Here is a 72,089-nt window from a genome sequence, read left to right on the forward strand (position 1 = left end):
TCATATTAATAACAATTTCAATAATCTACAAAATTTTGCTTCAATATAGTTTTGTTCTCTTCAACCTCCTTTATGCTATTATTGTTATACAAATTACATGTATTTGTTATTGTTATATAAATCGCTTCTATGTAATTACATCTACATCTATGTTTGTGTGACCATCAATATAGATTTATTTTATATATAGAAGATTTATTTCATCTACAATGTAGATTATTTTATATATAATAATATATATTTTTTATTTTAAAAATTTAATTTAATTTAATTTTTTTTTTTTTTTTTGAGACAGAGTCTTGCTCTGTCACCCAGGCTGGAGTGTAGTGGCACAGTCTCGGCTCACTGCAACCTCTGCCTCCTGGGCTCAAGTGATTCTTGTGCCTCAGCCTTTTGAGTAGCTGGGATTACAGGCAAACACCACCACACCCAGATCATTTTTTGTATTTTTAGTGGAGACAGGGTTTCGCCATTTTACCTAGGCTGGTCTCGAACTCCTGAGCTCAGCTTATCTGCCCACCTTGGCCTCCCAAAGTGCTAGAATTATAGATGTGAGCCACTACACCTGGCCTTAAATATATATAATATGAATCTACATTTATATGTGTGCGCAGATACATGTAATAAATCTACATTTATATGTGTTTATATTTATATATGTGTGTGTATATACACACACACATATAAACGTAGATTTATTTTATTTATATTATATATATTTTATATATATTTCTTTTTTTAAAAGGACAAATTAAGAGGACAAGGCCTTGTTCTGTTGCCCAGGCTGGAGTGCAGTGGCACAATCCTAGCTCACTGCAACCTTGACTCTTGAGCTCAAGCAATACTCCCACCTCAGCCTCCCAAGTAGCTAGGAAACAAGAAGATGCCATCATGCCTGGCTAATTAATTTTTTTTTTTGTGGACAGGGGTCTCACTATGTCATTGAGTCTGTTTACAAACTCCTGGCATCAAGTGATCCTCCCACCTCAGCCTCCCAAAATGCTAGGACTACAAGCTTGAGCCACCACGCCCAATCTATAATTATCTATTTATGTGGTTGTCTTTTAAGTCACACAGGAGAAGAAAGGGGTTACTATAGATATATATGTGTGTGTATATATATGTGTTTATATGGATGTATATTTACACTCTTTTTTATATTTACTTATGTGTACCTTTACCAGTGCTGTTTTATTTAATAATGTGGATTTGAGTCACTGTCCAGTGTCTTTATTTCAACTGGATACACACTCTTTAGTATTTCTTGCAAGACAGATCTATTAGCAACAAATTCTCTTGGTTTTTGTTTATCTGGGAATGTCTTCATTTCACTTTCATTTCTAAAGGATAGCTTGTTGGTTATAGACTCCTAAGTTGGCAATCCTTTTCCTTCAGCATTTTGAATACATTATCCCATTGCCTCTGCCGCCATGGTTTTTGATGGGAAATCAGCTCTTACTCCCATTCAGGATCCTTTGTACATTATGAGTTGCTTCTCTCTTGATCTTTCAAGATTCTGTCTTTTGTCTTTGGCTTTTAACAGTTTGATTATGATGTGTCTAAGTGTGGATCTCTTTGAGTTTATTCCATGTGGAGTTTGTCAAAGTAGGCTACTGGTTTTAATCACGAATGAGGGCTTTTGGTTTTCAAAGCTATCATGGAGCTGGGGCTCAGGAAACAGGACTGGGGAACTTAATAGGTTGGTACAAAAGTAATCACAGTTTTGGACTGTGAATTTTAAGTCATTATAACTAGATTAGAAACATTTCTTTTTTGCTTTCTAATTTGCTTCAAATGCTGAAAGACCGTAGAATGGTCAACGTTGAGTTATTTGGTGACTTCTCGTGTAGGTAAGAGGATCAGCTTTGATGATTGCTCTTTTTTTTTTTTTTTTTTTTTTTGAGACGGAGTCTCGCTCTGTCACCCAGGCTGGAGTGCAGTGGCGCGATCTCGGCTCACTGCAAGCTCCGCCTCCCGGGTTCACGCCATTCTCCTGCCTCAGCCTCTCCGAGTAGCTGGGACTACAGGCGCCCGCCACCACGCCCGGCTAATTTTTTGTATTTTTAGTAGAGACAGGGTTTCACCAGGGTCTCGATCTCCTGACCTCGGGATCCGCCTGCCTCGGCCTCCCAAAGTGCTGGGATTACAGGCGTGAGCCACCACGCCCAGCCTGATTGCTCTTAATTGATTGTTGTCACCTTCTGATAGCCTGCCACTATGCTCCTCCTCTTCGAAGCTCTCGTCTCCTTTACAAAACTTCTTGAACCACCACTGCATTGTTCCTGGGCCAAATGCATTGTTGGTGTTGTGAGTTGTCTCTGCTCCTTTATGACCCATTTTGAACTTGAATTAAAAAAATTGCTTGAATTTGCTTTTTGTCTAACATCGTTTCCATAGTCTAAAATAGATAGCAAGTAATAAGTCAGTAGCAAAAAAGCATAAAGTGAGAAATGCCCATTAAAATGATGTATCACGTAACCGCATTTATTTAAGAATGTATTCCAACATCAAATAGCAAATTCCAACAACGAGAAAACTGCAATTACGTTTGCACCAACCTAACAAAACACTCAGAGCTCACTGTTCTTACCAAGATTCTGCCGTTTTTATTAATTGAATGCTCCCTGGATTATTGCAAGACTTGGGTTAATTTCCAGATGTGTGAAAAAGTTGATTCTGACAATTGTGCTGTTGTTCTAGTCACTTCTATGGAGAAGAGAATTTTTAGAGGTCCTTACTCTGCCATTTGTGTTGATGTCACCCAATAATGTTAACTTCTGGACCCAAATAATTCACCCATCCACAAATGCGTTTTCCACCTAAAATGATTAGAAGTTCTGCTAAATCTGTCGTCCAGCTTTCCAGCCTGCCTATCTGTTTTCTGTTCCTTGTAAAGGAACACAAGACTAGGAATTCTCAAAATAACATTTTTTGAGACAGACCACCATGCTTTATCAAACACAGTGACATGCTGTAGTTTTAGGCTTTTCTTCACTTTTCTTAGCTTAACAAGAGATCCATACGCAGTTCCCAATCTAGGTGCAAAATGACAAGTAAGGGGAAACTTTTAGGTTCATGTCTAAACAAAACTCAGGCTTACACATCCAGGTGACTGGGTAAAGGGCTCTGTGCCGATCTTCAGACATTGTGTCTGCTGCTTTCACTGTTTCTCGCCCAGGATCAAGGACAATTTAAAGTCAGGTGGCTCCACAATTAATATTTTTAGTTATTTCCGGGAATTCCATTTCCAAGTTTGGCTCACTCACTCTATGGCAAACCTGGAAATGGAATTCTTAAATAACTACAAAGACATCCTTATTCAGGGTCTTGCCATCTTTGGGTTTCAGGTATATGGTAGGCCTAGGTCCCTACCACTTGTGGAAGCATACAAATTACATTTTCATACATGTGTGCCCTGGTCTTCTTCCCTTAACCCCTTACTATTGCCCTGAGGAGCCATCATCAGATCACTTCCTTATCTAGAAAAATTCCATCTAATCACCTTCAAGGACAAGCAGTTCTCAGTGACGGCAATACACTTCAGAGGATTACTTGCCTCTATGTTATGGCTGTTACAGGGGTGGGAAGTCTATTGGGATTTAGTGCAATCGGACCAGGGATGTGAAACGATCTGTAATGTGCCAAACAGTCCTACATATTGAGGAATTCTCCTGTATTGACCGGATGCGGTGGCTCATGACTGTAATCCCAGCACTTTGGAAGGCTGAAGTGGGAGGATTCCTTGGGACCAGCCCTGGCAACATAGCAAGGCTTTATCTCTACAACAAAATAAAAACATTAGCCAGGCATGGTGGCACATGCCTGTAGTCCCAGCTACACGGGAGGCTGAGGTGAGAGGATCAGTTGAGCCTATGAGGTTGAGGCTGCACAGTGAGCTGTGATTGTGCCCCTGCACTCCAGCCTGAGTGACAGAATGAGACCATGTCTCAAAAAAAAAAAACAAAACAAAAGAATTCTCCTGCATTGCTTGCACATTCAATGGTCTTGCCAGATATTCATGTAGGTGAAAAACCTGTTTATAGTTACATGATTATAAAAACTAGTCTATTTTGCTTGCAAAATGCAAAATGATTTTGTAATGTTTAATATAAATAGAAGGTGTTATGACTTCAACTGCCACGTAAATAGATTGTTTGAACAAACTTTGTTTGTTCACAACTTTTCTAAATGTAATGAAGTCACCAAAAGCAATACTTCTTAGGTGTCTGAGGGGCCAATATAATGCACTCACATTAGTCTGCATTTATAGCTACTGCATTAACAATGATTAATTCCTATTATCTTCTATTATAGCTATGCTGACATACATAAATATTAAAATATACATTATTTTATAATAAATTCATTTCTTTTTATTTCTCCAATTATTTTGCTTACATTATATTGATAAAAAATGAAGAAGAAACCCACTGTGGCAGTTATGGAGTGTAATTCCCAATTTTTCAGTTTTCTTTGCCTGACAAACACTAATTCATTTTAGTTTTAGTAGTTAATAAGCATAAATATAGACCCCAAGGCGTTTTTTCTTGCTCTTCTAGTAGACTGAAATAATTACACTTGTCTTTCTACCTGCCCCGATCTGTTGGCTAACTAGGGGTCTCAAGTGGTGGAGACATGGTCACATTTTCTATTTTATCCAGAGATTTGTAATTGGCAACCCACATTCCACCAAGTGTTCTTTCCTCATTGAGCACCTCTCATTGATCTCGACACATTGGCGGCGTGAACATATTCTCTCCCTCACAGAATACTTAGGAATTAGGGGAAATGTGATATCAGAAGGTCATCTACTTGTCTGGTTCTTCTTTGGAAAAGTAATTTTCCATACGTGGTGATTCATAGGTAAATCTTTGGCTGTAGAACTCCTCTCCCAACAACGGGTTTCCTTAAAACTAAGTTCAGTTGGTGGAATTTTTGTCTTTATATTCCCCAAACAGCAGCTCCATTCATAGATTGTGAAGTTGAAATTGTGACATGTGTGCAAAATGCAAAGGATCATTATATTTGCATTTTTTTTACAATCTTTGGTGACAATTTAGTCATCATTAGTATTACAATCTTTGAAAGTGAAGATGCTAAAATAACTAGTGTGCACACCAGTGTTCAAAATGGTTAGAACGTGGGAAAAAAGCTAAAATTCCATTGATGAATTAATGTATTAAAACATATGGCATATATATATATATATATAATGAAATACTATTCAACCTTAAAAAGGAGTGAAATTGTGACACATGCTGTAACATAGATAAAACTTGAAAACACTCTGCTAAGTGAAAGAAAGCAGACACAAAAGGACAAATACTGTTCGATTCCACTTATACGAGGTACTCAAGAAGGCATGGTCACAGTCATAGTGTACAATAGAGATTACCAGGGACTGAAAGTAGAGGGGACTGGGGAGTTATTGTTTAATGGGCACAGAGTTTCTGTTTGGGGATGATGAAAAAGTTCTGGAAATGGATATTGGTGATGGTTGCACAACATCATGAATGTCATTAATGCCATTGAATCATATACCTAAAAATGGTAAATTTCATGATATGTATATTTTAGAACAATAAGAGAACACAAAGAAAAATAAATTGTAAACCTAGTATGCTTTACTGATTTCAATATTCTACACGAATGAAACTGAAATGATCATTTTTCAGAAATAGAATAGAGAAAGTCTGTGACCTGCAGGTCTGCACTAAAGAACAACTAAAGTTACCGGGCGCAGTGGCTCACGCCTGTAATCCCAGCACTTTGGGAGGCCGAGGCGGGCGGGTCACGAGGTCAGGAGATCGAGACCATCCTGGCTAACACGGTGAAACCCAGTCTCTACTAAAAATACAAAAAATTAGCCGGGCGTGGTGGTGGGCGCCTGTAATCCCAGCTACTCGGCAGGCCGAGGCAGGAGAATGGCGTGAACCCGGGAGGCGGAGCTTGCAGTGAGCCAAGATCGCGCCACTGCACTCCAACCTGGAGGTCCGTCTCAAAAAAAAAAAAAAAAGAACTACTAAAGGGAGTTTTAAAGGAGGATGGAAATGTAGACATGCAGAAAGGAATGAAGAGCAATGGAAGCGTAAGTGTGTGTGGAAGGAACTGTCACAGAATAAATATAAATAGTTAAATATAAAAATATAAAAATATTTATAAAAATATAAATATTTAAATATAAAAATATAAAAAATATTTATAAAAATATAAATATTTATTAAAAATATAAAGTTCAAAACCGGGCAATGCTAGTTTATGGTGTTAGAAGTTAGGATAGTGGAAAACTTTGGAGATGATGGGATGTTAATAAAAGGGAGAGGAAGGAAGGGGGTTAGAGAGCTAGCTGTCTTCTATTTCTTCAACACTTGGCAGTTACAGGGGTTTATTCACTTCGTAAGTAAATGCGCTGTGCTGCAAGCATACTCAGTGTGTGTGCGCTTTTCTGCATGTATGTCATGTTTTAATAAAAAGTTTTAAAAAATGGAATTGAATTGTTATTTGATCAAATAACTCTCAAAACCTGTCCTAACTACGTTATAATGGATGAGCCAGCTTGAATCTTCAGGTGTGATCCATAGCAATTGACTGTTGTTAACCGGAGTGAGGTGCCAGTTGCTGTGCTGAGTTCCAAAGCTGCACTTCTTGATAGCTGTGAACATTATGAGTATACACTGGAGTGCACATATTATAACATGCTATTGTTACCAAGCCATCATGAGGACGTACATTTGGAGTGTTTCCACCTGGGATGACACATTTATACACATGTATTACCACATGCTTTCTAGTCTTCCGTGTGTTGAAATAACTTGCATTATTCAGAAAAGGATATCAATTTCTGGTGTCATCTGGAAGGTTAAACAGAGTAAAGTCAAATAGCCGAATTGCGTATTGAACCTGTGATTAATTGTGTTCCTGTTCATAATAACGAGGTCATTTGAGAGCCACCTAATGGCCTGCCACCACCCAACTAATTATCTAGAATTCCTACCATTGAAGACATTCTTCTCCATGAAAGGACTGTCTCTGGAACAAAATACAAGTATCTGACATAAATGAGAGCAATAGAAAATTATTAGGCCGAGTGCGGTGGTTCATGCCTGTAATCCCAGCACTGTGGGAGGCCGAGGCGGGTGGATCAGCTGAGGTCAGGAGTTCGAGACCAGTCTGACCAACATGGTGAAACCCTGTCTCTACTAAAAATACACAAATTAGCTGTGCGTAGTGGTGCGTGCCTGTAATCCCAGCTACTCGGGAGGCTGAGGCAGGAGAATCACTTGAACCAGGGAGGCAGAGGTTGCAGTGAGCAGAGATCGAGCCACTGCACTCCAGCCTGGGTGACAGAGCGAGACTCCATCTCAAAAAAAAAAAAAAGAAAATTATTAGTGCTTATTAGCATGCTTTAGTCTATTGGATTAGCTGGCAGAGCAAGCATTAATCGGAGGAATTGCCATCAGGATCAAGTATATTCGTGAGGAGGAATAAAAGGTCTGCAGGATGAAGCAGTGCTCTAGAAGGGGGATGGCTGGGAGCTTGGGGAACTCAGAGAGCAGTCACTGGGGCCCCAGATGTAAGAAGAGGTGGGCTGAGCAACACGGAAGGAAGTGGTACCTGGAGAATAATTGCACACAGTGCAGGCTCCTACATGTGACACTGTTACATATCCTCAGTGCTTGAATGGACCACAGATATGTGCCCACCTTGGTGCGTGTACCCGCTGGTCACACACCCTTGTGCTTTTCAGCTCATATACCTCAGAGAATGAGGTGGAATAGGAATTTGGCCTCCTGAGAGGTAGTTCTCGAACTTACAACATAATTTTGCTCTTGGTGCAGAAATGGATAACCTGTGTATACTATTTCACAAGATGAATAATCAAAGAAATACATGAATGGAATAATTTTCATCCTAAAGTAAACATTTGGTATTTAAGATAATCTTAATTTAAAATCTATTTATGCAATTGCGATACTTAATGATGTAGTAGCAACTAGATTTTCGATATTGTATTATTTTTTGAATAATTTGGATAATGGAATTGTGCTTTGGGTTTTCATAAATTATGACATAGTGACATTTCTTGGACATTCTCTGCATACTTAGACAAAGTTTTCAGGTATTTAAAAAGCTAATGTTAATATCTAATTTTATGAATTTTTTTTATTTTTTATTATTTTTTTTGAGACGGAGTCTCGCTCTGTCGCCCAGTCTGGAGCACAGTGGCGCGATCTCGGCTCACTGCAACCTCCACCTCCCGGGTTCAAGCAATTCTCTGCCTCAGCCTCCTGAGTAGCTGGGATTACAGGTGCCCGCCACCAGGCCTGGCTAATTTTTTTGTATTTTTAGTAGAGACGGGGCCTCACCGTCTTGGCCAGGCTAGTCTTGAACTCCTGACCTCATGATCCACCCACCTTGGCCTCCCAAAGTGCTGGGATTACAGGCATGAGCCACTGTGCCTGGCTGAATCTTTCATTGTTAATTTACCCTCTTTGCAGTACGGTACACGTACCATCAACTGTGCTTCCGTCTTCCAATTGGGAGATGCTCTGTTTTACCTTTTCCAGATAGTACCTAGCAGGGGGAGCCTGTCGGGCAGAGGTCCCCAACCTTTTTGGTAGGAGGGACCAGTTTCATGGAAGAGAATTTTCCACAGATGGGGGCAGTGGGGGATGGTTTGGGGATGATTCAAGTGCATTACGTTTATTGTACATTTTATTTCTATTATGATTACATTGTAATATATAATGAAATAATTATATAAGTCACCATAATGTACAATCAGTGGGAGCCTTGTGCTTGTTTTCCTGCAACTAGATGGTCCCATCTAGGGGTGATGGAGACAGTGATAGATCATCAGGCATTCGATTCTCATAAGGAGTGCACAGTTTAGATCCCTCGCGTGTGCAGCTCCCGATGGGGTTCACGCTCCTCTGAGAATCTAGTGCTGCCTCTGATCCGACAGGAGGTGGAGCTCAGGTGGTAATGCGAGCAGTGGAGAGTGGCTGTAAATACAGATGAAGCTTTGCTCGCCAGCCACCGGCTGCTCACCTCCTGCTGTGTGGCCTGGTTGCTAAAAGGCCACAGACCGGTATCAGGCCACAGCAGGGGCTGGGGACCCCTGCTCTAGGGATTAAGTGCTTCTGAAACAGCTTCTACTCAGCTTTCCTTATGGTAGTCGCACCTTCATCCTCAGGTCCAGAAATGCCAGGTGCTGCCCATTGCCATGCCTTTTTAAGATTCTGGAGAGTAAACCGGGTGGGTTTATGGTTTTCTCCATTGCTACTTTGAGTTTTAACTTTCTCAGGTTTTCGAAGTCAGTTACCATTCATTTGCTTTCTAAACTTTTAAGCTTATATCCTTCCCTGAACAAAATGTTTGAAAATGACTGTTGAACAAACATGTATTTTGGATACATTCATTTCTTTGATCTCAAAAGTCTGTTTTATTTTTTTAATAGCTTTGTTAGTGAATGCATGTGTTGGCACAGGAGTTGCAATGTCAAATGCCTACAGGGGCCGGGCACGTGTTTTGGCTCCTCTCAAAATCCTGAACAGGTCAGGGTCAGAGTCAGTTAAGTTTGGGAGAATCCCAGAGCAATAAAACTTGTGTCCCATTTGGGACCTTATGGGAGGAGAACACTTGTTCCAGGCCAGAAGGCAGCAGCTGCAGGGGTGGAGGGGAGGGGGGGGGGAGTAGAGATGACCATGTGACACAAGGTGGTGAGACAAAGGGTCTGAGGGTCCCCACCCTGCTGGTTCCTCATGGTTTGAACCTGAGGGGACAGTTTCAGAAGTTCCTGTATGTCCCCAGTGGGGGACATGGAAAGTAGGTGAGAGATGCAAGTCAGGGACATTGCCATGGGACGATGGCAGTGGGTGAGAGGCAAGGTAACGCCATGCAGAGCCTGCAAGGTAGGCTGCCTGCGCCAGGGCCGAGCAGAGTGCATGTCTCACACAGAGGATCCATGACTCCAGGAAAGCAGAGCTGAGAGTTTTGGAGGTGTTAGTGGAGGTGGGATTATTGCCTGGCCCTAACTATGTCAAGAAAACAGACCGCAGATCACAAGTGAAACCAAGGATTTCAACAGTGGATACAAGCAGGACCCCAGGAGACCAGCACCCCCTGCCTTCCTTAGGAAGTCCTCTAAATTGTTTCTTCCTGGAGATGCCATGTTGGGAAGAGGAGGAGGTGGTGAACCATTGAGCCTAAGAAACAGCAGTGATGGACTTTGAACATTCAATTCGACTGAATATTGATCTGAAAGAGATATTTAAATTGAAAGAGACTGTTCAAGCAAGTGAAACTTTTAATTTGAAAGAAACTGAACAACCTTTAAGTAGCAAATTTCAACGCTTCTCCTATCACCAAAAATTCTGTGCTCATAAGAAAGAGTAATGAGTTATAAAACCTGAAGAAGCCACATTTATCTTAAAATATTTGTTAGTGTACATGTTCAGATACTACTGGGTTCTCTCATTGAAATGTTGATTTTATTTGAATTCAATGAATGCCACTTCATTCGGTATTTTTTAAATCTTTTATGTATTTATTATGTTTGTTGCATCCAGTGGCATAATTGTTTGAATACAAAACTAAAGAAATTCAGGGAATTTCTCCCTAACATGCACTGTAATAGTTAAAACAGATACAGACAACTGCAGATTATGTTAGAATACAAGATTGTTATTTGGTATTTACCACAATTGCAAAATCAACTTCTCAAGGAAAGACAATTAGACTCCTTCAAATATCTTGATGTTTATGTGTTTGATGGCTGTAATATACATGTAAATTGCGGAGTATGACATACAAAAAATTATTGCTTTAAATACCATTATTGCTAGCCCCAAAGACAAAAAGAGTTGCAAAACATAGCTAAGTGTATGTTTTTTCACATAGCAGGCATTTGCCTCCCATTCTTTTTCCTCAATAAACAATAGGATAAAGGTCTAAAGGCTTGACTTTAGATTTGGAGTTGACAATCTGCACAATCCTTCTTCCCAAGGCCGTGAATGTCTTCTTGTGTAAGTGCGCGTGGGTGCGTGCGTGCGTGCCGCGCCTGCAGAGACTTAAGCTTTGGGATACAGAGTGACCGTGTCATAGCCCTCTGGGGGCTTCGTGCGGGCTCTTGCGTGGGTTTCGCAGTACAGCTCGCCTTCTATGAAGAAGTAGCCCTTTTGCTTGAGGTTGAGGTTGCAGTCAGCACACACGAAGCACTCAGGGTGCCGGTACTTATCCCGTGCCTTCACCACAGCACCGCTGTTGGGGAAGAAAACGAGCTCAAGTTAAGAAACCACAGAGCAAAAATATGAGACAAAGGAGAGAACCCAACAGGGAAGGCAGGTGTTCTGTATTTCAGTCAGGAAAGAATGGCCTCCAGCTGTGAAAGCAGGCACAGCCGTGAAGCTGTATGTAATTGTCATGGAGATCTAGGATATCCACAATAAACCATCCCATGTTTCTCTCTGATGTTGACGTGTGACTATTTTTCAGATTTTCAAACAAGTACTTTATAGAAAATTTGTAGGATCCTACTTCATGATCTTTCCCCATCGTTTCTTTGAAGCGGGAGACATGATGGGGACAAGACCAACCCCTCTGCAAAAGATTCTGCTTTTGATGCGGGTGGTTGTCTCCCCAATGGAGAGTCTCTCTGATTGCTTTCCGTCTGGTGGTCCAGCCTCTATTCAATGGAGCAAGAGAAAACAGATCAAAGACGGCCGGGCGCGGTGGCTCATGCCTGTAATCCCAGCACTTTGGGAGGCCAAGGCAGGCGGATCACAAGGTCAGGAGATCGAGTCCATCCTGGCTAACATGGTGAAACCCCATCTCTACTAAAAAAATACAAAAAAATTAGCCGGGCGTGGTGGCGGGTGCCTGTAGTCCCAGCTACTCAGGAGGCTGAGGCAGGAGAATGGTGTGAACCCGGGAGGCGGAGGTTGCAGTGAGCCGAGATTGTGCCACTGCACTCCAGCCTGGGCGACAGAGCCAGACTGTCTCAAAACAAAACAAAACAAAAAAACAAACAAACAGATAAAAGAGCAGAGATGGAATTCCTTTGGGGTGGGTGGACTGGCTTCTACTGTGAACAGTTTATTCCAACTTAGGCACAATGATTGCTTCTGGTAACGTCAGGCACTGTTGTATTTTACTGAGGGCCTCTCTGCTCCGAGCTCCCTGCCCTGCTTTGACCTTTTGGTCTCACGTTCCTCCTTTTGCCCTAACCAGACTTATCCCCCACTGCGCTCTTGGGATATATCCTGGCTAACCCGACAGAGGACACATCAGTGTGTGAGTTCATGGCAGGGGAATGGAATAAGGGAATGGGGACATGGCCACACGGCACGAATGCCGTGGAGATGTTAGAATTATCTTGGTTGACTTGATCCTGAACTAGCAAGTGTGGCTATTTAAACATAAGGTCCCTGCCGGGCACTGTGGCTCACACCTGTAATCCCAGCACTTTGGGAGGCCGAGGCGGGTGAATCACCTGAGGTCAGGAGTTTGAGACCAGCCTGGCCAACATGGTGAAACCCCCTCTCTACCAAAAATACAAAAATTAGCCAGGTGTGGTGGTAGGTCCCTGTAATCCCAGCTACTGGGGAGGCTGAGGCAGGAGAATCGCTTGAACCTGGGAGGCAGAGGTTGCAGTGAGCCAAGATTGCACCACTGCATTCCAGTCTGGGTGACAGAGCAAGGCTCTGTCTCTAAATAAATAAAAGTTCCCTTGTAATGGAAGCTGACAGTTTTTCAATATTTTGTTTCAACATTTGTGTAACTTACACTGGGTAAGGATAATGTATTTTAAGTAACATCCTCATGTTGCCTGTATTTGTTTCCCTGTGTTTATACAGAGGAGGATACTATGTATACTAAATGTATACATAGTTCATGTATGCATTTACTAAAGACTATACATTAACGGGGTGGGGGAGTTTAAAGTGAAGTCATGATTCTTAGACGTGACTTTTCAACATACATTTGGGGCACTTTTTTTTCATGAGACTCTCTCTGAAATTATAAGTCAAAATTGCTGATTCATATGATGTGACAATTTGGAGGTATATCTAAGGAGTGACAGTCACAATGTGCTAAATGTTGGGGACCTTACGTTTCAAGTTGATGAATAGAAATTTGGTTTTCATAGACGCCTTTAGTCTATAGTCTTAAAGTGGAAGAAATGAACTGTCGCCAAGCTGTATCATAAATTCCAGGGTTAAAAATGAAACTTACACTATGCCACTCCCACATTTGTCACAGAGCGGCATCCTCTGTGCCCCGCCTGAACCACCATGGACTTTCGTCACCGGAGCTCTCACACTCCGCGTTCCAGCCGGACGGTCATCTGAAAAACAAAGCGTTTCCATTTATGGCTAGGGAACAGCTGGCTGCAGCTTGTGCTTGGCTTCTATTTTAAAGTGTGCACTTTAACCTTAAGTTGCATCTGCACCCTCATTCCGAAAGGAGCAGGACTGATGCAATCATAAGGGACGCTGTTCTGAAATAGGGCATTACAGAATGGAATCAGTGAAAACATCTATTTTGTTGTTGTGGTTGGAGGAAACTGTTACAAAAACGCTCAAAGGAGCAGAGGGCATTATTATTTTTTACTGTGGCAGAATATACATAAAATTTACCATTTTCACCATGTTTAGGGGTGCAATTCAGTGAGATTAGGTACATTCAAAATGTTGTGCGAGCACTGTCAATATCCACCTCCAGAACTATTTGTTCACCTCACAGCAACTCTGTACCCAAGAAACAGTAACGCCCCGCGCTCCTGCTCAGAGCCCCTGGTAACTTCTGTTCTACGTTCTGTCTCTTGGATTTGCCTGTTCTGATCTCTCGAATAAATGGAATCATACAACATTTGCCTCTTTATGTCTGGCTTCTTTCACTTCACATAATGTTTTCAAAGTTCTTTCATGGTGCACTGTGTGTCAGAATTCAATTCCTTTGAAGACTGAATAATATTTCATTGTATGTGTATACTACATTTTGCTTATCCATTCATCAGTCAATGGACATTGGGTGTTTTCCCTCTTTGGGCAATTGTGAATAAGATAAATGCTGGCATACAGGCTGGGCGCGGTGGCTCACGCCTGTAATCCCAGCACTCTGGGAGGCGGAGGCGGGTGGATCACGAGGTTAGGAGTTTGAGACCAGCCTGGCCAAGAGATAAAACCCCGTCTCTACTAAAAATACAAAAATTAGCCAGGCGCGGTGGCGGGTGCCTGTAATCCCAGCTACTCGGGAGGCTGAGGCAGGAGAATTGCTTGAACCTGGGAGGCAGAGGTTGCAGTGAGCCAAGATCGTGCCACTCACTCTAGCCTGGGCAACAGAGCAAGACTCCATCTCAAAAAAAAAAAAAATCTGTTTGAGTCCCTGCTTTCAAGTGTTTTGGGGTATATTCGTAGGAGTGGGGTTGCTGGGTCACATGGTAATTCTGTGTTTAACTTTTTGAGGGGCTGCCATCCTCTCCCAGGGTTGCTCCATGTTACCTTCCCATCAGTAACACACAGGGTTCCCATTTCTCCATACCCTCACCAATACTTGTTATTCTCCATGTTTTCCACAGTAGCCATCCTAATGGGACATTTTGCATTTTTGTGTGGCTTTTAAAGGACAGTCTATATCTTTTGGGCATGGAGAAGCATAGGTCAGGGCAGGAGCCCTGAAGATGACAGGAGTGGGCTGGAGACCCAGGTCTGTGGTTCACTGGCTGTGTGGCCTTTCACAAGGCCACCTGCCCATCCCTCAGCCTCTCATTTGCTAAGTAGGGCAAATAATAGGCTCACCTCTCCAAGTTCCTGTGAGGATTACATGATACTATATGCAAAATACTTCGCACAGAACATGGAAGCACAGTAAGGGTTTTTAGAGCATTGTTAATTTTTGATGATGGTGATACTCCAGAGTGTGGGGGGGAGGCTGAGAAGTTTGACAACATTCATTTAAAATGCTATCTCATGATCTGTAAGCCGAGCTAGCCCTTGACTACCATTAATGCAATTTGTCTTTGGTGTCTTTTTGTGACTTCACTTGGTGGCTACTTGGACACGTCCTGGAATCTCCTTTTTAAAATGAGGCATCAGCCATATCCTATCCTTCTGAGCAAAAATTCATCTGGCTCCCAATGAAAACCAAGTTTTAAACTTTTGTTCCCAGTATGTTTGCTGTCCTCCCCATCCCGCCTGATGCGGTGGCCTCTATCAATACGTTTCAGCAGGTGTCAGCGGCTGCTCACCAGAGCCATCGTCCACCATTCCCTGGAGCACTCGGAAGGAGCCCGACTGGCGAGGCTGTGTGGGCTCATTCTGATTGTCGTGGAGCATCCGGTACACATCCGACTCGGGGGGCACCGAGGCCATGGGCTCGCTGAAACACAGGCATGGCGGGGAGCATCGTCAGGCGCTGGGAGGCACCAGACGTGCGAGAGGCCACAGACATCAATACTCAGCCATTACTCTGTGCACAGCCACTCCTGAACAGAGGTCTAGTATTTTCAAGTGAATCTCTAGTATAGTTAAAAGCATAATGTGAATTCACATGGCTGCCTTGGAAATGTCATTGAACAAGAAATCGGGGAGTCGCACCCACACTCCTCCACTTGGCAAAATACTTTGGAAGGAAACTAAAAGATAATTGTCAGGAAATAGTAATTAAGAAAAACAAGACTTGAGTCTGATGGATACATAATGATAGATGTGAACAAAATTAACTTTTCCCAGAGAAAAGGCAATATACACATGACAGAAAGTGCAGCAGTGAGCACTCAGATTATTCTCAGTCATCAAATTGTCAGTAAAATTCACATTCACTTTTGATATTAAACAAAAAGTATATGGTTTAATATGCTTTTAGTTTTAAGGCTAATTTGTTAACCCCTGGAAATAACAAGGGTATCATTTTACTTGTAAATTCTAGAAATTTAACCTCTCAGGGTTTGAAAGCCTGTAATGTAGAAACTTACATTTTTATATCTGCTATAATTGACTGCACTGTCTTTCAAAAATAGCCACATTAAAATTCATTTACCATAATGACAGCAGCTTTAACATGCTTTCTACAAATATATTCATAATGGACAATAAAGAATTTCATAATACTATATGTTAAGCACTAAATACTTTATTATTTTATATCATTTTATTGCATTATCTAGAAAACATACTATCTGTAATATTTTTATTCCCTATGTCATATTTGCAAATGGCTTTGAGATATCTTACACTACTATTAGTTCAATGTGTTCACCCGAAGAGATAGCTTTGGGATATCACTATTTAACACTCTTAAGCATTGTAATAATTTAATTTATAAATAGTGATTCTGTAATAGTGAAAGAATAAGATTTTATCCTATAATAAATCTTTTTAATCAAAATCTTTATGGCAAAAGCACTGTGAACAAATAGTTATAACAAAGAAGAAATTAGTCAAAAAGAGACCAGCAAAAATTAAATATCTACATTAACAGCCTGAGGGTATTCACCTAAAAACCTTTATGCACAATAAACATTGTAAATGGGTAAATAATGACCTCTCCACAAGCTGCTATCAGAACAGAGAAGAATCATCTCATAAAATTCCTCTAAACCTCCCACCTCCTTCCTAATTTTTGATCCCCAAAGGACAGACATAGGGTATACTAGATTATAAATAACTTTGAGAAGTATTACACCAGACATTTGTAAAGTGCATTGTAGCTTTCGAGAGACATATACATTTGGTCCTTACATGATTTCATTTTATTGCTATCTGACACATAAAGCTCTACAGATAATTCCTCAAATCACCTTTATCATCAAGCCCAGATATTTGCAGTAAATCCTTAGTATTTTAAAAAAGCTTTTCACATAGCTTTCTTTCCATTAAGACAATGTTAAAAGACACCAGTAAAGTTGACATTGCCCACGTGTTTAGTTAATATGCCCATGGTTCAAAGAGACTCATATTACCTCATCAAAGGTGTTTCCCCTAGGGCTGTTGAAACCTGACCCTGGAGTGTTTCCATAATATTGTCATCTGAGTACAACTGCATAGGTGTATTAAACTGAGCATGTACAATCTTCACACCAGGAAGTTCCATTTCCAAAGGAATGTTAGGGGCCAGCTTAGCCGCAACTTTCAAGTCACCTGGGCAAATGGTACTAACGGTACTGACAGAAGAAGGAGTGCTGCGTCCACTGCCACAGTCAATCCCGGAGGGAGTACTGCATCCACTGTGTTAATGACCACGTTACACAGAGATGGCACAGGGAGCCAGACAGTCCAGACAGAAGAACACAGAGAACACGTACAGAGAGGTTAAAAGGAATTGAAGACAAAAGTGAGAGGTGAATTACATCAAAATAAAACCAAATCTTGATTTGTCACTAGAATTTATTTAAAAAGGGAAGATGTTGAAAAATTCGTGATTGAAAAAAGTTTAATAAAATTAAAAGGTACAGGTGATACTGCATTTTTTGGCTCAGTTCTACTAGGCAATGTGTAAGTTGCGGGTTACATGTAGAAAAATTTGTATATGAAGTAAGTAGAAAAGATGCATCTATCCTTGCTTTTTAAAAATAGGCCAAAGACTTTAAAACTGGTCAATATCACAGACAAATGATGAAGGAAAATTACATTGGCTGGACATCCTTTTACCTTTCTGAAGTGCAACATTTAAAATTAAAGTTTTAATGAACACCGAATATGCAGCATGAAGATGCAATCACATATTTGGGCTCAACATTTCAAAATCAGAAGTATATTTCAGTAATAGAGTTGAACTTTAATTGAATAGTAATTGGTAACTTGTAGGTTTTATGGTACAGATGTTTTAAGGCTATCTTGTAAATATTTTGTTACTATTTTAACATTTTCTATTTTTACTCTTTAATTCTGTGAGGAGTACACTTTAAGACAATTGTTCAGTGGTTTAATACAAGCCCTAGAAAAAACCAATAAATGCTTATCACCTTGAAATTAATGATTAGAGGAGAAATAAGGTAGTGTTTCACTCTTTCGATGCTTATATTTCTTACATAGCTATTTTATGCACAGTTTCAGAAGCACACATCTATTCCCAGGCATATTTCCCTTTTCCTTCTAAAGATACATTTCAGGGACTAATTAAAACATCAAAGGCCAGTCATGCAAATCGAAGAACTAGGGAGATTTCACATTCTGTTTGGAAACTGGATAGGGGTCAGTTGACAACTGACATGCTAGTGACTAAAAAGTCCATTTTTCCACATGCATGAGAGATACCAAGAGATTTTTGTAAGAAAAGCATAGTCATTTAAGACAAAGCAAAAAGAAATATTAGTATTAATGTAAACATTTATCCTACTTTCCAGTTAGTGTTGCCATAAGCTCAAGACAGAGAATGGATGTATATGGTGTGTTTACCTCTAAGTCAAGACTGTCTCTGGTCTCAAGTGTAGCCCCATGTCTGCATTTACTCTCTAGAGGTATTAATGCTAACTTCAGCCCATATAAAGATAAGAAACCAGAAGGATATGGGGCAGTAACTTTTTCTGCTCCAGCAATGTTGCAGCCTGATTAGTCTGGAGAACTCATGTCACTAAATGGGTTTAAGTTTTTTTTTGTCTGTGTTATCCAGTTTACCTACCTACATAACCTAAACCAGACAGGGGAATACGAGCTTGCTCCTTCACTGCCTGCCTTTTGAGAACCTGTCGAAAACCTAATCTGTACATTGTTTAGATCACATACCAAAATGTCAAGTGGCCTATTCACCCTTTTTGTAGGGTCTATGGTGACTCTTGAAATGGACTTCAGCTGGTAAAAGAATATGAGTACATTTTCAGTTGTAGCACAGTTTAGTCAGGATCACATGGATTTAACCTGAATGTACTGAAGCTTATGAAATCAGTTTAGGGATTTGAAACACAGAGTTAAATCCTGGGAGACTTCGGCCTCCCAGTTAAGAACCTATTCAACAAGCATTTATAACTACTTTCACCCTACTGTGTGCCAGACATAGTGCCCGTACTGGGTAGATAAACTATGATCAATTTAGAACTTTTAGTTATGCCATGTTTTGTAGCGGCTATTAGTAATATTTTTCTGCTATAAAAGCCATGTATAACTTTTGACTCCTCCAAAACTTAACTACCAATAGCCTACTGTTGAATGGAAGTTTTACAGATAAAGTCTATTAACACACAAATAGACTACTATCTATGTGTATTTTATACATCCATGGCATATCTTTTTCTTAATTTTTTTTGATATTTCAAGGCTACCGTTAGTGACTTTTTTCAAATTGTTGCAAATCTCCAAAACTTTTTCCAACATATTTATTGGAAAAAAATCCCCATATAAGTGAACTTGCACAGTTCAAACCCGTGTTCTCAGGGTCAACAGTATATGCATATTTGTGCACTATGTAATTTTAGTTAAACATGCATTCCCAGTTCCTTTATCAGTCAGGCCCATGTCTATTAAATACATGAGAAATGAACCCTAAGCAATAAGGATGAACTTTTAGAAATTTCTGGGCCAATTTAAAAAGATCTTTTAAACTGATCCTTTAAGTAAACAAGTTTTCATGGATTCCAGTCGCTGTGGGTATCACTGGGGATAGCATCATGGGTCACCACGACCTGTTCCTGATGACCAGGAAAGGTAGCTGCTAATGAGATTTTCTGAGGTTGACCTAGTGACTTGGCAAGGCCACTTGTGAGGTTGACAACACACTCAACTACTTCATGCCCACATATGTCATTTGACAGATTGCTAATTTCTCTGGGGTGTGTACACACATTTTGGGGCATACTTCTGGAAGCAACTTGTCCAAAAACCACTCATAGGATTGTATTTTATCATTTGGATCTAAAATACCTTACATATGTATTTAATTGTAGCTTTAGCCTTAAAAATTTTACATATTTGCATATGAAAACACCAGTCTTTTAGAAGGCTTGTTATGATGAAATAATCAAAAGAACTATAGCTAACGGTAAAACCCCAGCGAAATTATGCTGTTAACAATTTAGCATGTCCAACTTACTTTTTTTTTTTTTTTGAGACAGAGTCTCACTCTTACCCAGCTGGAGCGCAGTGGCGCAATCTTGGCTCAACCGCAACCTCTGCCTCCGGCTTCAAGTGATTCTCATGCCTCGGTCTCCTGAGTAGCTGGGATTACAGGCGTGCACCACCATGCCCAGCTAATTTTTCTATTTTTAGTAGAGATGGGGTTCATCACATTGGCCAGGCTGGTCTCAAACTCCTGACCTCAGGTGATCTGCTCACCTGGGCCTCCCAAAGTTCTGGGACTACAAGTGTGAGCCACCACACCCAGCACTAGCATGTCCAACTTACTTTTGATTAAAGAAGTTCATTAACAGTGTAGTTATAGGGTGACTATAGTTAACAAGAATTATTTGTATATTTCAAAATAACTAGAGGAGTGGATGTGGAATGTTCCCAAGCACAAAGAAAGTGACTGCTCGAGGTGATGGATACCCCAATTATCCTGATTTGATCATTATACATTGTATGCATCTATCAAAACAGTACACGTACCCCATAAACATGTACAAGTAGTATGCACCTGAAAAAAACTACATTTGTTTTAAAAGTTAAAAACAAATATAGCTGTAGGTTGGTATGCAGCCACTCACAATTCCACCTTGATGAAGAATATTTTGGTGGGAACAAAAAATTCAGAAGTTACAGCAAATAGTAAGGAGGGACAGGAAGAGAAGAAGGACGTTGGGGGCACTCTTATAATTTTTTTTTTTTTTGAAATGGAGTCTCACACTTGTTGCAGTGGCGTGATCTCAGCTCACTACAACCTCCGCCTCCCAGGCTCAAGTGATTCTCCTGCCTCAGCCTCCCGAGTAGCTGGGATTACAGGCACCCGCCACCATGCCCAGCTAATTTTTTGTATTTTTAGTAGACATGGGGTTACACCATGTTGGCCAGGGTGGTCTCAGACTCCTGACCTTGTGATTCACCCACCTCTGTCTCCCAAAGTGCTGGGATTACAGGCGTGAGCCACCGCACCAGGCCTTATAATTCTTTAAGATTTGTGCACTGGCATCTGTTTTTTAAGCAAACCCTCTCATTTCTGTTTCTCTCCTTCTCTCTTCCAAATTCAGCTATATTAAAAGGTGTTATCTTCAAATAACAACATTATGAGTGGCTTGTCATTATCCCTATGTTAAAGTTAAAATGAAAATTTTTTTAAAAGGCAATTATATACCTAGGATTCTCTGACTTTCCTGACTTTTATAAAATTAAATGTTACAGGTTTTTAGTAAAGGCAGGATATGTGTTACTCTAACGTATCACTTTATTCAAGCCTTCTGAAGCCCCAGAGCTTGTGTGAGTGGACTCAGTCACACTAACCTGAAAAGAATGCAAGTGATTAATTTTACTATGCTTCTTTGGGAAGTTGTATGTATTCAACAGTAAAATATCACATCCTTTTAACTTTAAATCCAGTGTTTTGTTATTGGGGTTGGGTTGGGGTGGGGAAGCTGTTGAAAGTGGAGAAACGGAAAAGATGCCGATGAGAACAGAGTAGGAACAAGGGAACACACAGAGAGAAGCAGGAGAGGACACAGAGCTGCCAGCATCGGGAGCGAGGCGGCTCTGGACTCTTCTTGCCACTCGCTTGGGAAGTGCTGTGCACCCTCAGGATTTGATTCCTTTATCCAGTGAGCATTTATTGGGCGTTTATTTGGTCTGTTTGTAGATGGTCGCTTATCGAGCATTTATTCTGCCTCCTTTCTAGGTGCTGGGGGTATAATGTTGAGCCAGTCAGACCAGGCCCCTGCAGACACTGAGCTCACGTTCTAGTGGGGGAAGATGTGTTTGCTCATGTTGCCTTCTTAACGCCTTTCTCCTGCTCCTCCGGCCCAGGGCTCCTTTCTGGATCTGATACCACAAGAATTGTCTGGCACATTTTGAGACACTCACCTGGCTCTGCCTGTAGCTTACTGAAAGGTCTGGACATGGAAACCATACATAAGGGATGACCCACTATCCACAGCTTATGACAGGAGTCATAAGCTCGGGTGTCTAGAGGGGCCAGGAGGTCACACAGGTGTGAAAATGGGCCACGTCTCACACACTTAAGAGTGATGTGCATATTTTCACAAGATGGTGAGTTTAAATGTTCTGTCTAAAGGCACTTAAATTCTTTTTTTTAAAAAAACAAAAGAGTTAAATAAAACATGCCGTGAAATAAATCCACCTATGGGCCACCAGTTTGCAAGAGCTGTGGTAAATCATATTCAATGTTCCTGTCGGAATCAATCCGGTCTAACCACCAGCTTCCTTCCTGTGGGCTGCCTGGCTTAGCTGAGGTCAGAAGGATGGAACTGAGGTTTCCTGAAGTCACTGTTTCCTGATTTGGCAATACAGGGCATTATTTTCCTTCCCCTTAGGTTGGAGTTCAATTTCTAGAGAAGATATTTGAAAAGGATGATCTGAAGATGAGCAGTTTCTCTACTGAGAGACGAGAAGGAAGAGCTTGCTCCTTATCATTCTGGCTTGTTCATCTGATTCCTTGCTCCTAACTGGGGCTGGTTTCCATGCTTGCTTCTGCTGGCGGGGCTTTCCTGACCTGGGATAGACATACTGACTGCCCGACTCAAAGGTCACAGTGTTCTGGATGGGATCCCCAGAGCCTCAGGGGTGTTCGCTATAAATACATGTGGTGATTGCATACAATTTCACAGCTCTGTCATCTTGTCAATATTTACTCTTGGAAATGAAAGTTATTTGGCTTCTGTTCTCTGCCAAGTGAGTTTGTTTCTTTTTGCTTTTGAAATAAGCTTCGCAATGAGAAAAGCCACTCCAAACATCTACAAGTTACTTTTCTTGATGATTAGTAAGAACTTATTTACGAAGCATGCACTGCAAACTTCACAATCTCAGAGCTTATGACCTGCTTCGGCCCGGGATTATGAAAGGTTTGGGCCGAATATTGTGCTTGTGTTCAAAGTAGTTCACATCCTGTAAAAACAAAGCGTTAAAAAGGCCCCTCAGTGGAAGACGAATACTTTTTCAGATAAGATTAAATGAATGATAATTGTACAGAGAGGATTATTTACCACCAACTATTGTCATAACTAAGAAAGGTGATGACGGAACCAGGACGATCTCTTCTTTTCAGCCATCTATCCACTAAACGGTCAGGCACTGGCGGATTGGACCCCACAACAATTAGAAACATGTTTTAGATGCTTGTCTTTAAAAGAGAAATCTGATAGGGCCTTCAGGAAAGTCAAAATAAAACAGCAAGAGCTGGACTTTTGAAAAGAAAAGAAACCATACTATCACTGTTAGGTACACTGTGGCCAGAACAGAGTCGGATACTTACTTTTGAGGCGAGCTAGGAATGAGACCCCGCAGCTGTCCGTGAAGCGCATCTTGTATATTGCTAGTTGAATAGAGCCCAATTGGTGAGTTATAGGAAGCGCTCACTACCTGTCTTTTGTCATCAATGTTTGCAGCTGCAACAAAAGGCTGGGCCCTTCTGTTGTGCACGGTACCAATGGGTTTGAATTCCTGTACAATGGCAGACAAAATACACAGAGCCACACAGCGCACAAGAAAGCCATTAGTGAGCGAAACCAACAGCATCACTATTGTTAATAAAGGCATCTTTACCCACGACGAGACTGAAGGAAAGATTAGAGGAGGAGTTAGCCATAAACTTTTCCATGGTTTTCTCAGAGCTTTACATGTGCTATATTCACCGACCAAATGTTAAGGTGAAAAGGAACTGACCTTATTTAAAATATTATAAAGAAATTTAAACATTGCACCTCTTATCTGCCCCTGACTTCTTCATCTATAGCTTTAAGAAATTCTAATGACTCGTTTGAATACAGACATTTTGTGTCAGAAATGGGATTTTTGGCTTGAAAAATATACTTAACATTTTCTCAAGTAGAATTTACATATGGTTTCTCTTCTATTGATATATTGATAAACCTTCCCCCATTTTGAGACATGAGGGAACAAAACAAGGAGAATGGGCATTTATGAATAATTAACTACACTGAATCATTTAAACTAAGCCAGGTAAAAACTCGTTTTTAAAAACACCTTTAAAAACAAAGTTCTTCACTTGGATTAAGCTATAATCTTAATTTTAGAAAAAGCAACTGAAAGACTCTTTTTATGAAAGCAGGAATAACATACACAACCCCCCCTTTTACACTGTGATGATTTCATGTTGTGTGTTTGAAGACCTCTTCATGTTTACTCTAGTCCCCAAAAGACTAAAGTCAGTAATTCAGAGACAGAAAATGTGTGTGATTCACAGGAGGATTTTCACTTTATTCCTTGGGGAAAGGACCAAACGGCAGAGTCCTCGACCCTGAGTTTGAAACATGTCTGAATGATCTAAAATCCTATATATTTTTTTAATATGGGAATCATGTTTTCCAGTTTTTGTACAGATTTATAATTTTGTAAAGCCTTTAAAACTTTTTTCTTCTAAGCAACAGAAGAAAACCAGAAGAGAATGCTCAATTACAGGTCAGCTGATTTCTCTTTCCAAATCTTTTTAAAAAATATTTATTTATTTTTGAGACAGAGTTTCACTCTTGTTGCCCAGGCTGGAGTGCAATGGCACAATCTTGGCTCACTCAAACCTCTGCCTCCCTGGTTCAGGCGATTCTCCTGCCTCAGTAGCTGGGATTACAGGTGTGCACCACCACACCCAGCTAATTTTTGTATTTTTAGTAGAGACAGGGTTTCACCGTGTTGGCCCAGCTGGTCTCGAACTCCTGACCTCAGGTGATCCACTCTCCTTGGCCTCCCAGAGTGCTGGGATTATAGGCACGAGCCACCGCGCCCAGCCCCAAATCTTTCTATTTGGCAGAATTAGTAAGATAAATCTTTCTAACACTATTTTCCTTTACACATTCACATCAACTTCACTTACTTTCGTGAATGTGGCACCAGTGTTCCAGATTTGAAATAGTACAAACATATATAATTATTTGAAATAATACTGGAAAGCGATTATTGTCTTTAAAACATTAAAAGATCCTGTAATATTTAGTTTTCTCCTTTTCATTTCAGGTAAGTTGTGGGTTATGCTTTTCTGTTAGAAAATAGACTGTCAAAAACCAAAAGAAGAAAAAGAAGCAGGAGGAAAGAAGAGAGAGTGTCTCTCTTCCCTCGGTGTAAGACCAGAGTTTTTCATCGAAGATTCTTGTGCCTGAGAATAGGAACAACTTCCTGTAGGGACCCCAGCTACAAAACGCTTTCTTTCAGTTCTTCTGAGTATACTCCTTCTTCTACTATCTAGGCCTATTGGCAAAGCTCACTTAAAAAAGCAAAAATTATGCTAGGGCAATGGGGTGCAGCTTCAAATCCTAGCCTAGGAGTCTTTGACTCCACCTGCCCCAAATCTCAGGGGACCTGAGAATCTGTGATGGGGTAAAGAAAAGCTTTTCTCTCACCAACCTTGGACAGCATATTTTAACAGCCTCCTGAACCCAAAAAGAAGGTCTGAGTTGAATTCCATTTAGTCTATGATTTTGTAGTGTGATTGAGTTGGCTGATATCTTGTTCACTTAACTTTTTTCCTTCATAGTAATGGCTCACAGCCAAGAAGTTGATTAACATTATTGTAGCTGCTCTTAGGTAGAATGACCCAAACCATCAAATGTAGCTTTAGAAAAATGCCTAATCCTAGAGCCTGTGAAAATGTGTGTAGCTAAACATTTATAAATGGTGCAATCTAATTGTTTTAGCTGATTTATTAGTGAATTTGGATTGGCTGAGTTTTGTGATTAACCAGTATAATTAGCCATTATTATGGCATGAAGAACTAGAAATAATTGTAAGTAATGACAATGGCCATGATTCAAGCCTTTTTGATATGAGAGAAGACAGCACACTAATTGCCTAACTGCCTAGTTTAGTTTTGGTGGATTATAAGTCTCTTGGGCTAATTAAAGAATCAGGCAGTACTGAATGACTTAAGTTTTGTGGAGCTTAGCTTTTTTTTTTTTTTTTTTAAAGAAAGTAAGGCCTGCCTTAAAGTCTTGGTAAATAGAATTGAATTAATAAAAACTAACATAATATAATGGCTTTATGGAAAATACCTCTGCCCTTATTTCTTCTTAGCCTTAAGATGATAAATAAATATAGGTAATGTTGTCCTATAAATAAGGCAACTTCTCTGAAAATATTTGTGCATTAATAATCTCTAGCAGAATTTCTAAATAGCAGCATGTAAGTTAATCAGCTCCAAGCAATTTCTTTGCAATTTTTGGTTTTGATTATACATATATTGCAAAGACCACAAATGTGTAATTTGTTAAAAAAAAACCAACCACCTCTATTTTACATTCAGATCATAAAAGGAAGTGTTTCTAATACAGGCTGCAAACATTTTTATTTAGGCTTTGCAAAGCATTAGTTTATGGGCTTTTAGAGTCATTCCAAAAGCACAATGAAGTGTATACACCAAAGGTTAACAAGAAATTTAAGTGGGGCACTGAGAGGCAACATTCTACCCAAGGCTTACATCACTGTTGATGGTCAAATGTAATCAAAAGACAAAACCAATTAGAAGTCCGCTGTTCCACTTTAATTCATTTTTATTTTTCCTGGAAAAGTCGCAAGTAACTGAAAATGCCAGTTAAAAAAGTGTATACAACAGTTACTATAGTCCAGCTCTTGTGTTTATTCTATCTAGACAAAACCACCCAAATAATTCTTATTTCTTAGGAATTCAATATGTAATTATTCCCTTAATGGATACATTTAAAATTTTTATTTTAAATGTTAGAGACTTATATTAAGGAACAACATTTTGAATTAATGGAATGCTAGAGCTGCCCCAGTGAAAGCTAAGTAACTTGACAGAACTCTGCTGATGTTAAGAGGATCCAGCCATGGACAGCAGTCTCCCATGTCCTTGGAATGACCTCAGACATGACAGCAAAGGCTTCACCTTTCAACTTCTTACTTGGAGACTGCTCACAGATAAAGATTCAGATAATCTTTACAATTCCGAACCATCTCCAACAGAAACAGTATGTTTGATTTATAGATATACACACATATATGAATATATACACATATATATTTATATACAGTATGTATACATATGTATATATAAAATCAATTCATATATATATGAAAAAATGGTGGTTATATAAGAGAAACAAACTCTATGAAGTGATCTTATATTTGATCAAGCCATGATGAAGAAATTATATTTCATCATGTTTGAAATTTAGAATCACTTCCTCCTCATACTCACCCCTCAAATGAACACTAAAGTCACCCTTATTATCATTGTTTCTCCAGTGAGCAGTTTCAAGTGTTTCCCGTCTCTCACCGGGAAGAGTTTGAGGAAATGGTGATTATGAAAGCTTGTTTTATATGGGCTGCCTTCCAGTTACCAAAACACTTTTTATTTATGAAAATAAAAATGACTTTATCCCACACTCTTCCTGACTGTGTATGTAAACTCTATTATCTTCTCCGGCAAGGATGCAATCCTTTTTATGGAAATGGAGACAGCTTTCTTCTTATTTAGATAAGAACCATTTTTGTTTCTGAAAAGCATCTTTCTTGTATCGTGATAGGCACAGTATACCTTTGAGTTGTTCCACTAACATTAAGCAAATATGAGGGTTATGGTTTGAGAATGTAAGCTTTGAAAAAGGACAAAGAGCTTCATTAACATACTCTTAGTCAAGAGCAACACTTCACACTAAAAAACGGACCATTTTGTCTATTTTTGTACAGAAAAAATAGATTGTGTTCAGGATCGCGTGGAAGGCATTTATTCAGGTGCTGGGAGTTGATCTAAACAACACCTAACGTGCCCTTTAAGCCTGAGATTCAAGTCTAAACTCACAGAAACAAAATTTAGCTATTTGATGATTGCATGGAAAAATTATTATTATTATTTTTTTGAGATGGAGTCTTACTCTGTCGCCCAGGCTGGAGTGCAGTGGTGCGATCTTGGCTCACTGCAACCTCCATCTCTTGGGTTCAAGCGATTCTCCTGCCTCAGCCTCCCCAGTAGCTGGGACCACAGGCGTGTGCCACCACATCTGGCTAATTTTTTGTATTTCTAGTAGAGACAGGGTTTCACCATGTTGGCCAGGCTGATCTCAAACTCCTGACCTCAGGTAATCTACCTGCCTCGGCCTCCCGAAGTGCTGGGACTACAGGTGTGAGCCACCATGCCCGGCCACATTTTAAAAATCTAGATACTAAAATTTCGTATCAACTATTCCTATAACCATATAAGAAAATGTCTCCTTAGCTTAAACCTATTCACAGGGAAAAAAAAAACCCACAAATAAACATACTAACATTTAATATCTGTGGCTGGGCTTGGATGGTAGAATATAGTTTTTTCCCCAACAAATAAGTGAGAAAGTGTATTTTATTCCAATGTCAAACGTCACATAACTTACAATAAAAGTTTGACTTGGGTTGAGAAATAAAAACTCAAATTTCATATTGCTCCATGGCCTTTTGCTATTCATCTGCAATGACATCTTGAAGCATGATATATTAATGGCATTTGTTTCTCTAACTGACACATATTTGCTGTCCAGAAGATCGCTCTATTTGCACAGTTGTCATTTTGATAAAAAAGAAAAAGACATCTTTTTTTGCATAGCTTTGTATTACTTAGAAAAACTCTACTAAAAAATACAAAAAATTAGCCGGGCGTGGTGGCGGGCGCCTGTAGTCCCAGCTACTCGGAGAGGCTGAGGCAGGAGAATGGCGTGAACCCGGGAGGCGGAGCTTGCAGTGAGCCGAGATTGAGCCACTGCACTCCAGCCTGGGCGACAGAGCGAGACTCCGTCTCAAAAAAAAAAAAAAGAAAAACAAAAAACCCTATAACCATAGCTTAGCTTTTCTCTAGTCTCAGTCCACAAGTGAAACTCACTGTTCGACTTTTATCAGCACGTTTTGTTCTGGTTTACGCTAAAGGATTTTTGGATAGCAGGAGATACACTGCAATTTAGTTATTTTTGTGTAGGGAACGTCTGTTCTGAAGTACAAAGTTACATAAACTGGCCGTGCAGAAATCTGGCCTGAGAGTCTCATAAGGAGTAGAAATCCTCTGGTTCATTAGTAGAACTGAATAGTTCTTATCTTGGGGCATTTCAAACACTGGCCTCTTGGAGAGGATGTCAGTAAGAATTAGTCATGACGCAAAGTAATGGAACGTTTAAAGGCTCCATCTGACTGGCTGCTATAGCCCTTAACCTAATCTTAACCTTTAAAAAAAAAAAATTTAATCTCCTTTTTCTCATTTGTAGTATTACAACTATTCATATTTTCTAACCCCCAAATGTAGGGCATAAGGGCTAATACATGCTTGACAAGAGGTCAGAGTAGTTAAAATTGGGATTATGCCTTAAAATCCCATCCTTAGAATAACCATAGTCATAAATTAATACTCATAGACTTGCAAAAGAAGCCTCTGCTAGAGCTACAACTTGGAAAATTACCCTTAAACTCCAATTCTGGAGAGACGTTAGCAAAACGCAGGCTCCCATCCTGGTCTAAACTCACTGTGCTTAGTAAATACTTGCTGAATTACCTTACATGCTGGGGTGAGGGATGCAACCATGATGAAGGATCTCTGGGGATTTGGTACTTTGGTCAGATCTGTCTAGTTGGCCTCATTTCTTGCATCTCATATTAATGAAACTGGGTTTAAAAATTAGGAGAAATTCTTGCATGGAAAAATAATTTGCAAAGGATGCAGTGCAATATTGGATGTGTGCTGTGTAGGGAAAAGGAAACGCAGAGTCCCAACTGGTTGGTCCTGGTAATGATAAGAGGCTGAGTGGTCCATAAATGCATGTATATTGACTTTAATTTTTAAAAGCACCATATAGTCTCTTTTTCTCATGTGTCACCTCCAGGTGATAAATTGATGAGGGTGGGAGGAAGCAGGCCAGCCTGGGCATCTCTGCAAAAGGCTAGATACAAGTGAGAACTCTACCTCAAGAACTTTCTTTTTTTTTTCCACTCTTTTCTTTTAGCAAAGAAAATGTTGACTAGAGGTGTCATTATTCACCAGCCCACCTAGTATGTCAGGGGGAGTCACCATCAGCATTCAGATCCCTTCTCATTATATTTTTTATCTGTGCCATCCATTTTCTTTTGCTCACTTACCCCAAAGAGCAGAAAGTCTTACCTAGCCTAAGTATCCCACTCAACTTAATTTTCTTCTTTTTTTTTTTTTTTTGAGACAGGGTCTTGTTCTGTCACCCAAGCTGGAGTGCAGTGGTGCAATCACAGCTCACTGTAGCCTCGACCTCCTAGGCTCAAGCACTCCTACTTTTTCAGCCTCCTGTGTAGCTGGGACTTACAGGTGTGTACCACCACGCCCTGGTTAATTTTTAAAATTTATAGAAATGGGGTCTCACCATGTTGCCCAGGCTGGTCTCAAACTCCAGGGCTCAAGCAATCTTTTTGCCTCTGCCTCCCAAAGGATTATAGGTGTGAGTCAATGCGCCTGGCCCCACTCAACTTTCAAGATTACTTTCCATGCAACAGCTGAGAGTGATGGCAGAAGACCATTTTGAGAACTGGCTCCCAGGACAGGTCTTGGCAATGTTAGAAAACGCACAGCTCATTTTTAGGCCCTCCAGTTCCTTTCATCCATTTGTCAGCTATTTATTGAGCTGGGGGGACTCAGAGGGAAGACAACAGCCTCAAGGTTCCTGCCTTAATGAATATATTCTCTGTCCTGCTCACTCCTTTTGGGGCTTATTTTCTCTTACTTTTGCTTTTATTGGATTTTAGATTCAGACTGCACCTTCCCTTTAGTCAAAACTCTAGGACAACAATCTAATAAACTCATTTCCTCTAAAGATTACCTTACTCAGGATCCTTCTTCTCCTGGAGAGATTATATTTTAACTGAAAATAAAGCTTTGATCCATTTGTCATGACCCTTGTAATAACAATGAAGAAGGCATTCCTAGCCTGTAGGATGTCCTATCACGTAGGCAGCTAACTATCTCACCAGCAAGAAAGGCCAGGAGACTTTCGGATTGCAGCCTGGGGTGGGGGTAACGTACTGATAATAAGGAAAGCTACCACTTATTTGAGTATTTCTATGAATAACTCAATATGCCAACTTCTTTGCTTGTATTATTTTATTCTAATTTTTGAGAAGCCCTAGGAGATACAGGTACTGATGTTATTCAACATCTTTTCACAAAAGAAATCAGAGGTTTATGGAGACAAGTGGAAAACTTGAAGGACAAATTCAGGAGTTGATTTTCTTGAAAGGGGAAACACTGCTAAACATAAACTACAAATATGTTTTCAGTTCCCTTTCATCAGTTATATAGAAAAACTACATGCTGGGAATATCTCATCGGTTTAGCAGGAACATGTGTTTCAAAAGGGATGGTAAGTTTACGTATCTGTATCTCTAAACCTTTAGAGCTTCTATGTAGAGGTCATAAAATGCTTTTCTTAATTAGATTTCTCAGTACATCACAATCAAGATTTGATTTAATTTCAGGTTTTTTTGGACCTTTTGAAAGTAGACATAGATAATCATCAGATGATTAATTTAGTTTATTACAGTTGCCTCCAGAGAAAATCCTTTATCTTTTACAATTCAGCTGTAATGGCAGAATATCACCATGATCACACTAGGCAACACTCTTTTATCAGAGTAAATTTAATTATAGAATCCCAGAAATGAGAATTAAAGAAAAATGTAAAATGAGATCTGGGTGAAGACCTCGAAGGATTGAAATTCACAGTAACAGTAGATTGGAGACACCTGTTTCAAATGGTAGCCCTTATTTTTGCCTTGTTTTAACAACTTAAACTCCTTAGATTACCTCACGGTCATTTCACAGAAGTCCATCCTAAGAAATGAAAAAATAATAAGTGGACTCTGTAGATTAAGCCAAATTCTTTCTGATGGGAGCATATTTTGACTTTCAACAAGATGTTCACATAGGAACACTTCTTTTTCTTGATGTAAGAAAACACAGATAATATAAATTAATCTTGGAGAGGAATGACAGACAACAGCTTTATAGGTGGCTTGTTCCAATTTTTCTATTTGTCCCTTCCTCGCCTTGGAAGGCATCCCCATGATTTAAAAGGAAATACAATGTGTATCATTTGCTCTAAAATTCATACCTGTGGTTCTGATTCTAAGTTGATTTTGAAAGGATGGGCTTTCCCATCTTCAGATACTTGTGGAGACCATAAGCGAGTTTCTCCCCTGGAAATAAAATAAAATTTGTAAACTTCAAATTCTAATGGTACTTTCAGTTTTAGTATACTTTAATTTCCCGTTATGTTTGTGAAAATACTAGCAACCCTCACTAACTTATGCAAAAACAATTTTTTTTTTTTTGCTGATTATTCTGTATTTTCCCATATAATTAGTCTTTCTCTCTCTCTCTCTCTCTCTTTTTTTTTTTTTTTAAGATGTTGTCCCTCTGTTACCCAGGCTGGAGTGCAGTGGTGAAATCTTGACTCACTGCAACCTCCTCCTCCTGGGTCCAAGCGATTCTCCTCCCTCAGCTTCCCAAGTAGCTGGGATTACAGGTGCCCACCACCATGCCTGGCTAATTTTTGTATTTTTAGTAGAGACGGGGTTTCACCAGTTGGCCAGGCTGGTCTTGAATTCTGGACCTCAATTGATCCACCCAGTTTGGCCTCCCAAAGTGCTAGGATTACAGGCATGAGCCACCACACCCGGCCAAAGTCTTATATTTTTAATGTCCTTTTGGGGACTGCAGACTAGATAAAAATTGCCTGGAGTACACTGTGCAGTTTCTGGAGAAAGGAGGCCTGCAAGGCCCGTGGGAAACAGGAGAGGGAGACTCTGCAGGCACACTCTGCCGATGACCACCAGGCAAGCTCCCTAGACCTCCATACTTCCCTCCAGTCCTACTGAGGCCACTGCAGAAGACAGTGAGTGATCTGCCAGGTGGATTTGTTACTGGCATCAAGGAAATGTGCTTTGTCCAACCCTTCTCATGCATCTGCCAGGGACCTAGTGGCTCCTAAAGGACTGTGTGCTCGGCATGAACACAGGTTATGCATAGAGAGTGAAAGAATCTATTTGACACCATGAAACAGCAGATTGGTGGATTGATTGATCCTTCTGTAGCACAGCAGGGAAAGCTGCGAGTACAATCAAAACAGGATAAACACACACTAACAACCACTATAACACATTATTATTATCATGGTTGAGTTTTGGACCAGGGATCTGATGGCAAGAGATCAGGCTCAATTTCTTAGTGTATTTGGGGGGTGGGGTCAGAAACGTCTCAGTATTTCACATGCCCACGTGCATATGAACTCTCACACCTGTAACATTCTTCTGGGCTGAATTCTGTACAAAACAGCCAATGGCAGACAGGATATTAGCAACCAGTTTTTAATATAATTACAGTCGGGCAAGTCAAGAGATTCTTCAAGGGGAATCTCTCCATTCCATTCCATTCTCTACCACACTGAGAACAGGGATATAACTAGTTGTGTTGTTCAGTGTTTATGTGGCCAATAGTTCTATTTTCATAGTTAATTAACTGGGTTATTACTGGAACAAATTCTTTTAGCCTCTTTTATTATTCTAACATTCCAGAGAATCCTTTTTAGAAATGATTTGTCAACAACTGCTAGATTGACTGACTTTAGTAAAGAATTAAGTAGCTGATATATAAAAAGTCAGCCAAAATACTAGGTCTGTGGCACTCCTTGCTGGGAGGATGAAGTTATTTATAGTTCTGGTTCAGGTTCTCCTGCAAAACAGATCAGATTTAAGCACCATTAGTTAAGAAGCACCTGTCAATTTTGAGACACAGCTGGTGAGCTGCTGCTTTAATCCTGTCCTGCGCATCAGCATGAGTCATGGACTCTGTCCCAAAGCCGTCAATAGCTAGGATGACATCTCCAGGACACAGGTTGGCAGCTGCCGCCTTGCTTCCTGGTGTAATCTGGAAGAAATCATGGCACTATGTAAAAACCAACATCCCACAATATCTTGAGTTTTGTGCCTGACATTTGTATTTCAGCCTGGTAACATTTTAAATGTTTAACTGGGCAGAAAAATTGTAAATCTAACTTAAGATAACTCTTAGTTGGTCAGTTGAGTTAGGTCTATTTTCTCATCATGTTGAATGATTTTGTTTCTTGCTAACCACATTTATATCATTGTATCTGTTTATAAAACATCTTACATAATTCCCAGTGTGAATCATACATTTTTTGTTTTAAAAAATTATTTTTTATTTTTCATCACCCAGAAGACTCTATTTGGGAATAGTTTTACTATATTTAGGCAACTTTTATATTCAGATTGAAACTGCTTTCAATCCAAATATAGCAATCCTTACTATTTATCATCTTTAAAATTCACAGAAGAGGCATGCAATGGACTGTTTATGTCCCCCCAAAACTCAAATGTTGAAATCCTAACCACAATGTGATGTATTTGGAGGAGGGACTTTTGGGGGGTAATTAGGTCAGAAGTGAGGAGCCCTCGTGAATGGGATTAGTGCCCTTATGCAAAAGGCCTCAGAGAGAGCTCTCAGCTCTCTTGCCTCCAATAAGGAGGAAACGGTAAGAAGTGAGGTGTCTGCAACCCAGAAGAGGTTCCTCACCAGAACCCAACCATGCTGGTATCCTAACCTTGGATTTCCAGTCTCCAGAATGGTGAGAAATAAATTTATATTATTTATAAGCCACCCAGTCTATTGCACTTTGTTTAGAAATCTGTAGAGACTAACAAGAAGAGGCCAGATAATACACAAAATTATAACTTCTCTTGAACCCTTCAGAGAGCTGAAGTCACAGGGCAATAAACTTGAAATCTAAGGAAAGACAGGTGCCTTCAAGCAAAGGCAAGACATGAGCACAGGCTCACCTGCATGGAGCAGGGCATGGAGGAAAATGGGGCTCCCATACTAGCTGTTATGAAGAATTCAGCTAAAATTATTAACAAATTGCTAAAGATTCAGTGTGAGTTAACATGAGCATACAGAACTCCCGGAAACCACAGACACAAAGGAAGTTTGTATTAACTCATGGTCTCCTCTCCCCGAATGAAGGACAGATGAAACAAACACAAGACAACTAGCAAGACAGTAGATTTTAATTAAACCATAGCAGTAATTACATTAAATGTAAATCATCTAAACACATCACTTAAAAAACAGAGACCATCAAACTAGATGAAGAAGTGAGATTCAACTTTATGCTGTCCACATGTTTTTCAGGGGCAGGAATAAAAGGAATACTTAAGAATACAGAATATGGGGAAAATATGGTTTCCCATACTTTAAAGTATTTAAAAATAGGAAGTTTGTAATTATTACTGTTGACTATTCAGTTAAAAGCAATGATTCTTTTGATCAGTATACCTACTCCCAATTTTTCTGGGTAATTCCCAACTATACACCTCTGCCTAGACCTCACATGGGTCTTACCTTGCCTACTTCTCTCATATCATCTTACATTATTCCTGCTCTCCCTCATTCATGGTGCTGTGGCCATTCTGATTTCCTTTTAGTTCCTCACGTAGGCCAAGCTTGTGCCCTTTCTGGGGTCTTCACGCACTCTTATTTCTGCCTGACATGCTTCCCTTACTCTTCACTCCTTCTCAACCTTTAGGTCTAGGTTCAAATGCTGCACTCCCAGAAAGACTTCGCCAAACACCTGAAGTAGCTTCTCTAGTCCTTCCCTCATCATTTTTCACCGTTACATCCTATTTCCTTAATGAAAATTATTTGTACTTTTATGTTTGTTTATTTACTTGTGTATTGTCTGTCTTCCCAACTAGACTGGATGCTCTTGAGGATATGTACAATACGATGTATATTTTTAATACTTCACAGTGTATACCCCAGTATTTAGAATAATTGAAGAATCAATTAAAAAGCATTTAAGTCACACCTTATATAAAAAAGAACTAGTCCCTATATACCCAAAGATTATAGCTTTTAATGTCAACTTGTCATTGCTATGTTTGCGAGTTTCTATTAGAGCACAACAATACATACTAAGTCAAATTTCAAACCGCTCCAGGAAGAAACTAGATTATTTCTAATGCTTTATTTGAGGATCAGTAATTAATTCATTTGCTTTTTCTTTATTTGCTTATTCTAGCTATCTAATTGCAGTTCTAAGGAAGACACAAGTTCATCTAAATAAATAAAATTGCTAAAATAATAAGTTGTCATGTGTCCTGGATCTTCTGTCTCATTACTAAAATGTTTATTGTACTCACTTTATTTCTATGATCATCTCACTGTAGCTATTGCAATGATTTTCCAGTAGGAACAGTTAATAGAAGCTGGGTGAAGACAACTGGGGATTATTATATCTTAGCCTTTGGGAGGCATTTCATAGCTGTTTTCCATTTAGAAACATTCTCAGACCCAGAACTGATAGTAGAACAAAAGTTTCCATCCCCAAAGTGACTTGTAAGGATAAAAATAATCTTAAACTTTTAATTTTCTCTAATTTGTCAAAATCAGTATTTTCTATTTTTAAATGTCTAAGACTAGAATAATTTTCTTTGAGTTAAAACAGGGCCAGCCATGATGGCTCATGCCTGTAATCCCAGTGCTTTGGGAGGCTGAAGTGGAAGGATTGCTTGAGGCTAGGAGTTTGAGAGCAGCCTGGGCAAAATAGCAGGACTCTGTCTCTACAAAATAATATATTTTTAAAAAGCTAGGCGTAGTGGTGCACACCTATAGTCCCAGCTGCTCAGGAGGCTGAGGCAGGAGGACTGCTTGAGCCCAGGAGTTTGAGGCCGCAGAGAGCTATGATTGCACTACTGCATTCCAGCCTGGGCAACAGAGGTAGACCTCCTCCTGTCACCAAAAACAAAACAAAACAAACAAACAAAAAAACACACAAGAAGGTGTATCTCAATATATTTGCTTTTAGAGCCTAACTTAGCTTTTCTAATATACCTCAATAGAGTTAAGTTATATAATACTCAATTCTGATTTGGAAAAGTCTAACTTTTCTTTTAGCTCTGGTTAGGATGAGTGTACGGTGGGATGAGTGGAGGTTTGTTTCTGCATGTGTCCACACTAATTTTAAACACACATCTGAACAATAGCTTTTCATTATCTAAGTCCAATATCTGTTGATATCTAGAGCCATACCCCTGATATTGGACTTAGATAATGAATAACTATTGGATATCTAAGTTGAATATCTTAGATACTGAATATTACTAAAATTTACTAACAATATTAATACTAAAAATACCATCTTATACTTATGCAAAAGGTTACATTTGCAAAGCTCCTTCTCACACCTTTGACCGTTACAACTCTCTAAGAGAGGCCGGACAAGGAAAACTGGCTCTGGCTTTCAGAGGAGAAGAGGTGTCTAAGTAACCTGCGGCTTTGCTGCTGAGCAGCTGTACAGCTATGTCACTAGCTCTTTCAAAGTCAGCTAGGACGGGTGGTTGATAGTGATGGCCAGATCCCATTTTTCATTTTGTATTCAACCTGGTTATTGCTGTCCTGAGACCTCTAAGGAGAGAGTTGATAAGAAAAAGGAAATAGAGGAACGAGAGAGAAGGAGAAAACATGATGCCTTTACTTTTTCCTTGTTTTCAAGTTCAGCGAGGCCAGTGAGCAGAAAATGACTGCGAAATTGGCCTGATTTTACTAAGTTAGAGGATCTGTTTTCCCTGCATTACTTTATATTATTACTTTATTGCATTATTATATTCTTTCCTTATTATATTACTTTGTATTAGCATGCACAGTTTATTACTGTTTTCCCAAATTAGGAGAAGAGAGAGCTGAAATGAGGCATAGAGTTTGTCAGTGGATTATTTTTTATTTAGGTTCATTAGGGTCTCAGATATCAAAAGTACCAGAGAGATCACTGAACACGGTACTGCAGTGAATCACTTAGCACCATGTTTTCCAACTTGTGTGATTATAAGAATCACCTGGGGTCCTGCTGAACATTAAAGGCTCCAGTCCTGTTCCAGATGCTCGGAATTAGGAACAGAATCTCTAGGAGAGGGGCCAGGGAATTTCTGCTTTTAACAAGCGCCTCAGCTGATTTCTGTTATTCACATCAACTTATATTACTCGGGTCTGTTGGGAAAAAAAAAGCTAACTGAAAACACAGATAAAGCATCTATAATGTCCTATTTATGTGGAGACATAAGGCAAGCCCGAGATATGGTCCTGAGATGATGTTCTGTTAATAAAAACGATTGAAATAGTTACGGAGCAAGACAAGCACACACTGAAGCACTGCACGGCAGGCACGGATCGAAATCATGAGAAACCCCATTGTTCATTCTCCATCCCTAGCAAACAGACTCCGCGTGCCTCCTTGGCATCCACAGCCCTGCAGCACCTGCCTGCCAAAGACATTTCTAGAGCCACGCCCCACACGGGTTATATCAGAATCTCTGCATGCACCTGGGCGTGGGCGTGTTCAAAATTCGTATGGGCGGCTTTCACATGCTACCGGGGCTGAGAACCACCGCTGCATTACTACTGAGAACTATTATCTCACATAATTCTTAAGACAATCTTACAACATAGTTATTTCTTTTTTAAAATGAGAAAATGGATGCTTGGAGAGTGTAAGAAGCTTGGTTAGGGTCCCACATCCCGAGAAAACCTGGAACTCCCATCTGGGTCCGCCTCGCTCTACAGCTCCGAATCTTCCATCATCTCGCATTGCCTCTCATGCAGGTAATCTTTCCTTCAACACCTCCTAGCTCTTTGACCATACTTTTCTTGTGGAATTCTGGATAGGTTGTGTGATGGCAGTTCATACACATGTTCCGTTTTTTCTGCTGATATATTAGCTTCTCAGGGGTTAGAAGCCCATCTAAGCCACAATTATACGCCCACAGCGTCTTTCACATACAAGACATTCTGCACACAGTAGATATTTGTGGGATGTATGAGTTACACATGAACCAGTACTTCCATGTAGACGTGGTCTGTGTTAGAACAAAATTGAATAGGTTTTTATTTATATCAACCTTTCTACTACATTTGTTTTACCCTGGAAAAGAATTGCATTCCATTGCAAACAGTCCTCTCTAAAAGTTTAAACTTCAAATGTAGTTTATATTACATGAAATTTCAAAAGTAGTTTATTTTAAAGTCGTACACTTTTCTATCTTAAAGCCTGAAAAAATTAGGAACACACTAACTTTTTCTATATTGGTACTCAAGCTCATATAGCATTCTCAGTTCTAATCTTGATCTTGGATGTGCTCTGGATAGGAGGGAGGAGTGAAGAGGGGGAAGAACAATTTAGTGAGAAAAAGACACACTGGCATCAGATATAGACAATCATTTTATATCATGTACACAAAAGAAGCTTGCCCTGTACACTAGCCTCCCCTTATTCACGGTTTTGTTTTCTGCAGTTTCAGTTATCCGAGACCAACTGCAGCCTGCAAATAGTAATTGGAATATTTGAGAAGTAAACAACTCATAAGTGTTAAATTGCAGCTGCGCTGAGGAGTGCAATCAAGTCTTACTCTGTCCCACCTGGGTCATGGATCATCCCTTTGTCCAGCGTATCCACATTGTCTATGCTACACTCTTCACCTGTGAATCACTTCGCAGTCTTAGTTATCAGATTGGCTGTCACAGTATTGCAGTGCTTGGGTTCAAGCAACCCTTATTTTACTTAATAATGGCCCCAAAGTGCGAGAGCGCTGTGCCCAAGTTATAAATTAAACTTGATCATAGGTATGCATGCATACAAAAAACACACACACACACATATATATATATATATATATATATATATAGGGTTTGGTACTAATGTAGGTTTCAGGCAACCACTGGGGGTCTTGGAATGTGTCCCTTGTGGATGAGAGGGAATTACCATATTCCATATTGAAATTTTGTCAAAGCAAACGATTTGTAACTTGTCTCTGAGAGTAGATCTAGCTTCTGGATGGTCCAAAAATTTAGACTCTTTAGAAGCTTCTTATAAAAAAAAAGATGCTCACTTAAAGAAGTGAACCTTAACATTCTTCGGTGAAATGCTTAGGCCAGTTATACATGGTATTTGAAATAACTCCCTCCCCTAAACTGAACATCCAAAACTTAAATGTTATATTGCACAAGGTCTATCACACTTATTGCCTAGAAACTCTCCTAAAAATTGTGTTTATCACAACCGGTTGCTAAAAATTTGTTTCGAGAATGTCTGGTGTTTGATTTACCTTACTTTTGATTTTTTTATAATACAAAGATTCATCTGGCTGATTATTTGGATTATAAGCAATTACAGGGGTGAGGGCCCTGTGTCCTAATTTTGTGAACTGTAATTTCAATTGATGGAGGCAGTTATATTTGTCACTCTCCTACAAACTCTGATTGGAGCCCCATTGTCTAGCAGTATTGCTGTCGTCTGTATTTGTATAGTGTGAGGCGGGGAGTGAAGGATATAGCTTGTAGGAGGACAAAAGCTGATTTAATGGGGACTTGATTAAACACATTTATGGGACTTTTTGTGGCTTTAAGTGTAGACATTGGTATTTCAATTCTTTGTATATTAATAACTTATTTAAAACTGACAAATTGGCCAGGCATGGTGGCTCACGCCTGTAATCTCAACACTTTGGGAGGCTGAGGCAGGCGGATCGCCTGAGGTCAGGAGTTTGAGAGCAGCCTGGCCAACATGGTGAAACCCCATCTCTACTAAAAAAAAAGAAAAAAAAATTAGCTGGGTATGGTGGCGGGTGCTTGTAATCCCAGCTACTTGGGAGGCTGAGGCAGGAGAATTGCTTGAACCTGGGAGGCGGAGGTTGCAGTGAGGCGAGATGGCGCCACTGCACTCCAGCCTGGGTGACAGAGTGAGACTGTCTCAAACAAAACAAAACAAAAACATGACAAATCAACTCACAATAAAACAATTCTCACTTATCTTTTTGTGAAATATTTTTGAGAACACATTCTGCACCCATTTATAATAAAGTTATGTAAAAAGTGAACAATCTAGTCAATCATTCATACTGTGTCTATATTTATTCTACAACACGTTTCATCTGCTAGGCACTGTGCTAGGCCCTGAATGGCCCCCAAATTAGAAGGTTCCTGCCTTCAGGGAATGTGCAATCTGGTGGGATACAGATGCAGTGGAACATCTGGTACAGGCATGACATAAGGAGGGGTTATACAGGCCGAAAGCTACAGTAATCAAATGGATGAGATGGTTGTTACTGAAAGAAGGCTTGGGGAGAGGCATTTGAGTGGTTTCCACAGGCATAGAGGACAGTGGTGTGGTGTGGGGAAAAGAAATCTGGGGAAAACTGGTATCAGGAGCAAAGACATGTCAGGGACATCGTAAGTAGTCCAGAGGGCAGTACCACTGCCTGCGTGTGCAACAAGGGGAAGAAAGGGAGAGACAGAAGGGAGAGGAAAGAAATGAAGTTAGCCACTCAAATTGGGATAGTAGATGGTGAAAAGTCGTGAGTGTTGTGCTAAGACATGCATTTCACTCTCTACAAACCAGTGATGCCGCTGAAGGATTTTTAAGAATGAGAAAGGAGCAATTTGGCATTTTCCAGAGACGGTAAGAATATGCTGTGTGAATTGGACGGGGGAGCCAAATGTCTAGGCGTGGAGCTAGGAAATCTTGAAGAGGGACAGTGGTAGAAAAAATGGAAAGTGGCAGATCTTGAAGACAGAATCAATAAGGCCAGTGATGAATAGGATGGCACAAAACAACTCTTTAAAAATATCGGAACAAGTGTCCATTTTCACGTGTGGGCTTCAGAATGCAGGCTTTGGAGGCAGGCAGACCTAGCATCAGAGCTTGTCCCACTGCTTGTGGTCATCGGTGGGTTAATAAATCTTTTGAAGCCTCATTCTCCTCATTTGCAAAAGGGGATGTCACTACTGCTACTCTCCTAAAGATTATTGTGAGATTTCAGTGAGTTCGTGTATATACAAGGTTCCCATCAATGCTTGGCAAGCAAGGGAATACAATAACACACAACCTCACACACTACCTTTCAAAACGGTGTTAAAATGTTAAAAGCAGTACAACAATTTGCCATTTAACAATACTGATAGTTATTTTTCTGTAATACTTTTCTGTAATACTTTTTATTTTCCTTAACAAATTTCAATATTCTTATCATTTCAGTGAAAATATTCTGAATTAGGTGTTCACTAAAGCATAAAAGTTCTTATTGAATAAATAAATGAATATTCTTATTTATTCAATAAGAATCTACTATATACCTGGCTTTGGGGACGCTTGGGATACAAAAATAATTTGGTTTTACCTGCTGTCCTAGAATTAATTAAAGAGAAAAGGCATAATCAAGTGAAATAATATGTGGTCATAAACTGTTATTGAACCAAATGTCGAAAATGAGTGATACAAATTAGTTATGAGTTAGAAATTCCAGATAGAATTGGTTTCCCTAATAATAACTGTCATTATATCAAATATATTTACCAATAGCTATTGTAGCCCAACTTTGGAATGTAAGTACTGCTTTAAAATAAATATTTATAATGTCAACAAATCAAAATTTCAAGCATATGATTAATTATATTGACATATAATTATACTATAATAGCAAAATATTTCTTTTATAAATACCTTAAAAGGTTTTTGTGACAAAATTATTTTGTTGGAATTTAATAGAAATATGATTTATTCTGTGTTAGGATTCAAAAGCTTATTCAATTTAAATAAAAACTATACTCCAGAAACTAAAATATTTCTCAGTAGATTTAATGGAAACTGTTTTTGTTGGTAAATCTGTAATAGGAATCGCTTGGCCCAGGTCACTGAAGCATTTTCTGCTTAATTTACTCAGGAACGTTTTTGGGGGTATGTTGAACAGTTTTCATGTTTCATATAAAAACACATGTCAGGTGTGTTTATATGTTTTTGAAAAATGTAAAACAAGGCTTGAAACGTTCCATTGTATGCGTCTGTATGATACACGTTTTGACATATTTTTAAAAGGATGTTGGTTCCCAAATCTCATAGGCATATATAAATAAAACAGAATTTAAAAGGTATTACCTTGTTCAAAATCTGTATGAGCAGATCAGATTATAACATATACATTTATAAAATATGGCATGAGAAGAATACAAGAAAATAAAGTATAATACTCTGAAACTAAAAGTATAATCTGAAAGTTTACGCCTCTAGGTATTAAATGTTTTATATGTGATAACTGAAATAATACATTAATTTTCTATGAAGAAAAACATTGTGTTAGAAAAAAATCAGCTAGACCAAATAATGCTTTAGAATTAATTCTACAAATTTACTGACAGGAGAGAAACCCTGAGGTTTTATTGTTACCTTGTTTTCTCATTAGATAATAGAAAACACCAAGTAAAGTTTGACTTTGACATTAAAGCATTATTTTCCGTTTTAGGCTGAGTGGTTTACTGTGCATCAGGTAAACTAAACTGTCTGCCACGTTTTCTTTGTAGCTAGAGTTAGAAGTTGGTGATTCCTAAGCCAAGTTCTCAGCTTTGGAAAACGTGTTCAAAATGCCTGGAAACTCAGGAGGACGCGTTAGGAATATTCCCCCTGTCTGGGCTGATAGCAGCGGCTCCAGTTTGGCCAGCGCAGGCCGTGCCCCGCGAACAGCGCGCTGCCGAAGTTTTCATCCGGACGAGAAACACGCTCCGATGCGCGCCAGCTCCAGGGAATGCCGAGGGGTGCCAGTGCCTCGTCTCTCCCACCCGGGACCCATCATTTGTGACGGAAGGGAGATGGGGTGTGTTTTATTTCTGTTATCACATATAAAACATTTGATACCTAAAGGCCAGGAGGCCCTCGAGCCTGGCAGCCTCGCCTTCCCTGAGCCCAGTGGCTCTCCTCGGAAAGTCGCTGCGGACCCAGAGGACGGGACACCTTTAGAGCGGACTTTGTCACATCTCTGAGCCGCCCCGCAGCCCCTTGACGGAGTTGCCGCCGCTCCCGGAGCCGGGCGCCGAAGCCTGGGAGCCAGCAGCGCCCCGTCCGCCAGCCCTCGCGCGCTTTCTGGCCGCCCTTGGCCCCGGGCACCCACCGCGTCCCCCCGGACGCCGCCGGAGTCCCCACCTCTCAGCAAAAGCAAGAATGCCGGCACCTACCCTGGTGATGACCAAAGGCTGGTTGAAGTCTATGCCCCCCGAGAGCCTGAAGCCCCAGGGCGCAGGGCCCGGGAGGATCACCGTCTGGGGCATGCCGCCTTCCTCCTGCCCACCGGGCTGTGAGTGTCCCCGCGCGGGGCAGCCACTCCGCGCCTGGCAGCGTCCTGGCCCCGACCCCGGCGGGGGCGCTTTATCCCCGCTGGGGGTGACGTCACCGTCACCGCCCCGCCGTCCTCCCCGCCCCCTCCCACCCCGGAGAGCTCCAACTTTGGAAGCGAGAACCGCGCCAGCCCCGCGGGAGTGCGCAGCCCGGGCCGGCTGGGGCAGCCTCCCGGGCCTCGGCGGGCGGGCGCGGGGGCTTCGGGTTACAGCGTCCGTCGCTCTCTTGAAGTCACACCTGTCTCCCTGTTTATCTTCTGCTTGGAGCGCAGCAGTGCACTTTGTTGGAAGCGAAAGCAGTCAGACCACAGCCTCCACGCTTTCAATGAAAACGAGCATCATCAATACAATTCGTTATTTCGCAATTTCGAGTGCATTAATATTACGACCTCTGCGGCTTTGGCCAAATTACTTAATGTCCTTTTAAATTTTTATTTTATTTATTTATTTTTCGTAGAGACCGAGTCTCCACTTTGTTGCCCAGGCTAGTCTTGAACTCCTGGACTCAAACAGTCTTCCCACCTTGGCCTCCCAAAGTGCAGGAGAGTCTGGCCGGGGTCCTGTGGTAGTCTCAGTGTGGACTCAAGTATTTCTGGTGTTATGCGTTGGGGTGTTCTGATTCCCGAAGAATGAGGGAAGAGAAATAAGAAATGCTTTAAAAACTCAAGAATAAGGGTCTTGGACTTAATGCCCCATATGATGGGGTCGTATTGGTCCAGGAGGACTGAGCCGCAGCAGACTTTTAAGAGGGCAGTCTGTTTGGAAGCGGTTTTAAGACTGATGGAGCAAAGAGAAAGGAGATGCAGAAAGCAGTAAGCAGTAAGCAAAGCGAACCAGCCTGGGCAAATGTAAATCACAAAGGTAGGATGGGCATTACGTTGTCCGCTGTGGTGGATTACATGAAAGTCCCAGGGGATGAGCATTTTCTAGTTCCAGACATTTCCCAGGGCCCCATCTATGCTGGACCATCGAGGAGCTGAACATTGTGTATCCTGCTGACTTTGCCTGTTTGGGCTGTGGCTGTATCACTGCAGAGCACGTTTCTTCTGTCAGCTGCTGGCTCTGTCTGCGTGGTGCAAACATACACATGCACACACACAGGTCCATTCAGAAAAAAATATCAGACAAGTCATTTGGTGTTGTGTAATTATAGTAATTGTTTTTACCTTACTTCATGAGCTGGCTTATATAAACAGCTGATTTTTTCTTTGCCTTTTTGCTTGTCATTTTGGCATCATTTAGATGTAGCCAATATCTATACAATATCCACATAATATGTGATGAGTTCTTTTTTTTTTTTTTTTTTTGAGACAGAGTCTTAGTCTGTCACCCAGGCTTGATGAATTCCTAAGGCTTTGCAGAGAGCGTGGAAAGCAGGGACGTGAGATGGGCAGTTTTCCTACGTCCTACTCTTCACCGAGACCAGCAGGAAAGTGCTCAGAAGTGACTGTTAAGAGAGAAGTGAGACTAGCTGGGAGGAAGAAGCACTGGCCGCATCCTAAATGGTCCTAGAAAATCCTGCTTTGGGTTTGGGTACTGTTCTAAGAAGAGGTTCTTTTTGCATGACTTTGATATTTTTTTAAAATTTATTTATTTATTTATTTATTGAGATGGAGTCTCACTCTGTTGCCCAGGCTGGAGTGCAGTGGCACAATTTCGGCTCACTGCAAGCTCCACCTCCCAGGTTCAGGCCATTCTCCTGCCTCAGCCTCCTGAGTAGCTGGACTACAGGCGCCCGCCACCACGCCTAGACTAATTTTTTGTATTTTTAGTAGAGACGGGGTTTCGCTGTGTTAGCCAGGATGGTCTTGATCTCCTGACCTCGTGATCCGCCTGCCTCGGCCTCCCAAAGTGCTGGGATTACAGGCATGAGCCACCGCACCCAGCCTCATTTGTTTTTTTCTTTGGAAACGGGGACAGTGTTAATAAGAATAAAGTAATCAACTCTCCTTGGGGTGTGTGTCAAGGTTCCAGAGGAAGGGATGTCAGAGTTGGACCTTGAAGGGTAAGAGAGTTTTGCAAGTGGCTGTAATTGGGAGGGGCACAGGAGGGAGGACATTCAGCGCAAAAGAACTGGATAGGATGTGCCGTCACAGGGAGGGAAGAAACTGATGAGCCATTAGGAAATAGCAAGCAATGTGGTATGGATAGAGCCTAGCCCATTGGGTAGAGACAGGAGACAAGGATCACAGTAGTCAGTGGCCATATTAGTAGAGAGGATTTCATATGTTACAATAAGGTTTTGACTATTGAGAGCCTTTGAAGAATTGTAAGCAACATGAATAATAATCAAATTTGCATTTACAAGCATCATTCTGGGAGGTGGGAGGCTGAAGCACAATTGAAGGAGATAACGCGGGGCGTCCCATGAGCAATTACTGCAACAATCCAGTAGAGGATATTGATTGGGGCAATGAGGATGGAGCAGAGTGGGCAGATATGGGAATCACATAGAGGTTAATTGGCACAATCTGGGGACAAATCTCACATGGGGGATTAGGGAGTGGTTAGGAGATTTGGATGGCTCCCAGACTTTCCCGTCGGGTTTTACATGAATGGTGGAATTATGAACAAGGAGAAAATGTGTAAGAAATACAAGCTATTTTTGTTTTAATTGGGGAATGGTGGGTTAGAGTACCATTTTGGCTGTGCTGATTTTGACGCCTGTAGAATATCTGTGCCATGTAGTGTACTGGTTAAAAGACTTAAGATTTGGAGCCAGACTGCCAGTCTGGATATTCTAGATCCATTGTATTTGCTGTGTGATCTTTTTTTTTTTTTTTTTTTTTTTTTTTTTTTTTTTTTTGACGGAGTCTCGCTCTGTTACCCAGGCTGGAGTGCAGTGGCGCAATCTCAGCTCACTGCAAGCTCCGCCTCCCGGGTTCACACCATTCTCCTGCCTCAGCCTCTCCGAGTAACTGGGATTACAGGCGCCCGCCACCACGCCCGGCTGATTTTTTTTTTTGTATTTTTAGTAGAGACGGGGTTTCACCGTGGTCTCGATCTCCTAACCTCGTGATCCGCCCACCTCGGCTTCCCAAAGTGCTGGGATTACAAGCGTGAGCCACCGCGCCCGGCCTGCTGTGTGATCTTAAGGCAAGTTATTTACCATCTTTGTTAAAATGGTGATAATGATAGTATTTGCCTCCTAGAGTTACTGTGCAGTTTACCTGAGTTAAAAACAAGATGCCTGAAGTGTGCTTGGCACATGCTTTATACAAGTAATCATTGGCTATTGTTATTATAAGCAATTGGAGATATAAATCTAGAGATCTGGGCTTGAGATGAAGATTTTGGAATTAGAGTAGAATATGTGGCCATAGGTTAGACATTTTTTAAAAAGTGGTTGCAAATCCTTTGACACTCTTCAAGAAATGGAGGATGTGTCTTCTCTCCTTGAACTTGCATAGAGGTGTGACTCTTACATTACTAATGAAATGATATGAGACTTCTGAGGCTAGGTCAGGAAAAGCAATGCAGCTGCTGCCTTGCTGATTGTAACGCTTGTGTCTGATGCCTGGTTGCTGTGTAAGAGCTCCAAGGTGCCATGCTGTGGGGAAGCCCAGGCTGCATGAGGAGGTCACATATTGGTACTATTGTTGGTAACCCCAGACTAGGCACCAGACCTGTGAGAAAAGATTCTTCTTTCCAGTGTGTCTTAGCCAGTTCAGGCCGCTATGGCAAAATACCATAGATTGGATAGCTTAAACGAAAAGCTTTCATTTCTCACAGTTCTGGAGCCTTAGAGGTCCAAGATCAAGGTGCAGGTAGATTCAGTGCCTGGTGAGGCCCCTCTCCCTCATTTGCAGATGGCCGCCTTCTTGCTGTGTCCTTGAGAGGAAGCTCTATTTAATCCCTTCTTCTTCTTATAAGGACACAGATCTCATCATGGGGGTTTCACCTTCATGACCTTATCTAAACCTAATTACATCCCAAAGGCCCCACTGCCTAATACCATCACACTGGGGATTAGGGTTTCAACATACGAATTTTTTGGGGGGACACAAACATTCAGTTCACGACACAGTCTCCACCCAGCCCTTACATCCCTCTCAGCCTCTGAGTCCTCTCAGCTCAGGCTGCAGACATTGTGGGGTAGAGAGGAGTCAGCCTCACTGTGCTCCTTCTGATTTGCTGACCCATAGCATCTGTGAGCATAATAAAATGGTTGTTTTCAGCTTCTAAATTTGAGGATCATTTGTTACATGGTAATAGTAATAGATACCAGATGAAATCACCCAAGGAGATTAGCTATGCAAGGGAAGAAGACAGACATTCAATGATTGAACCTTGAGGAACAGCAGCATTTAAGGGGCAGGAAAATAAGGGGACCAGAGAAAATGATTTTTCTCTTACAAAACATTTAAAGAAAACCATGAAAGTGATTTCATGGAAGACAGGTGAGGAGAAAAATCCAAAGAGTGAAGGCAAATATCACAGAGAGGTGCAGGTAAAGTTGTAATGATAGGTGCTTGTTAGATTTGCTCATTCTCGAGTTACTGGAGTCTTAGGGCAGTGTCAACAGAATGATGAGGACAGAGGCAACCTGCTGTGGTCTGAAGATAATGGGTGGAGACAAGAATACGGAAAATCTTTCCAAAGAATTTGTTTATAAAAGGGAAGGAGAGACCCAGGACGGTCAGCTGAGGCAGTGCACGTCAAGAGAAATGACTTAAATTAGGATGCGAGGGTTTGCTGAAGTCAGAGAAGATGCTGAGAAAACAGAGAGGGGATAGGGATGGAGCAAGGGCCGGGCATTGACGAGCGGTGGAAATGTAGGTCTCCAGGGTGACACGCCCCTTTTCTTCTGAGAATGGTTGGAGTTCTGTAAATTGAGGTGTGTTAGCTGTACAATAACAAATGATCTAGTCCTGTAGTTCATTGAAAACCTCCCTGCCTGCTTTAGGCCTTCGGGAACTTCACCTCTTGATGGCGGCAAGTGTTCTGAGATTGCTTCCCTGCCAACAATCTTTCCTGTGCTTTCTACCTCGCAGACTTATGCCAGATGGAGACGCTGTCACTCTTCCGGTCGCGGACCTATGCTAGCACTTCATTGCCCTGGGATAGAGCAAAAATCTGCTAACGAAGGGCTTGGAGGGCCTTTCATCATCTGTAAACACGTGCCGTGGACGCTCTTCAGGTTTGTCTCTATGTCACGCAACAGTCATTGCGAAGGCCGGCCGGGGGGTTCTGGCTCCTCTTCCCAAGTTTTCTGTACTTTAACATTTTAAAACTTTTTCTTTCTTCCTCCCTTCCTCGTTTTCCTTCCCTACCTCCTTTTCTTTCTTCCTGTCTTTAAGGGAAGAGTATATATCTGTTTATATCTTGGGTTCCCTTAGCCAGCTAAATTTTTTTGTGCATTAAAAGAGCATTGGTGGTTATTAGAAAAGCAAATTCTTGGGCTCCACGCTCAGGAGATTTGAATTCAGTTGCTGAGGCCAAAATCCACTGTGGGTGGTCTGTGGACCACACATTAAGAAACAGTAATTCCAGTCAACACATAGGATTAGACTTTCTTATACTGTATCTTTTTATGTGCTGCTCCTCCTTTCTGGAATGTTCTCTTGTGTCTATCACATCTCACCCTCTTTCCCCATTTCCTGGGAAGATTGACCATCTGTAGCTCTATCAGACTTTCTCCTTGCTTAGTTCTTACATCTAGGCAACATAACATGAAAGTCTGAACTTGGCCATCCTCCAATTTAGCCAGTCACTTAGCAATGTGAGGTGCTGGGCTAACAAAGGAACAAGGCATGAATGTGGGTTTGGGAGGTGCACACTCTTACAACGTGTCTTTTCCACAAGGGCTATTTTTCTGTATTCCCAACCAGACAGGAGGCTCCTCCAGGGCAGGGGCTGCCTTTCTTTGGAATCAGCCACAACTGCCATCCCAGTGCTGGGCACTGAAAAGGTGGTCAGTGATTCCTGATAGGGAGAAACAGGTTTGGTCCTGAGATTTGTTGGATGAGGGAAGCTGACTCTTTCTTCTATATTTTCCTTCAACAATAGTCCTACCAAGAAGCACCTTCTGGCCAATTGCCATTATGCGCAGTGTTTACAGTTTCATCTCCCTCAGCTTCACCTTGCTATTGGTGCATTTGCATATACTTGCCGGTCTGGCTGTGCAGATCAACTTATCCCAGGGCCAGGCAGCCAGCCAGCCAGCGCTCCCAAACCTTCCACACATTGTGTATGACTTCCCTTTTGGGAAGAGCCCACGTGATTTTCATGTTTTGGAGGACCTGGCCCTTGTGAAATCTCTTATGGGGAATTAGCCACACTGAATTCCACGCTTTGTGTCTGCCCTCGGTGCTGGCAGGAGCCTATATTGTTTCATTCTCACGTCGTCACACTCCTTGGGCTGGTGTGATGGTTCAGCTCGAGTTCATTTGGTATTCCCCTCTGAAATGTCACTGAGTTTTCCCACTGTTTGTTCTGAATTAACTAATAACAATTGAGGGAATTATTAGTATGCTGGAAACACGAACTGAGACATTGTGGGTGAGCAGCAAATTGGGGCCTCTTTGGGCATCAGCTCCTGTTGCTGTGTGGCTGCCGTTTCAGTCCTAGTGCTTTTGCTGGGTTGTGAAGAAAGAGGGTGCGCATGAGTGTGTGTGTGTGTGTGTGTGTGTGTGTGTATGTGAGAGAGAGAGAGAGAGAGAGAGTCAGGGTGGGGGAATTTTCACGTCTTCCCATTTGAGCAGCTTGCCTCTGGCATTTCCATCCTTACTGGATTGCCTTCCAGTTGGATTTCAAGCTGAGTGAGGGCATGTTGCTTCCTGCCACATCTTTCCTTGTGGACTGATCATCTGGTTCCAGTTCTGTGAAAGTGAATTTGATGAGAAGAGCTGCTGTGAAGTGTCAGGCATTGTGCTAGGCATTTGAGATATTAGTTACTTCTCATTCTTTTTTTTTTTTTTTTTTTTTGGAGACAGAGTCTCGCTCTGTCCCCCAGGCTGGAGTGCAGTGGCGCAATCTCGGCTCACTGCAAGCTCCGCCCCCTGGGTTCATGCCATTCTCCTGCCTCAGCCTCTCCGAGTAGCTGGGACTACAGGCGCCCGCCACCACGCCCGGCTAATTTTTTGTATTTTTAGTAGAGACGGGGTTTCACCGTGGTCTCGATCTCCTGACCTCGTGATCCACCCACCTCGGCCTCCCAAAGTGCTGGGATTACAAGCGTGAGCCACCGCGCCCGGCCTAGTTACTTCTCATTCTTAAGACAATCTTGCAAAAGCATGTGTGATCATCCAAGGATAGAGAGGGAGAAGATAAAGGGTTCCTGGAGAGTGGTAGCGCAGGACTCAAACCTGACTCTGCATCTTTTCGCTGCTTCCCAATTCTTTTACTGCTTCACATTGCCTCTTAAGAATGCACATTTGCTAAGGTTTGCTGACCCTAGAGCCTCTCTCACAACCTCTATTCAATATCTGTGCAATGATTTAAGCTCCTGAAAAGCCAGCAGCTCTATTCAGACTGAAGTTTCATTCTCCCTGGGGACTAAGGTGAAGTCACAAAATGCTGTGGAAGACTCAGCTGAAATTTGGAGTCCATTTCCCTCATCGCAGCCTGATAATGTTGTTGTCCGGATCCTAGAAATCCCTGCCTAGATGTCCCTCAGGAGACCGGAAAGACCTGGTCTTCGGTCAATGGTATTTTGCTTGCTTGGGTTAGCTGGCCTCAGATTCTCTCTGGATGCACCTGCACATGTTTTTCGTGGCACTGGAGAGCAATCTGAAGCGCCAGGATGTGTATGTGTAATAGAAACACATCTGAACCCATTCATCAGGAACAGAGACCATGCATTTCAGGGCTTTTTTAAATTTGGAGTCGGTTTATCATCGCTATAAAAACATTTCAAAGGGGAGTGGAGTGCACAGAGACCCTGGGGAGCAGTAAAGCGAGTTCTTGTTTTGGACGGCTGAGCGGTTTGGACGGCTGAGTGCCTGGCCTTGGTTGAGTCACTCCCAAGGTCTGGAGTGGAGCACTAATGCTAGCGTTTAATCTGTCACAGACGCCTTCGCCTTCTCCCTGAGCTTTCCCACCTGTTCCACTGCTGGGACCCGTGGCTGTCTCCTAACAAATAAAATGTGTGTGTTCTGTACTATACATGTCAGTTAAGAGAGGACTGGGTTCCACATATAGTCATGTTTGTGGTGTTGAGTTTTCTTTTTTAAAAAATCCTTTAACTAGAGATGAAAAATGAGGATAATAACTAATGACTAACTACTTTATAGGGTCCATATTTAAATGATATGGAAAATATTGTTCATATTCTAGGATAATAGGCTCAGACTTCTCTTTAAGAAGAGACAGAGACATATTTTAGAGTGGAGGAAAATTAGGACTTCTGCCCTGTTTCTTTCTCAGTTTTCTGATGACATTGGGAGGAAATGAACATTTTAGGTTTTAAGTCCTGGCCAGTTGGTTGTGGTTAAAGGGAAGGTTAGGCTGGGCGTGGTGGCTCACGCCTGTAATCCCAGCACTTTGGGAGGCCAAGGCAGGTGAGTCATGAGGTCAGGAGTTCTAGACCAGCTTGGCCAACATGGTGAAACCCCATCTCTAATAAAAAAAAAAAAAAAAAAAAAATTGCAAAAATTAGCTGGGTATGGTGGCAGGCGCCTGCAATCCCAACTACTTGGGAGGTTGAGGCAGAAGAATCACTTGAACCCAGGAGGCAGAGGTTGCAGTGAGCCAAGATCATGCCACTGCACTCCATCCTAGGTGACAGAGCAATACTCCACCTCAAAAAATAAAAATAAATAAAGGGAAAGTCTCTCTACAGGAAAGCCATCTGCAAGGAAAACACACTTGCTGAAACTTTCCTGGAATAGAGAAATCACTAAGTTTTAGGTACAAATTGGATGTTCATGATCCAAATTAAAATCAAACTCAGTGAAGGCCTTGGGCCTAGCTATGGCATTAAGATTATTCATCCCTTAGATCCTGTCTTACCAGAATCTTCTGGATTTTCTCTGACATGCATCACTGGTGCTCCTTATAGTTCCTTGGAAAGGTCCCCCTTCTCATTGCTCTAACATGGCAGTGAGTCCCAGACTCATCTCATTTTTGGAATATCACTGGGTGGTATCATTAAAACCCATGCCCTTTTCTACTTAAAAATGAAAGCCTGCCTCTCCCAATTAAATCTATAGCTCCCTTTTTATGGTTTGCTGGACCTGAGAGTCATATTGAAGTGTCTATTCAACTTTTTCTCTGAGAGGAACTCAAAACCAACTTGTCCAAAATTCAAATCTTTTGCTTCTTTCCCTTCCTCTCCCCTCTGTTTTGGTGAAGAGCATCCCCACAATCGTCCCTCAGGGCTCAAACCTGAGTGTCACCTTCCACGCCTCCCCTCAACCACCACAAGTATATAATAGGTCAGCAAGTCTCTTGGATCACATCCACCTTACTAGCCTCACATCCAAGTCCTGTGGACCACATTGGTACGTTACTCTCTCCTGTTTCTTCCCGCATTATCACATGGCAGAAGGAGAGAAGGTAGAAGCAAGCACATGAGACAGAGAAAAAGAAGTCCGAACACGCAAGATAACTAACCTGCTCTCACAATAGTGGCATTAATCCATTCAAGAGGGTAGATCCCTCATGGGTACATGACCAGCTCTTGTATCGAAACCCTTGTCTCCATGCCAACTCTTTTGGTTGCTCTCACGGACTCTTCGTGGGGTGACCAGAAGCTTCTTCTCACCTCTTTCCTTGCCTTGGGCTTTACCCCTTCCCATCCACCCTTCATGCTGCTGCCACTGTGATCTGAAGGATGAGTATCACCAAGTACCTTCCCTGTTTAAAGTTCCTTAGGGCTCCCCAGAAGCATTCAGGATAAATATCAGAGGCCTTGACTTAGTCCATAGTCCCTGAAGCTCTGCCTCAGATTGGGTCTGTAGCTTCAAATTCCACCACTCCCTGGACAGATGCCCTCTCTCTAGCCATCTAAAGCTCTTGTCCACAGAACTCCCCAAATGGCCTAGTGTTTTAAATCCTTGACCATGATTCCTCTTTTGCCTGGATTCATTCATTCATTCAGTCAGTCATTTATTCAACAATTGTTTGTGGAGCTTGTACTCTGTACCAGACACCCTTCCATTGATTCCTGCTCTCACGAAACTCACATTCTAGTAGACGAACACAGTAAACAAGCACACAGTGAATCTCAGATAGTTCTGTAAGTTATGAAGGCAATGCGCCAGGGTCATGAGATTGCCAGTACTAAAAGGTATCCATGATGAAATTACGTGGGATGTGCGTGTGCTCATGCAGAAAAGCAGCTAAGACCTCTTGAGCTCAAGAGAGCTGCCCAAAGTTGGGGGGCACCAAGTGGCAGAGACAGTGGGCAAACATGGCAGTGTGGGTCCAGCGTCCACACACACGGCTCTCGCTGTGCACTTTATCCTGGGATGCAGCTGGATACTTGGCACATAGTAGCCAAGTACATAGAAGGAGGGGAAGATAAAATTTCCACATGTGTCCGGGACCATTTAAAGCTATTTCCCACACTTTTAATTCACTCGTTTGGAATAATATGTGTTAAAAATTCACGCTACACGATCTGTGGTGTTCATCATCAGGAAAGAAGGGTCTACTCCCAAAGGCAGGCTGTTGAGTTCAAATGTACCAGTGGATCCAATTTCTTCTTGTGAAAATACAGGTGGAGTAGATGAATATTTTAAAAAATAAACATGACACCAATCTGTTAAAAAAATGCTGTACGTGAATCTGCAGGGGCTGTGTTAGACAGCGTTCTGTGGGAAGGTCCTCCTGAGAAGGGCTGCTTTTCCAGAGATCTCAGCTGGGAGGCAAGACCCAGGAGCTGTGAGGAACAGCGGTGTAAAGGCCCAGAGTTGAGAATGCCCTGAGTGTTTCAGGGGTGTTTAGAAGGCCGGTGTGGTTGCAGTTTAGAGATTGAGGGAGAGTGTGGTAGAAGATGAGGAGGAAGACACCAAATCGTGTTGGACCATGGAGGCCATGACCAAGAATCTAATTTTTTTATTTAAATGGGGGAGTGATGTGATCAGATTTATATTTCAAAAAGATTGTTCTAAAATAACAAGTGTTGGCAGAATGTGGAGAAATTGAGGGATTCATATATTACTGGTAGGATGTAAAATGGCACAGCCACTATGAAAAACAGTTTGGCAGCTCCTCAGTAAGTTACCTCACAGACTCACCATAAGATCCAGCAATTCACTCCTAGGAATATACCCAAAATAATCAAAAGCCGGCGTTCAAACAAAAACGCGTACACGAACGTTCATAGCAGCACTATTCACAATAGCCGAAAGGTGGAAGCAACGTAAAAGTCCATCAGTTAATGAATGAGTAAACAAAATGTAGTATATCCAAACATTGGGATGTCATTCTGCCATAGAGGAGAATGAAACATTTGTACATGCCACGGCATGCGTGAGCCTTGAAAACATTATCCTAAGTGAAAAAAGACAGACACGAAAGGCCACATATTGTATGATTCCACTTATATGAGTATCCAGAATAGGCAAATCCATGGAAATAGGAAACAGATTAGTAGTTTCCAGGGGCTGGAAGGTGTGGGGAATGGGGAGTGACTATTTAATTGGTACAGGTGTCCTTTTGGGGTGATAAAAAGGTTCTGGAACTAGGTGGTGGGGGTGGTTGTAGAAATTGTAAGTTTACTTAATGCCAGGAATTGTATTCTTTAAAATGGTTCAAAAGGTAAATTTTATGTTATACGTATTAGTCAGTTTGGGCTACCATAACAAAATCTGGCAAACTGAGAGGTTTAAATAACAGCAATTGGTTTTCTCACGGCTCTGGAGACCGAGGAGTCCAAAGTCAAGGTGCCAGCAGGGTTGACGGCTGGAGAGGCCTCTCCCCTTGGGTGGCGGATGGCTGCCTTCTCGCTGAGAGCTCACATGACTGTGGTCTAAGGATGTAAAATGGGTTCAGCCAGCTTGCTAATATGCTAGTTCAATCCTTTGCTTTGCATTTTTTAAATTTCCATTCTCCAACTAGCAAGCTGACTTGCCACAGATTACAAATTTCCTGAAAATTAAACCATAAATGATTTAAAATCTATTTTAAGATGTGTCAAACATCTTGAAAAAAGTTAATGAACTCTGTATTTTTTAAGACAGCATGCTGCCTAAAAAGATAAGCCAAATAATTTGAACATTATGCTAGTCAGCAGGTGAAATACAAAAATGAATTGCACATTTCCTTGAAAGCATGATATTTAAAAGAAAAAAAAGAAGTGAAGATTAAAAAGAGAAATTTGCATCCGTGGGTGTCCTAGAGAAGCAACTGTAATGACTGCCTGCCACTCATGTGCCACGGGGTAATCTATTCAGAGGAGGTGTGCTCTTTCTTCTGGAGTAATGCTGTATAGTTTCTCTCTCATAGGTTAAATTCAGCCCTCTAACTTATAATGTACTTACTTATACAGGGCTTCATTGGCATCAAGGTGTCTTTCAGCTAAATATTTTTTGAAGGTATAATAGATGAGATAGTGATTGACTTGAGAGATTGGTGGGAGGCTTCACAGGCATTCCTAGAATTGCAGACAGTTTCATTTTACAAAGCAGTTTAAAACAGAAGACACAGAATTCGTCTGTCCAGGAGCTTTTAGTATTGCCTGGTTGTGGTGAAGAGGCCAAGCAGTGGCAATCAGGATAGAGTTCTTAGTATAATGTTTTCTTACTGGTCTTTTACTGGGGCCCTCAAATTAGAAAAGATACCTCTACGGAAAACTTCTCTAAAAGAGTCCCAAGATCCTTACATTGTTATACCCAGTTTTGAAATTAAAATTTAATTGATTATTGCAGTTTTAAACGAATTTTTAGGAACTTGGGATTTCTTTTATTGATATCGTTATGTGTCTTCACCATCTTCTGTTAAGGTTTTGATGGATTATCTCAAGATAAGCACCCAGATTTTAATTTATTTAAAGAAAATTGTGGTGTCACTTCTGGGGACACAGACAAAGAAAACAAAGGAAAATGAAATAACCAGATAAGTCAAAGCAGATTGCTCATACACACTGCAACTTAAATTTTGAGTTTCTAAGTTTCTCCACCATTTGGCATGAATAAAGATAAGGCCATTTCTCATTGTCTTCTATATGTGGTCCCTCTTTGAAGCAAATACTCTCAATGAAAGAAAATACATATTTGCAACACCCTGGAATTCAAGATTGTCTGGGCATGTGTGAAGTACTTGTGAATCCACTGGGTACTAAATGAGTATTTAAATAAAGAGGATTTACATGAGTAACCCCTTCTGAAGAAACTGATCCTGAAGGAAGATACAATAAGAAGTTGGATAAATATTCAAAACTGGTTCAAGTCCATGGACTGGTTTAAGAGGGAAAGGGTTATTCTAGGTGTAGCTGGTAGTTATCATTTCAGATAAGCCATGTCAAAGCATTTCTGAGTCCCAAAAAAGAAGTTACAATAAAATAATGGGAAAGAGTGATGTTATAAAAATATCTGTGGGATTTGAGCACACATGCTGCCAGAAAACTGGTAGTTTCGGAGGGTACGTTTCTCAGTGAACACACCCTCAACGTGCCATGAATAGTTGTCGGGCATTGGTGGCCTTGGAACATAAGTAGGTAGTAGACATTAGCAGCTGTATCACTGCCTCTGGGAGTGAGCACATCATGGACTTGTTCTTAGGCTTGTTGCCTGCTCTCCTGGGAACTGTTATCAGGATCAGTGACTTTAGTGGGTAGTATGGTTTGAATGTCCCCGCCAAAACTGACATTTAAGTGCCATTGTGACAGTGTTAGGAAGTGGAGCCTTTGGGAGGTGATTAGGCCATGAGGGATCTACCCTCATGAATGGATTAATGCCACTATTGTGAGAGTGGGTTAGTTATCTTGGGCGTTTGGACTTCTTTTTCTCTCTGTCTCATGTGCTTGCTTCTATCTTCTCTCCTTCTGCCATGTGATAATGTGGGAAGAAGGCCCTCACCAGGCGCCAGTGCCATGCCCTTGGACTGGCACATTCTCCAGACTGTGAGCCAATAAGCTTCTACTTTTTATAAATTACCCAATCTGTGTTACTTTGTATAGCAGCAGGAAATGAACTAAGACATAGGCATAAGCAGGAGTGATGACAGCTTCTCTAAGCAATGGTGGTTTTGACTTTATGATGTTTAATTTTATGTGTTAACTTCTCTGAGCCATGGGATGCCTAGATAGCTGGTTAAACATTACCTCTGGGTGTGTCTGAGAATGTTTTCAGATGGGATTAGAGTTTGAATTGTTGGACTGAGTAAAGCAGATGGCCCTCCCCACTGTGGGTTGTCATCATCCCATCCATGGAGGGCATGGATGGAGGAAAATTGAATGAACTTCGCATGACTGAGCTGGAACATTAATTTTCTCCTTCCCTTGCACTTGTATTCTCAGGCCTTCAGACCTGGTCTGGAATCTATGTCTTTGGCTCTCCAGCTCTAAGGCCTTAAACTATATCACTGGCTTTTCCTGAGTCTCCGGCTTGTAGATGTAGATCATGACACTTCTCAGCCTTCATAATTACATCAGCCAATATCTTATAATAAGTCTGTCTGTCTGTCTGTCTGTTATCTATCTGTATCAACCCATTCTTGCATTGCTATAAAGAAATACCTGAGACTGTGTAATTTACAAAGAAAAGAGGTTTAACTGACTCCTGGTTCCACAGGCTGTATGGGAAGCATGGTGGCATCTGCTTAGCTTCTAGGGAGGCCTCAGAAAATTTACAATCATGGCAGAAGGTGAAGGGGGAGCCAGTACTTCACATGACTGGAAGCAGAAGGAGGAGTGTGGGGGAGGTGCCACACACTTTTAAACAATGAGATCTTGTGAGAACTCACTCACTATCACAACAACAGCACCAAAGGGAAAAATCCATCCCCATGTTCCAATCATAGCCCACCAGGTCCCACCTCTAACATTGGGGATTACAATTGGACATGAGATTTGGGTAGGGACACAGATCCAAACTCTATCTATCTATCTATCTTCTATCATTTATCAACAGTAGATATATTCACAGATATATACTTGTGGATTGGCTTTGGAGCCACCCTGAGTAACCCTGAGTAACACAGATTTCTTCTAGATTCATTGGCATGAGCTGGCACTGTTGGGGTAAACAGTTGTAGGCACTGGCCCATGAAAGGAGGCCATTGTGGAACACATGTGAGATACGCCTGGGGAGATAAAGGAAAATTGGGGAGGAGTTCAAGGAGAGTTGGAGTTCCTATAGAATTGTGGGGGCAGAGGCAGTGTTTTAGTTTTCTATCTTTAACTGCGACCCTCTTTTTATCCCAGGTTGGAGCAACCAGATAATAATATTTGGTTAGTTTGGACCAGTTCTCAGCTTCAATTTTTGATGTTTGGAGGTTTTAGGTGTTTGGAGGGAATCGATGAATAATTGAGAAAGACTTGCAAAGCATTCTTTTCCTTTCTGTTCTTTCGGTCTTTCTTCTGTTCACCTTAAAAATGTGAAAAATTCCTTAATTCCAAGATTTTCAATGTAATTTTGTATTAAAAGAGCCTCTTATAAGAGTAAATGTTTCATTGATATTTTTTTCTACAAATGTGAAAAGAACTTAAGTGAGGATGAGTGTTATTGAACCCTACAGGCCAGAGCCAACTAGATAGATCCCTTAAGAAAAGTTCATGGTTGTTACTTTGAACGTTGGGCATCGTTACTTTCCATCCTGTCATCTGCTCCTCAGTGGCTCAGCTCTATGTTGATCATTAGACTCAAACATCACCTTGGAGTCTGGCAAACAGCTGCCCAATTTGGTTTAAGGCTAGAGTCTTTTCTGGCAAAGAAGATGGAGCTGCTCATTCCAGAAGAGTTGGTTTGAATTTAAACAATGTGCATGTCTGCCAGGTCTGAAGAGATCAGAATGAAAGCCAGCAGGATACCTAGCCTGTGAGCTGGCCCAGAGGGTACAGGCAAGGCCTATAAACTCAAGAGCCTGGATGCTAACGAATTAAATGTTGAGCTCTCAAGCCAGCAAAACCCGGTCATGGAACAATTGCATAGTCTTGGATCTTGGTATACTGCATTGTATCCCCTGAAAATACTTACATACTGCAAAGGTTAGGTATAGCCTGGTCCTAAAACCCCCTGTCCATATATCATACTTAATGAAAATGGTCATAGTAATAGTAATTTATGATTACTACTAGAAATATTTTGAATAATATTGTATTAAACTAGCTATGATGGTTAATATTAAGTGTCAACTTGATTGGATTTAAGAATGCCTAGAGAGCTGGTAAAGTATTATTTCTGGGTGTGTCTGTGAGGGTGTTGCCAGAGGAGATGGACATTTGGGTCAGTGGACTGGGAGAGGAAGACCCACCCTCGATGTTGCACTCTCAAGGCTTTTGGACGTGGACTGATAGATGCATTACTGGCTTCCTTCCTCCTCAGCTTGCAGACGAGCTATGGTGGGACTTCACCTTGTGGTTGTGCAAGTCAGTTCTCCTTAATAAACTTCCTTTCATGTATACATAGATCCTATTAGTTTGTCCCTCTGGAAAACCCTGCTATATACTAGCCATTACATAGCCAGTGTGAATCCACCAGCTTCTCACTTATTTGTCTCATAAACTCCCACGTGTCTAGCATTGTGGAATGGCACAGAAAACTGAAACAAGAAATGACATTTTCTGACTTTGAGAAGACAAGATATGCTTTATAAAATGAGTGTAATACAAGGGTAAACTGACTGTTAGAGGTTCCAAAAGTTAAAGACAATTCTGACAAAAAAAAAAAATTGTATGGGTGGGAAATAGTCAGTGAGGCAAAGGTCCCGGAATGCTTTGCACATCATGAGGAAAAGGTTTAATCTTAACTGGCAGAGAAGAGAGGATTTAGCTTTGTCGGCTGGTAGCAAAGATTAACTAAGCAGAAGAATTCATTGCCTGGAATGGAGGCAGGGCTGAAAAATCTTGGAGAAAATATATGTTCTTAAGCAGATGGAACTGATGAAACAGGCTCATAGAAGCAATTGTGGAACAATCCAGACACGGAGAAAGAGTAAATGCTGGCACATCAACTGCAGTGGTGCCAATGGAGCAGAAATACCTTTAAGATGCAGCAAAGCTTAGGTGTGCAGAGGACCTAGCTTTGATCTTCTGGACAAAAGCAGTGACCACAGAATAGCTTGGCAAATACAGTTAGAAACTGCTGATATTATCAGTGGAGATGAGTCCCTGGCATCATTGCAAGTAGCAACACGCTCCGTGGGAAAGGACTGGTGGAATCTCAGCCACGTTTCCATTCTCAGAGACGATATTCTTGGTCATTTTCTTTTTCAGTCCTCCATTACTTCCAGCACTTTTTGTGCCTTTGAATCTGTGTGTCTACTTCCCCTCCATCCCTTGAGGGCCCTTGTTCTCCTGGAGTAATCTTCCTCATCCTTCAAAAATCACTTCTCTAACACCCCAAAGAAGCTCTCACTCTTCTAGGTTAGTATTTCTACTTTGTAAATAGCTCACTTTAGCACTTATATTTGATTATATTTAGTCATTTAAATGTGGATCTTTCACCCCAGATTGTTCATTCTTCAAGGACAAGGGGCTATGTCTTATTTATAGTAAATGCAGGCGTTGGGCTTAGTCTCGGCTTTGAATCCCTGCTTTACTACTAACTTGCCCTGTGGTTTTTAGAAACATGATTAATTTCTCTTTACCGCATGCCCTTCATTTATAAAATATGGCAAATAGTATCCACTTAGTAAGGTTACAAATTAAAAACTAATCAAGATAATGTATGTAAAGCACCTGTCATAGTGACTGGTTCATGGAAACTCAGCGTTAATTTTTTTTCTTCCTTTCTCGCTTTTGATATAGCAAGGCTCAGCACAGTGCCTTATGTATAGCAGAAACTCAATAAACTTCAGTGGAACTTACAAATGTCAAAGTTTACTGAGCGCTTACCAAATTCCAGGTACTGTTCAAAGCTCTATAGATGTATAGTAACTCATTTAATACTGTGCCTAACAGCATGAAGAAAGCACCATTAGTGTGCCCATTTTATTTATGAGGAAACCAAGACATAAAAAAGCTAAGTACTTCCTCAGGGAAGCCCAGCAAATAAATGGCAGAGGCGAGATTTGAATCTAGGTAGATATAACTCTGAAGTCCATGATTCTATAAGTTGATTCTACGTAGTTACATAGGATGTTGAATCCTATGAAAATGTCCTGTTGGTGATGACCTAGCCCATTCAGACAGTACCAAGAGCAGGGTCGGCAAATGGCTTGAGCAAATCCATTCCTAGTATACTACTCCAAGGCCTTCTGAATTGCACTTAAATTTTTTATGAGAAATTATTTCCCATGAAAGAAGAGATCCAGTTCTGTCATGGCACTCCTTCACTAGGGTGGACATCCATTCAAATTAGCTGATGAGTTGACTAAGGAACATATTCATTGGAGTCCTATCCAGAATTTGCTTCATTCTTGTCATGCAGTGGAGGGTGGCCCTTGAAGCATAACCACCACCACCACCACTGCTGCCACCAAACACCATTGGTGGTTTTTTCCCCCTCCAGGGGATGCTTCTACTGGCAATGCTGTGGAGTGAGTCCTGCTGGAGCTCCACTTTGCAGCTGAGAAAATTGGAGCTCATGGAGGTAACTAATGTGCACAAGGTCACACAGCCAGCGAACACTTCCATCTAGAGCTATCTGACTCAGGGCGTTCTCGGGGACCCAAGAGCAACATAATTAGAGAAGCTGATAAGGATTCCACAGTGGCTAGTGCTTGGCTCGCCTCAAGAGGAGAGATGAGAAGATATGCCATCAGTACTCTTAGGGCAGAACTTTCCCAAACTATCTTGGAGAAGAAACAGAAGAAAAACTTTGCCCTGATCTGAGAAATGAGCATTTCTAGTGAAAAAAGAAAAACAGTACACTACAGAAATGTTCTTTTAATTATTCCTGATTTAGATTAGTACTGAATTTTGGTTTGAGCAAAAAAATGATTTAATGACCTAAAATTGTAGTTACCCTAAAGTCACATTTCTTTTCTTTAAGAAAAGTTAGGGAAAGCTTCCAAATCACTTCATCTTCTATTTAAAGGGGAAAAATATTTTTCTATAATAAATTTCACTTTAAAATTAAGCAATGGGACTACAATACTTCCCTGTTTCCCTAAATCACTATGTAATTTTTCCATTTGCAGGGAAGCCAGATGAATTTCTTTGTAGGAAGTGGAACGTTATATAAATATTTTCTAAGAACGGGCATGCACAGACAATATTAATTAAAAGTGATGAAATAGTATAACCTTATGACATCTAATTTTGGTTGTGTGTTAGTGTGTTGATTGATGGAATCCAATTTCCTTTTTACTTTATTTGAGCCCATCTTATGGTTCCTCATCAAAAAGCTTGGAACTAAGCAAGCATGATAAGTAAGACTAATGTGCACAGAGCACACATCCCTTCCAAGCTGGAAAGGACATGCACCCCTTCTTTCCCCCTACTTGGCCAGCTAAGCACACACTGTACTTGAGAATAAGTCAAGAATAAAATCATAAACTTTGAGTATGCAGTGTTGAAAAATAATTGGTATATTTGAATTTTCCCTTAGAAAAGATTGCATGAGGACTCAGTATTGATGCTCAGCACGGAAATGACTGTCTCTCTTCCCCAGTGAGGCTCTCCTTGCTGCCCTCCCTTTCCTATGGGCATTACTGTGCTGCTGGGTTCAGCTGGATGGAGACACCTTCGGGGCCGTGTAATTGGGAGATAGGAGGCAGGACATGCTCCAAGCTTTCTAATGTCATTGTTTTCACAAACAGTCTGGGTCTTTGTTCCATGGGCACTAATTCTCAATACAATAAGACTGACCTGTCCAATTTTCTGTTTCTGGGTCTGTTTCCTTCAATTTGAAGGTAGCCGGGGCACAAATGCTTCTGTTTGACTCCCAGTTATACTGATTGATATAGTTTGGATATTTGTCCTTGTACAAATCTCATGTTGAAATGTAATCCCTATGTTGGAAGTGGGTCCTGGTGGGAGGTGCTTTCCCCCCCAGGGGATCATTTCGTTTCATACAGACTTTATTTTTATTTTTCCACAAACGATTGAGATACAGATGGTATTTGGTGACATGAGTAAGTTCTTTGGTGGTGATTTGTGAGATTTTGGTGCACCCATCACCCAAGCAATATACACTGCACCCTATTTGTAGTTTATCTCTTGCCCCCCTCCCACTCTTCCCTCCAAGTCCCTAAAGTCCATTGTATCATTCTTATGCCTTTGTGTCCTTATAGCTTAGCTCTCACATATCAGTGAGAACCATACGATGGTTTGGTTTTCCATTCCTGAGTTACTTTACTTAGAACAATAGTCTCCAATTTCATCTAGGTCATTGCAAATGCTGTTAATTCATTCCTTTTTATGACTGAGTAGTATTCCATCATATATATATATATGATGGGATATATGAACCATATATATATAACATATATATAATTATATAACATATATATAATATATATAACATATATAATATATATAACATATATATAATATATATAACATATATATATTATATATATATATACACCACAGTTTCTTTATCCACTCATTGCCATTGATTGATGGGCATTTGGTTGGTTCCATGATTTTGCAATTGTGAATTGTGCTGCTATAAACATGTGTGTGCAAGTATCTTTTTCGTATAATGACTTCTTTTCGTTTGGGTAGTAATCCCACTACCCAGTAGTGGGATTGCTGGATCAAATGGTAGTTCTACTTTTAGTTCTTTCAGGAATCTCCACACTGTTTTCCATAGTGGGTGTACTAGATTACATTCCCACCAGCAGTGTAGAAGGTGTGCCCTGTTCACCGCATCCATGCCAACATCACTATTTTTTGATTATGGCCATTCTTGCATGAGGAAGGTGGTATCTCATTGTGGTTTTGATTTGCATTTCCCTGATCGTTAGTGGTGTTGAGCATTTTTTCTTGTGTTTGTTGGCCATTTGTATATCTTCTTTTGAGAATTGTCTATTCATGTCCTTAGCCCATTTTTGATGGGATTTTTTTTTCTTGCTGATTTGTTTGAGTCCATTGTAGATTCTGAATATTAGTCCTTTGTCAGATGTATAGACTGTGAAGATTTTCTCCCACTCTGTGGGTTGTCTGTTTACTCTGCTGACTGTTCCTTTTGCCATGCAAAAACTCTTTAGTTTAATTAGGTCTCTGCTATTTATCTTTGTTTTTATCGCATTTGCTTTTGGGTTCTTGGTCATGAAATCCTTGCCTAAGCCAATGTCTAGAAGGAGTTTTCCAATGTTATCATATAGAATTTTTATAGGTCTTAGGTTTAAGTTTTTAATCCATCTTAAGTTGATTTTTGTATAAGGTGAGAGATGAGGATCCAGTTTCATTCTCCTACATGTGGCTAGCTAATTATTCCAGCATCATTTGTTGAAAAGGGTGTCCTTTCCCCACTTTATATGATTTTGTTTGCTTTGTCAAAGATCAGTTGGCTCTAAGTATTTGGGTTTATTTATGTGTTCCCTATTCTGGTCCATTGGTCTATGTGCCTGTTTTTATACTAGTACCATGCTATTTTGGTGACTATGGCTTTATAGTATAGTTTGAAATCAAGTAGTGTGATGCCTCCAGATTTGTTCTTTTTGCTTAGTCTTGCTTTGGAAATGTGGGCTCTTTTTTGGTTCCATATAAATTTTAGGATTATTTTTTCTAATTCTGTGAAGAACAATGGTGGTATTTTGATGGGGATTGCACTGAATTTGTAGATTGCTTTTGGCAGTATGGTCATTTTCATAATATTGATTATATCCATCCATTAGCATGGGATGTGTTTCCATTTGTTTGTGTCATCTGTGATTTCTTTCAGCAGCATTTTGTAGTTTTCCTTGTAGAGGTCTTTTGACTCCTTGGTTAGGTATATTCCTAAGAGGTTTTGGTAGGTTGTGTCATTATTGTCGTTCAGTTTGAAGTTTTTTTTTTTTTTTTTTTTTTTTGGAAAAAGAGTCTCACTCTGTTGCCCAGGTTGGAGTCAGTGGCACGATCTCAGCTCACTGCAATCTCTGCCTCCTGGGTTCAAGTGATTCTTCTGCCTCAGTCTCCCAAGTAGCTGGGACCACAGGCATGTGCCACCATGCCCGGCTAATTTTTGTATTTTTTTTTTTTTTCAGTTGAGATGGAGTTTCACCATATTGGCCAAGCTGGTCTTGAACTCCTGACCTTGTGATCTGCCCACCTCGGCCTCTCAAAGTGCTGGGGATTACAGGCATGAGCCACTGTACCTGGCCTGAAGGATTTTTTAATTTTTATCTTGATTTTGTTTTTTGACCCAATGCTCATTCGGGAGCAGGTTATTTAATTTCCATGTATTTGCATGGTTTTGAAGGTTCCTTTTGGAGGTGATTTCCGGTTTTATTCCACTGTGGTCTGAGAGAGTGCTTGATATAATTTCAATTTTCTTAAATGTATTGAGGCTCATTTTATGGCCTATCATATGGTCTATCTTTGTCTATTCTATGCGCTGTTGAATAGAATGTGTATTCTGCAGTTGTTGGATGAAATGTTCTGTATATATCTGTTAAGTCCGTTTGTTCCAAGGTATAGTTTAAATCCATTGTTTCTTTGTTGACTTTCTGTCTTGATGACCTGTCTAGTGCTATCAGTGGAGTATTGAAGTTCCCCACTATTATTGTGTTGCTTTCTATCTCATTTCTTAGGTCTATTCATAATTGTTTTATAAATTGGGGACCTCCAGTGTTAGGTGCATGTATGTTTAGGATTGTGATATTTTTCTGTTGGATAAGGCCTTTTACCATTATATAATGTCTCTCTTTGTCTCTTTTAACTGCTGTTGCTTTAAAGTTTGTTTTGTCTGATATAAGAATAGCTGCTCCTACTTGCTTTTGATGTCCATTTGCATGAAATGCCTTTTTCTACCCCTTTATTTTATGTGAGTCCTTATGTGTTAGGTGAGTCTTCTGAAGGCAGCAGATAGTTGATTGGTGAATTCTTATCTATTCTGCAGTTCTATATCTTTTAAGTGGAACATTTAGGCCATTTACATTCAATGTTAGTATTGAAATGTGAGGTGCCATTGCATTCATCATGCTATTTGCTGCCTGTGTACTTTTGGTTTTTGTGTTTTGCTTTTTAACTTTTATTTTTGTTTTATAGGTCCTGTGTGATGTATGCTTTAAAGAGGTTCTGCTTAGATGTGTTTCCAGGATTTGTTTCAAGATTTAGAGCTCCTTTTAGCAGTTCTTGTAGTGGTGGCTTGGTAATGGCGAAATCTCTCAACGCTTGTTTGTCTGAAAAAGACTGTATCTTTACTTCATATATGATGCTTAGTTTTGCTGGATACAAAATTCTTGGCTGATAATTGTTTTGTTTGAGGAGGCTGAAGATAGGGCCCTAATCCCGTCTAATTTGTGGGTTTCTGCTGAGAAATCTGCTGTTAATCTGATAGGTTTTCCTTTAGAGGTTACGTGGTGCTTCTGTCTCACAGCTCTTAAGATTCTTTCCTTCATCTTAACTTTGGATAACCTAATGACAACGTGCCTAGGCAAAGATCTTTTTGTCATGAATTTCCCAGGTGTTCTTTTTGCTTCCTGTATTTGAATGTCTAGGACTCTAGCAAGGCTGGGTAAGTTTTCCTCGATTATTCCCCCAAATATGTTTTCCAAGCTTTTAGATTTCTCTTCTTAGGAACACCGATTATTCTTAGGTTTCATTGTTTAACATAATCCCAGACTTCTAGGAGGCTTTGTTCATATTTTCTTATTCTTTTTCCTTTGTCTTTGTTGGATTGGGTTAATTTGAAGACCTTGTCTTCAAGCTCTGAATTTCTTTCTTCTACTGGTTCAATTTTATTGCTGAGACTTTCCAGAACATTTTGCATTTCTATAAGTGTGTCCAGTATTTCCTGAATTTTTGATTGTTTTTTTCTTTAAGCTTTCTATTTCCTTGCATATTTCTCCCTTCACTTCTTGTATTGTTTTTTGGACTTCCTTGCACTGGGCTTTACTTTTCTCTGGTTCCCCCCTGATTAGCTTAATAACTAACCTACTGAATTCTTTTTCAGATAATTCAAGGATTTCTTCTTGGTTTGGATCCATTGCTGGTGAACTAGTGTGATTTTTGGGAGGTGTTGAAGGGCCTTGTTTTATCATATTACTAGGGTTGGTTTTCTGATTCCTTCTCATTTGGGTAGGCTCTGTCACAGGAAGGTCTAGGGCTAAAGGCTGTTCAGATTCTTTTGTCCCACAGAGTATTCCCCTGATGTAATACTCTCTCCCTTTTCCTATGGATGCTGCTTCCTGTGAGCCAAACTGCAGTGATTGTTGTCTCTCTTCTGGGTCTAGCCGCCCAGTGAGTCTACCCAGCTCTGGGCTGGTACTGGGGGTTGTCTGCACAGAGTCCTGTGATGTGAATCGTCTATGGGTCTCTCAGCCATGGGGAGAGAAGAATAGGCCAGCCCCTATTCTGGTGGAGGTGGCGATGGGGGCTTGGGGTAGGGTGCAATGGACTCTGTGAGGGTTCTTAGCTTTGGTGGTTTAACGCTCTATTTTTGTGCTGTTTGGCCTCCTGCTGGGAGGTGGTGCTTTCCAGAAAGCATCAGCTGTGGTAGTGTGGAGAGGAACTGGCAGTGGGTGGGGCCTAGAACTCCAAGTTTATATGCCCTTTGTCTTCTGCTACCAGGGTGGGTAGGGAGGACCCTCAGGTGAGGGTGGGGTAGGCATGTCTGAGCTCAGGCTCTCCTTGGGCGGTCCTTGCTGCGGCTGCTGTGGGGGCTAGGGGTGAGATTCCCAGGTCCCTGGAGTTATGTACCTAGGAGGATTATGTCTGCCTCTGCTGAGTCATGCAGGCTGTCAGGGAAGTGGGGGAAAGCTGGTGGTCACAGGCCTCACCCAGCTCTGGTGGGAAGTGTTTGAATCATGGGGGCAGGTACTCATGAATGGCTTGCGCTGTCCCCTTGGTGATGAGTGAGCTCACACTGAGTTTACATGAGATCTGGTCATTTAAAAGTGTGCAGCACTTCCTCCTGCCCGGCTCTCTCTCTCGCTTCTACTTGTGCCGTGTGAAATGCCTGCTCCTGCTTTGCCTTCTGCCTTGAGTAAAAGCTTCTGGAGGCCTCCCCAGAAGCCAAGTGATGTCAGCACCATGCTTGTACAGCCTGCGGAACAATGAGCCAATTAAACCTCTTTTCTTTATAAATTAGCCAGTGTCAGTTATTTCTTCATAGCAATGCAAGAACAGCCTAACACACTGGTACTTAGGTGATGGCTTTTATGTCACAGGTAGGCCCTGAGGGTTCTCTGGGAAGATGGAGACTGTGAGCCCATGACAGTACTTCTGGTCTTGAGGCTGGACCTTGCACCTTCAGGTCTCCCAGTCACCAGCCTCTCTGCCTCCCTGGGGGTGGCCAAGGGGACTGAATGGACTCCGTACTCCTGATGCTCCCTCATGCTCATGTTCAGCCAAGAACATCCCATAATAAAACTACCTGAGGCCCAAGCCTTGGTGACACAGCTCTTGGTGACACATCTTGTCCACTCCTATGTGTAGCCATTTTCCTTTTAGCACATACACTGTGACAGAGGTTGGGGCAATGAGGTGTCAGTGTCACCTGCACCCTGCCCCCGGACTGGCAATTCCTGCACTGCCAAGGCCCTGGTGCTGTGTCCAAATCCATCCTTCAGACCTCTCTGCCCCATCATTGTGATGAGTGTCCCTATTGCCCTTTTCCGCCCTTGGGTCTCACGTAGGGTTATGCTAGTTCATGAGGCATATTTTGATATCTTTGGCCTTTCAAGAAATGGTCAGGTGCTTAATCTGCTTTCTTCTAGGTCTTCTGCCTCTTTGTAAATTCATGGTTGCAAAATGATGCCTGGAGTCAGGGCAACACCCAGTAGCCTCCGTGGCTGGAAGGCAGACAGACAGGCTGATGGAAGGGAACATCCATTTCCTCCACCAGTGGTGTCCAGGGCTCAGACTCTTGCCTTACTCTCCATTATGAGAGGATAACAAAGGGATTGACTGAATGCCGTATATAGTACCCCTTACTTGAAGGTCTCTGTGTCTGCCCTCAAGAATCCTCTCTGACTAGATTCCGTGTATTTCTCTTTATGCCTGGGAAACTTCTGCAATTGCCATGAGGATTTGTGTATCGATGGCCGTGATTCTAGAGGGATTCGCTCCAAAGCCCCACCTCTAGAGTGGATTCTGTCTCTCTCCTGACCCCATGGTGATGCCTTCATGATGAAGTGACACTTCTTCCTGGAACATTCACTCATTGTCTCCTTACTCATGAACCTGCTGCTCTGAGGGTAAAATTTCAGTTCTCAGTTCTTAAAAGCATTTTCTTCAATGTTTCTGTCCCGTGCTTTTGAGCAGAACCACCTCTGGTTCTGAGCCTTCAGAGGGAGTGCCCTCTGCATATGGAGGGAGTGTTTGTCAGTGCCTGCTCCTCAGGATCGGAGGTGAGCTGCTGGAAAAATTACATCATTCCAGAGCCAGAGAGAAGTTTACTCAGAAAGTTGCCAAACAGCTTTAGAAAAAAAAAATAGGCCAGGCATGGTGGCTCACACCTGTAATTCCAACACTCTGGGAGGCCAAGGTGGGGGGATCACTTAAGTCCAGGAGTTTGAGACCAGCCTAGGCAACATAGTGAAATCCTGTCTTTACAAGAGATAGAAAAAAATGAGCTGGGTGTGGTGGTGAATGCTTATAGTCTCAGCTACTCTGGAGGCTGAGGTGGGAGGATTGCTTGGGGTCCGGAGGTCAAGGCTGCAGTGAGCTGGATTGCACTCTAGCCTGGGCAACAGAGTGAGACCCCGTATCAAAAAAAATGAAGAAAAATAATATTTAGCAAGGATAAAATATTATTAGCTCATCGGCACCGGTGATAGTGAAGCATGTTGATGAAAAAAGCAAACTCTGTACAACATGTGAAGAGGTTTATTCTGAGCCAGTATGAGTGACCAGAAATTACAGGCGAAGACATAAATTCATACATGGAAGGTGCACACTGGTTCAGCCTAAAGAGGCAGGATATCTTGAAGAGGCGGAGACTTATAGGTCATAGGTGGATTCAATGATTTTCTAATTGGCAATTAATTGAGTTGGCAATTGGTTGAATTAAGTAAGCTTTGTCTAAAGGCTCGAAGACAGCAGAAAGAAATGCTTAGTTATGATAAGGAGGTTGTGGGAGTCAAGGTTCTTGTCATGTAGATGAAGCCTCCAAGTAGCAGCCTTCAGAGAGAATAGATGGCAAATGTCCCTTTTACGGCCTTAACGTTTCAGGCTCTTAGTTAATCTCTTCTAGATCTGGGAACAGCCTGGCTGCATAAATGGAGGTTCTTTCCAGATGCAAATTTCCCCCATGAAAGATGGCTTTGCAGGACCATTTCAAAATGTGTCAAATAAATATACGTTGGGAGAAAATATTTTTATTTTCTTCAGAGCCTGTCTGCTATGTGGTGCTATACCAGAGTCAGGTTGGAATTTGGCATCTTAATGCCACGAACAGTCTTCTTTCAGTCTTCTTTAAGTCTTATGATCTGTATTTTAACGTTAATGCTGGTCAGTTTTCCCTAAACTGCAAAAGGCCGGGGAATGGGTAAGATGAAGTATGCCAGATGAAGTATGCCTAGCCTTCTTTCCTGTCGTGGCCAGGAAATCAGTTTTTCAGGTTCCTCCAGGGTTCTCTTGGCCCTGGAGGGGGTCTGTTCAGTCTGTTGAGGGGTTAGGATTTTATTTTTGGTTTGTAAACATAAGCTTTCTAAAGATTCAGGTGCCGCTTGGTGTGTTTTAT

The 72,089-nt window shown here is 41.2% G+C and overlaps 1 protein-coding gene across 2 annotated transcripts; it reads right to left on the reverse strand.

Moving 5' to 3' along the window:
* Window positions 1-10,291: 10,291 nt before the first annotated feature.
* On the reverse strand, window positions 10,292-44,272 carry PDLIM3 (PDZ and LIM domain 3). Of its 2 annotated transcripts, XM_032149044.2 has the most exons (8): window positions 44,107-44,252; window positions 33,815-33,966; window positions 32,153-32,237; window positions 22,915-22,982; window positions 16,964-17,227; window positions 15,251-15,381; window positions 13,237-13,348; window positions 10,292-11,262 (listed from the first exon to the last, which is right to left on the reverse strand). In XM_032149044.2, exons 1-8 carry the CDS (start codon window positions 44,197-44,199, stop codon window positions 11,073-11,075), a joined length of 1,095 nt encoding a protein of 364 aa, XP_032004935.1. In that variant the 5' UTR covers window positions 44,200-44,252; the 3' UTR covers window positions 10,292-11,072. The 2 variants fall into 2 exon arrangements, with proteins under 2 accessions (XP_032004935.1, XP_032004934.1); XM_032149043.2 differs by lacking the exons at window positions 16,964-17,227; window positions 22,915-22,982 and adding an exon at window positions 23,350-23,537 and having other exon boundaries at window positions 44,107-44,272.
* Between the last annotated feature and the right edge of the window lie 27,817 nt (window positions 44,273-72,089).

This window comes from Hylobates moloch, unplaced genomic scaffold (assembly GCF_009828535.3).
Source record: "Hylobates moloch isolate HMO894 unplaced genomic scaffold, HMol_V3 SCAFFOLD_3, whole genome shotgun sequence".
NCBI lineage: Eukaryota > Metazoa > Chordata > Mammalia > Primates > Hylobatidae > Hylobates > Hylobates moloch.

Bases quoted from the DNA above. Each gene is read 5' to 3' on its own strand.
- PDLIM3 (XM_032149044.2), bottom strand. From the start codon at position 44,199: ATGCCCCAGACGGTGATCCTCCCGGGCCCTGCGCCCTGGGGCTTCAGG. The intron at 33,967-44,106 runs GTAGGTGCCGGC...GATTTCTTCCAG, and splicing joins AGCCTTTGGTCATCACCAGG to ATTACACCAGGAAGCAAGGC. The intron at 13,349-15,250 runs GTGAGCAGCCGC...TTTGTTTTTCAG, and splicing joins AATGGTGGACGATGGCTCTG to ATGACCGTCCGGCTGGAACG.